The sequence below is a fragment of the Sesamum indicum genome, linkage group LG7 (assembly GCF_000512975.1).
Source record: "Sesamum indicum cultivar Zhongzhi No. 13 linkage group LG7, S_indicum_v1.0, whole genome shotgun sequence".
Lineage (NCBI taxonomy): Eukaryota > Viridiplantae > Streptophyta > Magnoliopsida > Lamiales > Pedaliaceae > Sesamum > Sesamum indicum.
Window position 1 is genome coordinate 4849589 of NC_026151.1, and position 67384 is coordinate 4916972.

The 67384-nt window shown below is 33.1% G+C and overlaps 8 protein-coding genes and 1 long non-coding RNA gene across 21 annotated transcripts in view; 1 reads left to right on the forward strand and 8 right to left on the reverse strand.

The window, feature by feature from the left end:
• On the reverse strand, nucleotides 7266-19762 carry LOC105166254 (phosphatidate phosphatase PAH2). Of its 3 annotated transcripts, XM_011085550.2 has the most exons (12): nucleotides 19307-19757; nucleotides 16770-19114; nucleotides 12834-13141; nucleotides 12619-12692; nucleotides 12299-12383; nucleotides 11899-11985; nucleotides 10461-10533; nucleotides 9476-9519; nucleotides 8709-8837; nucleotides 8524-8622; nucleotides 7987-8104; nucleotides 7266-7755 (listed from the first exon to the last, which is right to left on the reverse strand). In XM_011085550.2, the coding sequence occupies exons 2-11, from the start codon at nucleotides 18826-18828 to the stop codon at nucleotides 8048-8050; spliced, it is 3015 nt and encodes a 1004-aa protein (XP_011083852.1). In that variant the 5' UTR covers nucleotides 18829-19114; nucleotides 19307-19757; the 3' UTR covers nucleotides 7266-7755; nucleotides 7987-8047. The 3 variants fall into 3 exon arrangements, with proteins under 3 accessions (XP_011083852.1, XP_020550995.1, XP_011083854.1); XM_020695336.1 differs by lacking the exon at nucleotides 19307-19757 and having other exon boundaries at nucleotides 16770-19300; XM_011085552.2 differs by lacking the exons at nucleotides 7266-7755; nucleotides 7987-8104; nucleotides 8524-8622; nucleotides 8709-8837; nucleotides 9476-9519 and having other exon boundaries at nucleotides 10517-10533; nucleotides 12283-12383; nucleotides 19307-19762.
• On the reverse strand, nucleotides 26365-27524 carry LOC105166256 (BRI1 kinase inhibitor 1-like). The gene has a single exon (XM_011085553.2). It carries the CDS (start codon nucleotides 27355-27357, stop codon nucleotides 26449-26451), a length of 909 nt encoding a protein of 302 aa, XP_011083855.1. The 5' UTR covers nucleotides 27358-27524; the 3' UTR covers nucleotides 26365-26448.
• Nucleotides 30282-35994, reverse strand: LOC105166257 (probable protein phosphatase 2C 12). 2 transcript variants are annotated; one of them, XM_011085554.2, is made up of 10 exons: nucleotides 35720-35991; nucleotides 34966-35336; nucleotides 34097-34268; nucleotides 33006-33159; nucleotides 32855-32918; nucleotides 32224-32331; nucleotides 31582-31707; nucleotides 31264-31502; nucleotides 30959-31161; nucleotides 30282-30870 (listed from the first exon to the last, which is right to left on the reverse strand). In XM_011085554.2, exons 2-10 carry the CDS (start codon nucleotides 35164-35166, stop codon nucleotides 30842-30844), a joined length of 1296 nt encoding a protein of 431 aa, XP_011083856.1. In that variant the 5' UTR covers nucleotides 35167-35336; nucleotides 35720-35991; the 3' UTR covers nucleotides 30282-30841. The 2 variants fall into 2 exon arrangements, with proteins under 2 accessions (XP_011083856.1, XP_020551227.1); XM_020695568.1 differs by lacking the exon at nucleotides 30282-30870 and having other exon boundaries at nucleotides 30877-31161; nucleotides 35720-35994.
• On the reverse strand, nucleotides 43478-45918 carry LOC105166259 (B3 domain-containing protein At5g42700). 2 transcript variants are annotated; one of them, XR_002287469.1, is made up of 7 exons: nucleotides 45709-45918; nucleotides 45520-45615; nucleotides 45381-45415; nucleotides 45072-45237; nucleotides 44583-44789; nucleotides 44382-44468; nucleotides 43478-43738 (listed from the first exon to the last, which is right to left on the reverse strand). XR_002287469.1 is itself a non-coding variant. In XM_011085558.2 (7 exons), exons 1-6 carry the CDS (start codon nucleotides 45841-45843, stop codon nucleotides 44387-44389), a joined length of 717 nt encoding a protein of 238 aa, XP_011083860.1. In that variant the 5' UTR covers nucleotides 45844-45918; the 3' UTR covers nucleotides 43482-43738; nucleotides 44382-44386. The 2 variants fall into 2 exon arrangements, 1 of the variants encoding a protein (XP_011083860.1); XM_011085558.2 differs by having other exon boundaries at nucleotides 43482-43738; nucleotides 44382-44464.
• Nucleotides 46962-48978, reverse strand: LOC105166260 (B3 domain-containing protein At5g42700). 2 transcript variants are annotated; one of them, XM_011085562.2, is made up of 7 exons: nucleotides 48721-48978; nucleotides 48562-48657; nucleotides 48409-48443; nucleotides 48157-48322; nucleotides 47637-47843; nucleotides 47410-47492; nucleotides 46962-47273 (listed from the first exon to the last, which is right to left on the reverse strand). In XM_011085562.2, the coding sequence occupies exons 1-6, from the start codon at nucleotides 48853-48855 to the stop codon at nucleotides 47415-47417; spliced, it is 717 nt and encodes a 238-aa protein (XP_011083864.1). In that variant the 5' UTR covers nucleotides 48856-48978; the 3' UTR covers nucleotides 46962-47273; nucleotides 47410-47414. The 2 variants fall into 2 exon arrangements, with proteins under 2 accessions (XP_011083864.1, XP_011083863.1); XM_011085561.2 differs by having other exon boundaries at nucleotides 46962-47492.
• LOC105166261 (putative dihydroflavonol 4-reductase) lies at nucleotides 49468-51769 on the reverse strand. 2 transcript variants are annotated; one of them, XM_011085563.2, is made up of 5 exons: nucleotides 51378-51766; nucleotides 51148-51276; nucleotides 50843-51007; nucleotides 50093-50395; nucleotides 49468-49762 (listed from the first exon to the last, which is right to left on the reverse strand). In XM_011085563.2, exons 1-5 carry the CDS (start codon nucleotides 51666-51668, stop codon nucleotides 49622-49624), a joined length of 1029 nt encoding a protein of 342 aa, XP_011083865.1. In that variant the 5' UTR covers nucleotides 51669-51766; the 3' UTR covers nucleotides 49468-49621. The 2 variants fall into 2 exon arrangements, with proteins under 2 accessions (XP_011083865.1, XP_011083866.1); XM_011085564.2 differs by lacking the exon at nucleotides 50843-51007 and having other exon boundaries at nucleotides 51378-51769.
• LOC105166262 lies at nucleotides 52531-55991 on the reverse strand. Of its 5 annotated transcripts, none has more exons than XR_002287419.1 (5): nucleotides 55847-55991; nucleotides 55127-55461; nucleotides 54791-55026; nucleotides 54064-54178; nucleotides 52531-53693 (listed from the first exon to the last, which is right to left on the reverse strand). It is a non-coding gene; the product is annotated as an uncharacterized LOC105166262 (long non-coding RNA). The 5 variants fall into 5 exon arrangements; XR_848161.2 differs by having other exon boundaries at nucleotides 52532-53693; nucleotides 55127-55208; XR_002287421.1 differs by lacking the exon at nucleotides 55847-55991 and having other exon boundaries at nucleotides 52532-53693; nucleotides 55127-55208; nucleotides 55343-55824.
• On the reverse strand, nucleotides 56896-60149 carry LOC105166263. Its single transcript, XM_011085565.2, has 5 exons — nucleotides 59884-60149; nucleotides 58689-58880; nucleotides 58299-58545; nucleotides 58001-58110; nucleotides 56896-57901 (listed from the first exon to the last, which is right to left on the reverse strand). Exons 1-5 carry the CDS (start codon nucleotides 59956-59958, stop codon nucleotides 57827-57829), a joined length of 699 nt encoding a protein of 232 aa, XP_011083867.1. The 5' UTR covers nucleotides 59959-60149; the 3' UTR covers nucleotides 56896-57826.
• Nucleotides 64294-67384, forward strand: part of LOC105166264 (bZIP transcription factor 23) — a 5765-nt gene continuing 2674 nt past the window's right edge. The window contains exons 1-2 of one of the 3 annotated variants that reach the window (XM_011085567.2): nucleotides 64294-64427; nucleotides 64988-66224. In XM_011085567.2, the coding sequence (XP_011083869.1) occupies nucleotides 65094-66224 (1131 nt within the window). In that variant the 5' untranslated portion in view covers nucleotides 64294-64427; nucleotides 64988-65093. The other 2 variants (XM_011085568.2, XR_002287446.1) reach the window with 2 other exon arrangements.

Below are 67384 nucleotides of genomic sequence, written 5' to 3' on the forward strand. Positions count from 1 at the left end.
CTTTATACGTATTTATGTAAAATAAAATATTACTTTAAAATAATGATTCAATTTCTTGTGCTTATCAAAAAGGGTAAGTCACGGGTTCAATGAATCTTGTAAATTAATCCCGACTGCATTTAGATTGAAAGACTTTTATTCGAGGGATCGAATGATTTTGAATGAGGGTTTTGATCCAAACACGGTAATGTCGAATGATGGTCAATCATCCATCTTTTCCAAGTCTTTTCTATTATCGAATTGGATTCGGTCTAAAAATTTTTCAATATTGTCATCAATTTGAGTGGTCCCAAAATTTAGACGTTGTGAATAATATGAGTAAAAATCTTCTATCATTAAAAAAAATCAATTATTCCCGACATTTATGACAATTTAAAAATTGTGGTACTGCAGTCCGATAAAACTAATAAAAAAAATTAAATTTCAACTCTGATTAATAAATATTTACCATAATTTTAACTATAGCCAAAATATTTACTATGATTTTTAGTTGTAGCTACCTCGCTTCCGAAAACAATGGCTAATAGACATTGCACAATTACAATTAATTAGTATTTATTATATTTTTTTACTTTTGGTCATTACCAAAAATAGTATTTCTTCTAGTTATGTTTGTGCCGTTATTGGTTTATGTTGTTATGCGACTAATACTTTTCTTCTTTTTCAGTTTATTAGTTGTTATCGCACGCAATTCTTACGAGCATATAAAAAAAATATTAATGTGAAATGAATTTATTGAAAATATACAAGTATGTGAGTAAACAAAATATAGAGAATGTGAGAAAGAAAAATAAATTATAATTGTGAGTTTATTGAAAATATGAAAGTTTGTGAGGAAAAAAGACATGGAGAAGGTCAGAGAGCAACACGGAGTATTGGGTCGAGAGAGAAATTTTTTTTTATCATATTATTCAAAAATATTAAAATTACTATTACGACCAAAAAAATTTTAAGGACAAAATGAATAAAAAGGTAAATTTGAGTATTCAGAAGTTGGTACGACAAAAAGAATTTTTTTCGTAACAATGTAGACATCTCTTCAAATTAGTGTTGAATTTATTGTAAAAACAAAAATTTTAATAAAAAGTAAAGGAAAATGTTTAGTTTATTGATGAAAAATTATATTTTAGTGCTGTAAGTACGTAGAATAAAAAAAATTACTATTGACTATATTATTAATGACTATGACTTAAAATTATGATAAAATAACTACTAGTAACCAAGGTTGAATAAAAAATAAGATTTTCTACCTTGAAAAAATTATTTGTCATGGTAAATAATATAAATACCCTCTCAAACTACGATCAACAATCATTGTGTGGCTATGGCTAATGACTATTTATTATGGCTATTTCTTGTAATGGTATAGGGGGTGGCAATTTTAGTTTCATTGAAATTAATTTTTATAATTTAATTCTACAAAATTCATAACCAAAAATTTCATAAATTAACTAAAAATATATTTATATTATGCACGTGACATGTCAATTTGAATATTCCCGACAATACCCAACCAAATACAAATTGTATTCCACAGCATAATATTTTCATTCATACACACTTGCCATTTTTAAATAGAAATCGAGCTTTTACTACCTTGACACTTTTACGGCCTTTACTTATATTTCTCTTATGACTTACTTAACTGAAGTATCAAAAGATTATACCCAGAGTCTTTTGCATGTGGTTCGGATGGTTGTTTGTTTTGTGGGCTACACGACTAAGAGAATTAATTCGTAATTTCATTACCAAAAAAGAAAAAGAAAAATTATGACCGATTTTGGGGATGGATTTAGAAAATATGGAGATGAGTTGTTCGATTTTGAGTTGAGACAGTTAATTCTTAATTTTATTACCAAAAAAGAAAAAAAAAAGAAAAATTATGACCGATTTTGGGGATGGATTTAGAAAATATGGAGATGAGTTGTTCGATTTTGAGACAGGTTTAGAAACGGATAATGCCTGTCAGTATCAATAGTGTCGGAAAAATTTGGGACAGATGCAATACATCCATCCCAAACACACAAAAGACGAGACAAATTTAAGACGCATTTTGCATTAGGACCTGTTGAAAATTTTGGGACGGAATTATTTGAGACGAATTTTGCACCGAGATTTTAATTTTTCAGTGAAATTCTTGTTTTTATTTTTTTTGCTACTAATTTCATTGCAAAATCCTCTAAAAAATTTAAAAATTTTTTTTTTATTTTATCGTGCTTTTTGTTAAAATAAATTGAATTATCTTAATTTATTTTATGTATAATTGTTTTTTATTTTATTTTTAGTTATTTATAATTGTTTTGATAACATAATTTATTTCTAATAATTTTATTAATTTATTTTTAATTATTTTTATTTTAATTAGAAATTCAAGTATTTTTTAATTTCTATAAATAAAATTATTAAATAAATCGAATGCACTTAAATTAAAATTAGAATTAGTAACGTCATATATATATACAAATATATTAATTAAAGAAACTATACAAAAATATAAAGAAAATAAAAAAAAAATTCCTAATCTAAAGCGGCCTCTTTGTCCTACTTCTCGTCATCACTGGGCTCGTCGGTCGTGACCGGGTCATTAGGTCAGCAAATTTTAAAAGAAATTGCAAAAGATCTCAGGAAATTTCGGAAATTGTAGAAAATCAACAATCTATTTCTATTAAATTCAGAAAAATCACATAATACAAAAAAATTGCATTTTTAAAAACAGAAAATGACGTAAAAATACAGAAAATTTTGTCCGTATTAGATTTTGTCCACTTAGATGTTGTGTCCTAAACTTTGGATTTTGTAATAGGTTTTAGACAACATTTACGACAGGTATTAAAATTCTATTTTTCACCAACATTTTTATTTTTGCGCTTAAAATTTTCATTGGGGATGGGTTTTACGATGGATTTTTCCATATTCTGTCTCAAAATTTGATATATTTGCGACGTGTATATACATTTGCAATGGAATAAAAAATTTTCACAAAAGTTGTTTAATATTGCAACAGAATTAGCATCAATTTTACAACGGATCATTGTTTTGGGGCTAAAATGCATAAACTCCCTTGTATTTTAAAAATTCAGTAAAAACCCCCCTCTATCGTAAAAATTGGAAGAAAAAACCCCTCTCTATTTTTTTAAACGTAGCACAATCACCCCTCTTCGTTAAATCTAACCAATGCCGTTAACTTTTTATAAAATGACCATCATACCCTTATTTAATATTTATCCTTTTATATTCTAATGATCGTTAAATCTTTTTTGATTAAAAAACCCAGCACCTCCCCGCGTGTCATGGACAGACTCTTTTGTCTCGCAGCGGAATGCATTTTTTGGTCCGTGCAGCATCTCAGACTCTCAGGTTACACCCAACTTTAAACCAGCCTTCGCACATCTTAGAGTTTACCGACTGTCCGTTGTGTACGATGAGGGTTGACTGGAGCTCACCACTGCATACCATCCTTATAATAGAGTTAAAAATATTTTTTCTTATTCCAAGAGTAGACATTGAAATGGCCGAAAAAAGCGTACTATTTTCTTCATCTCCCTCAACAGAAGCCCAAATCACGTGTTGTTTGACTGTTGCATAGCCTACAATTTCTACATCATAACCCAAGAGTTTCAGCCCCATTCAATCATTCATGGCCGAAGAATTGCCACGTAATACTCTAAACCACACAATAGTTATATATATATATATATATATATATATATATATAGTGTTGGCTCATTTTAGTTGACATTCATCTAAATAATCACTCTAAAAGACCTTAATCCGAATAATCGGTAAAAACAAATGATTAGGTTCTATCATTCACTACAAAAAAGAATCAGATTAGTGACAAAAAGATTGGTGACAATTTTAATATTGTAACTAACTAATTATATATTTAGTGGCAAAAATATTTATTTTATCACAATAATAAAATTTTATAATTTTAATAATTACTATTATTTTGTAAATATTGTTGGTAGGAAGAATTAGTGACAAAAAAACATACTCAAAGTTATCAATAAATACAATCAGTGACTCATCTATTGTGATGATCTAGTGAGTAGTGACAACAAATAATAGTTGTCATTATATTATATTGTCTTTATAGAAGTAACAAAATCAAAATTATTGTCACTTAATATATACTTTTGGTAATAACCTTAAAATGTCACTTGATATTTTGTCACTAATATTACATTTCTCGATTTTGGCTATCATAAATGCGCCAGCGTAGTATAAATACCCATCAGTCATTTACACCCACTCAATACGTGAATTTGCCTACTCTTATAATAGTCTGTTGTTTTTTTGTCTCGTTTGAACATATTCATTAATTTGAATTATCGACGTATTAATTTGATTTATAAATTTATATGTATTAAATAATGTAATGAATCGCATATTATATAAAAATAACGATAGAAAAGAGTAAGGAGTGTGAATCATGTTTTACTAACTAAAATTCAATTTGAAAATTTCTGATCACATCCTATTCTCCAACAACCAAATTTTGTTAAATAAAAATATATTAAACCAATAATATTCTCATCTAGATGAAAATCCAAAGTCAAATTTAAGAAAACAAGTTCAGAAACAAAATTTGGAACAACGCATATTAATTTGAAGAATTCAGATTAGGAAAAATTGTGTTCTACATCCCATAAATTAGGTTATTTATTATTTTTATCATAAATTAATATTACTGATCTCACCACATTGCATCATTTAACTCCAAAAATTTTATAATTTTTGCCCCAAGTGAACTCTCTGTTATTTTCCTGACGGAACTAGCTCGTGTCACTCATGTCATTTCTTAAAAAGTTTCGACCGTTTGAGAGCGAACAAAACTAACCTACAGGAGAAAGTCTAATGAACAATTTTTGGAGGGAAAAAAACTGCGAAAGGATCCAAAAATTGTCTCTTTCTCACCCTTTTCGTCCTGTTAAATAGGATAAAGATTATTTTCTCTTAATTTTAAATAAAAAAAATAAAAAAAACAATTCTCAGACTATCAAACTCCAATATTAACGGAGCACCTGAGAGGCACGTGCTAAGTCCATCATAAAATTAATAGAAAGAGTTCAATCGAGCCAAAAAAAATTACAAAATCTTTATATTAAGGACACAAAGTGGTGAGGTCAGTAATATCGAGACCAAAATCACAAACGACCTAAATAATGGGACGTAAAATATGATTTTACCTTTAGAAATACGAAATCTTTATGGTCTTTCAAACATTCTTAATAAGATTATTTGTGAGCCACATCTTTTTTGACCCCTCTTTAATTGATTCTCATTCCACATAAGTAAAATTCTACAAAAATACTATAAATTGAGGGCATACTCACAACAGGGTAGAATTACATACTATAAGAATGGCAGGTGACATTATTCCTCGGATCGCTAGCAGTGATGGCAAAGTTGAATTATCCATAGAAGAATTCAAGAAATGGCTGATGAAATTCGACAGGGACCGGGACGGCAAGATAAACATGGAGGAGCTCCGGCAGGCCATCTACGACACTGGAGGGCGTCTCTGCAGGTGGAAGGCATGGCGTGCCATGAAACAGGCCGACATGAATTCCAATGGAATCATCGATGACAATGAGATCAGCAAGCTTGTACCCTTTGCGCAAAAGCAGTTCGGCTTTAAGGTCGTCGCCTTTTAGACCCTCAAATGTTTTCTGGAGTTGTTCTTCGCAAAAAAACTAGTTAGCTTGATATTCGTAGCTAAAGTCGTAGCATAATGGAAACATAGCCGTTGATAATGGTAATATAGCCGTTGTGTGTAGGTGAGAGCGCGTGCGTATGCGCGCCCGGTTTTTAATTGTAGTTCCTGCTGTGATTGTAAGAGTCTTAAGATGATTTACTGCAGTTGAGGGAGTGTGGCAGATGAATTCCTCACCTCCTATGTAAATGAAAACATATGAACACAAGTTTTTATCTCCCCGTCCTTACGTATATATAATAAATAATTACTTTTTTTATATTTTAAATTATATTATAAAGCTGGCTAGATTTAAAGCTCGGGTAAAAAAAGATGTTCGAATCCGCATTATGAGAGGGGCAGCAATTAACAATTGAATCTAATTATGACTATTATTCATTATAGTGCAAAAAAAAAAAAAAAACGACTATAAATTGTTTTAGAATAGTGACGTTGAGTCTCTCAACCCCTTGACTTAAGATTAGTCGTTCAAGTTCTCGACGGGGAGGAGAGAAGGGACGCAACTCAAATTTGAAGCCCGCCTATTATTGAGTCGTTTAAAATCATTTCCTCGTTCATATCCTTTCTTGATCAAATCCAAGTTCTTGTATCCAAATGCAACCTTAAAGCATGTAAGAAAACACTAAAGGACTATATTTATTTATAGACACAATTTCATCAAGACCAGCAAAAAGTTTTATCCCAAACAACTAATGATGTACAAAAGAGTTCTCAAATGCTTTAAGTGGATGGACTTTACATACTACATGACATTCTTAAAAGAGCAAAAATAGTAGTGTTGCTAGACTTCAGAAGCCTAAATATACATTTGGACCGTCTTTCGTGTTTCCAGCAACTAGTACCAGTGAGACAAACTTGATTCGCTAACGAAAGATGAACATCGTCCAAGCTTTTCCCAAAAGAACAAGGAGAAAAAAGTTCTAATCTCCCTTTGTTTACTGGTGATGTTAATCAACTTTCACCAAAGATGAGTAACGAGGGTCGAAACATTAAGATACTACTAATCGTCTTCCAGATTACCTTAATTATGTTTCATTCCAAAAGAAACTCTACGAAATCCAGAACCGGACAACACGTCCGACAATGTTTCATCAATTCATCATTACATATTGCGTCCGACAATGTTTCATCAATTCATCATTACATATTGCAAGGCACTATCAATATCGTCTGCATCATATGCATCTATCACTAGTAAAAATAATGGAGCTTAAGAGTAAGTTTCCATCGCGTACCTGGTAGTGACAATATTCTTTAAATGCCCATAAAGACTGCTCGAAGAATGTTGATGCCAGACAAAGCTTGGAGGAGCTCCAAGAGCCACATCCATGCAAAGGGAGAACCGTTTTTCTAGGTTACTTCACCTGTATCACTTCATTCAAATGCTGTAGAAGCTCACGGAAGCACAACGAAGGTTCTGTAAATGGAAACTTTTCAGCATCTGACTCTTTTGTGTGGACATAATAAATACCAGAGAGAGGAACTGTGATTCATAAATCTGGAGAAGGTAAAGATAAAGGTATCCTCGCGCTGTAGATGAAGTCAGTGAACTAGCAAGAAGAAACAGATTAGCACAAAAACGAGCATGAGCAAATCTAAATTTCTATTCAGCATGTCGGGTGATGCTGTGGAACTATTTATATCAATAGATCGTGTGCTCTACAATTTACAAATTTACAATTTACAAAATAAGACTGATGCGAAGAAACTTAATAGTAACATTATATGTTACACTGTTCCAGAAATCTTAGCGCTCCAAGAATTGACAAGAGTTCGTAACAGCTAATTCAAATTCCCTAGCAATAGCAATCCAAAGCCAATCTTTTAGGCAATAAAGCAGCTACTCCACCATTTCGATAACTAAGGAGACATGACATAAATACAAGAAGAATATGGCCGCTTCTCGGGTCAGCAGGATAAAAATGATGTGTCCCATTATGCGGTAAATATTGTACAAGGCTACAAGCCATTCAACGACGATTGGACTTCGATAGTAATCACATGTGAGTATGAAGCTCTCCGTTCCATCAAATGCCCTGGACATCACAAAGAAGAAGAAAAGCGGGATCTTGTAATTGAACTTTAAGGAGATCTATTGTAAATGTAGTTCTTCTTCATTAAAAATTAAGCTAAATTGCATAGATAGTTCTTTTCATGAATGTAATTCATTTGCTCGTATAATATCAAATGACATTCATCGAAAGTCCCTTGTTTTACTCAATCAGAAAACGCATACAAGTGATTGCGATGCAGCAATTGGGAGTTACCTCAACATTACAGTCCTTGAAGATGCTGCCGGCCTGCTCCTCCACTTCAAAGCCATAACCTTTAAACGTCAATAGCCGGCGGTGGAAGTTTCCAATAATTCCATGAATTAAAATCTTCCTGAAACCCAAAAACAATGAGTTAAATATTACCCATGAAGCAAAGATTGGATACAATTTCAAGATTGGAAGAATATCTTATCTGCATTAATAATCAACTAACAAATCCTTTTGCCCTTGTTACCCCTCCATCACAACTCGCAATTCAGGCCACTAACTCACTTTTGAAATATTAGGCATATAATTAATGGCGAGAAACAGGAATACCTTCCGAGAAAAAAAGTGGTGTTTGAGATGCATTTCATATTTTTCTTTTTTTTCAAAAATAAAAATGTATAGGAAAAATAAGGAGCCTGAGACAATAATCGGCCGAGGAAACAAGTGTTCTTGAATGTGATTAGAATCCAGTGATCCCGATCAAACTTAACGAGCAGCTAAAAACTCTGATAAAATAGACAATCACAATTAGCAGAAACGGACCTGTTCGGAAGATAACATGGTGGGAAACATGCCATGTACAAGGGCATGTAGAGACAAGTATGACTTGGTATCAACACGGCGGTTTACAACAATCTCACCCTGTAGATATTGTCACAGAAAATTCAGAGAACATCCTCAACCTTGGAGAGACCCCATATAATCTGAAATCAATCTCTTACAAGTACCTTTGGGTTTATGATAAATATTTTCCCCTTCGGAATTCCAACCTTAAGATAGCTAAACTCATCAGTGTCTCTGTTTCCAAAACCAGCATAGAATGGATTCCTATCACCAGGAAACAATGCCTTGATGTCCTGGAAAATTTAATGAGAAATCAGACTCTCTGACCCTTTCAAACTGGAAACAGACAAATGACATATAGAGTATGATTAACTTTCTCCATGGCCCTGAAGTTATGACAAATGCATTTTCTTTCTCAGAGGAATACTTACATACATTGGTATTGTAACATACCACAATGGGGGCTAATTCTCATTCAAAATTCTGCCATTATAGGTGGATGTAAAACTATTATTGCATTAACTAGTAAAGCTTGAATCCTCTCTGCTTCCATTTTAATGCCAAACTTCCCCATAGTAATCTAATTTTGGTTCCATCTATATATATAAATATACACCTTATATCGGTTATTTAGGTTGTATTTTCATTTACGTCGTTGAAATTCACGTGATCATTCATACACTCAGCCTATAGGATCTTATAAACTTGCTTTTCCAAGGGCATTCAGAAAGTTGATTATCAGGTGTTCCCTTAGATTATCTTTCAGGTCTTGTACCCGCAAAAAAGAAGAAATAAATAAAGCTACAAGTGAAGCTGGAATTTGCATACCGAATTAGTACTAACTCTAGTAAAAGGAGTTTAAATATAACATTATTGGCCAAGAATCTAAGCAAATTGAGAAGAGAAAGAAAAGGAGAACAGAGAAACAAACCTCCAAGCAAGCAATTTTGAATTCGTGAGGAGCTCTTCTAACAACTGTAAAAGTGAAGTGCAGAGAGATCCTCAATTAGTCGAGCATGAATAAATTTGAAAAACGTATCATCCCATCAGACATGCAAAATATGTAAAAGTAAAATTTATCTTGCCCTAGACAGCCAAACTCGGAACTGTAAATATCAACAGTCCAATTGTGGAGACCCAGACAGCTCACTAGAATTTTATATGTAGCAACGATTGCTTTTCCAAGGCATGAACTGGAACCTCTTTCTCTTATAGCTAAATCACAAGTAAATTTCAAGTTTGTTGAACATTGAACAACAAGCAGAGGAATAAGGCTGTGAGTGTTTTAGATGGGATTTTGAAAAATGAAACAGATCTTCAGTAACTTGGATTCAACAGATGAACTATGACAGACCAATAAGGGGTAACTAGCCTGGTCTTGTCACAGATATCATAAAAGCCTAGATAAGCAAGGTCATCTTGGTGCCCTAGCGTCACATTTTCGTAAGCCAATCTTCACTACTCAAGATCTACATGATGTTTGAGACATCAAGGAGAAAAGATCTGGGTGTGGTTAGTAAGAGTAAGGACAGTTAAAAGACATGTGAAATCTGGGTAATACTTTATGAGAAGTTATAAGTAATGAACTCAGCCACAGATTTGCCTAACATTTAGCCTAGCTTCTCAATAACAACTTAGGGTAGAAAGCTCCATGTGAGAAAGAGATTATATCAAAGAGATTATCACACTAAGTTGATGCTAGAATCTACTTGTTTTCTTCTATAGAAAACAAAAGGCGACCCTGAGAAATTAGGTCCTTCTTGAGTAAAGAAGTCATGGGTAACTATAATTATCTCTGCGGCACTTTCTACCAAGACAAAATTAAAGACATGCTCCAGATTTCAAAATATTAGGTGCACCAAGAAAGACAATATAATTATGCAAATGGGAAACAGAGCTTGGAGATAATCAATGACCTTCTCGAAATAGAGAAGGAAAGAGTCCATCAGGGGAGATGACAACAGGTCCATCTGGTAAGGCTTTTCCATCCTGAAAGAATAAATGAAATCCATTATTGGGCATGCCGCATACATGCGCAATACAAATGAACTAGATGAAAGAAATTATTACACATTAAGAAAACTAAAACCTTAATTTTGCTCAAGCAAATCAACAATGTTTGCTTATTTTTCTTCTTCGTCTTGGGTTTGGGACAAACTTCTCGGGAGGAGGTGGTCTGGACGGTTTGGAGAATTATGATGTATGTTTGGAGAATGTATTCCTTTCTTTTTACTTTATAGTGCTTTGGGGGTGGATGTATCAGTGATGTCACATCAATGGTTAAAAAATTTGAACATATATTAATAATATGGGTGTAATGAATTGTAATGATCAGTGGTTGTACGAATACATCGTATATAAATATACACATATATTAATAAATAAATGAACCATAAAAATGCAGCAAATGTTGGTCTTTGCGAAACTTTCCCCCAAAATATGTTGGAAGAACACAAATTTATTCTTGGGTTCGGGAAAATATTTTAACAGAAGTTGGTTTGGGAACAATATTGAAGGATGTCTTCTATATTTGAAAGGTCCTTTTCTCTTGTCTCAGGGTATCTATTTATATAATTGTATATCAATTGGCCACATCAATGATCACAAACTTAGCAAATATAATATATAGGCATGTGTAATGATTAGATGATACCAATATATATATGTATATATATATATATTTTAGTTTAGTGGTTGTATAAATATATCTAACATCTAATAATTGAATTATATAAATTCACATGATTGATAACAATCGGACTTTCGGAGTATTGAGAGGTAAAAAAAACCCAAAACATGCTTGCCAAACGCAATTTTGTTTGGGAGTTAGATTTCTCCAACTTCCCCAAAAAGACTTTTTCTGGCCAGCATGTTTTGATGGAAAATCTCCCATACTGCTCAAAATTTGTCACTGCCAGTCATATAGACTTCATCTAATTATCCCATATATACAACACCCAATAATTACAAATATGTATTATCTAAATATAACATACACATATATATATAGATACAAGTATATTCAAAATTTTTAAAATTACTGTGATACTACTAACATTGGGTAAAGCATAATCCACCTCCAGGAAAAGGAAAAGAAACTTTTCCAAACCTACATCACATCTCCAACACCATTCCAAGATCAACTCTCCTAAAAAACTTCCGCCAAACCAAAAAAATACATATCCAAACATTTCCAAGAGTCGATTTCTCCACTATTAAATGTTCACAATAATACCAAAAAGGAGACCATGTAAAGCAGGAAGGAGAACTAAAAAAGTAACATCTTGATTAAGTGAATAACAACTTCAATAAAAGATGTTGAAGTATTTGAGTGGTTTAAATTGCTAAATGTACCTGCTTGATATTAAACAAGAATTGTCGGGTATGAAAGGACTGAGAAATTGCACGTGCACTGAGGAAAAGTAACTGATATCCATTTTCCTGCACCACACAGAAGCCAAAAAAAAAAACCATCACGCTTTCATGCGCTTACTATCTTAACAAAAGCTTACTTCATCTATATTCTTAACACCTAATAAGCAATTAAAGAGTATCAGGACATGCAAACACAAATTGTGAAATGACTAATATGGCCAAAAATATGTTCTGAGCCATGACAATACATAGAGATTACTGAAAAAACACTTTTGGAAAATGGCAGCAACACAAAACTATTATATTCATCATACAAGAATCACCCGTGAAATGACAAAAAGATGTTCTGAGCCATGATAATACATAGAGATCGAAGGACCTTGATTGCTGAGAAGAGATGTGCAACACCTGACTGCGACCAATCCATACCAACCAAAGGCATCACCTGACCTAGAAGATCAGACCTGTATCGAGAGGAATAATCAACAGGAATCAGGGGGAGAACGACGAGATTTACACATTAACCTAAGAAAATGCTTCTGATAGAATTGACATGAAAGCACAGACATGAACGATATCAAACAAGTGACAAAGTCACTAAGTCATAAAAGGTGGATGCTATAAAGTGGAGCAATCATCGGGATAGTTCGATTGAAGGGAATGCCAAGGGAATTAGAGAGAAAGCAGGAACATCTTTACCGAGTAATTGTCCCATCAACATCAGAGATCACAATTCGAGCATCCCATCTCCACAGAAAAATCCGAGCATCAACCTGGATGTGTAAACTTCAAGTCAGTAAACAACAAGCATACGTATAGCCATCGGGCAGACACAAATGTAATATGGATAAATGGATAAGATGGGTCATGGGGGAATAAACATGCTTTAAAGTGAGTTTTTCAGGAACCAAAACCTGTTGCTTGCCCAGCATTGCAGTTGAGAAGGTGAAAATCACTATATTCTTCCCTTCTTTTAACTTTAATGATGCTAATTGTTCAGATGTTGGAGTAAGCGTCCTTACTATCTTCTTGTTTACCTTCCCATTGGCAACATCTTTCCCTCCCTCCAACTCACTAGAGTCATTTAGGAACTTTACAGCACTAGGAATTTCACTGCTGTTTGTGTCCACATGAGAAACTTTCATGCTCCTCGATCTCTTAAAAGAGAAGGGCCAACCTCTCCGGCTTCCCCTTAAAGAATCAACAAATCTAGGAGAATTCCCTGAAAAACTTATTATATTCAATATAATAAATAATATCTTGCTCAAATTTACCCAAAAAATAAACATTTGAAAGTCTGAACAAGCTCATTTCACAAGATAAAAGGACAATGGCAGCAGACTGCAGTTCTGGCTAAAAGCAAATTGTTTATCTGATGGAGCAGCAGATAAAAGAAAGTGAGACTTGAACCAAATTTTCAGCATCAAATTCTAAGAGCATCCATGTGTCTTAAACGTTTAATACCTACAACAAACTTAGCTACTTGCTCAAGGACTACACAAGGTTTACATTCAAAACGTACACTTGGATGCACAAAATAGGATATTTTTGTTACAAACAAAGCAAACTGACTGACCATGCTCTTATGTGCTTGAAGGCATTATGGAACTCAATCGTTTCTCAGAAAGCAAGATTTGGAACAACGTGAAGAACACCAACCAGAAAGAAACTATTCCAGATTATTTTAAAACTTTTCTGTCCTTTTGTGTGTATCTGTGCATGTTCTGCTCCTTACGGTCAATTTTTTCTAACTGCATGACCATATGGTATGTGTTAACTGAACAAAGCAATAGAGATTCACGAGCTCCATTAGCAATTAATTATTTGGCTCATCCAAGTAAAATAAAACAATTGACAAGCGTCACATACACATTGAGTGTTTCTGTCTTCTTTTTTTTCTTGTTACCAACATTTGTGATCAATACAAACCCATACAGATTGTTTATTTCATCATATCCAGTTTGCAATGTATCATTCGTGGAAGTGGAATCACTTAAAAGATTTTAATTTAACAAATAGGGTAAATTACAACGACCTCTCCCGAGGTTTGGCATAATTACTAATACCCCCTCGTTGTTTGAAAAATTACAAGTGCCCTCCTAATGGTTGATGAAATTATGTAATTCTTGGATGGAAGTATGAAATTGTCAACTTTGTCTGTACAGTATTTTTTTGTTTTTTTTCTTAAGAAACTAGAAATTTGTAAATAATCGAATGGGGTGGATGGAACAATTTAAAAATTATAAAAAAATTATCCACTTAGCCCATAAAAAAATTAAAATAAATAAAATTATAATTCTTAATCCACAAGGACATTTTGGTTAGTTCTCCACAAAAAATGGATAAAAAACCTTACAAATTGGGCTTATTTGTAGACGGCCATTAAAATAGTCTATTAATCTGCGTTTCATACTGATAAAATATTTTCGAGCATTTTTTACACCCGTCATATGTTTCTGCTATCTCCTTTCACTTACTGTCAACATACTAAATTACTTGCTACGCATACAGATTCTTGGGAATCCGAATCATGATAAGAAGATCAGTTAACGAGCTTCATTCCATGCATATGAATATGATGGGGGCAACAGCAAACATGACTACAAAGTAAGACCAGACTTTTGCTTTGTATTTTCTTTTACTAACCTTACTAGTTAGTACCCCACACGGGGAATTAGATTTTTTAAAAAATAAATAAATAAAATTATAAATCATGTAACTTTAAAATATAAAAATAAATAAATGATAAATAATCTAATTTAAAATTAAAAGTAATTAATAGATATAAAAGCACAAAATTTATTGAACATAAAATTAAGTTCAAATTATTTTACTAACTAAATGTACCTAGAAAAATGAGCTGATCTTTTGGATAAAAATAATCAAGAGGACACTTATCTAAACCTAAACAAAAAAAATAAAAATAATTTCTTAAGTGGCAAAATAAAAAATAATTTTTTGAGTATTATAGATATCAAAATAAAATATAAATGTATTACTAACTAAATATCCAAAAAGTCTGGTGAATCCTTTGGATAAATATAAACAATTATACGCTTATCTAAACTTAAACTTAAACAGAAATAAAATATTTATTATGTGGTAAAATAAATTTCAATCAGGCTATCAAAGTATGTGCGCCTACTTGGATAGTCTCTATGTTTCTATTTTATTATTAATAAATGTGTGCAATCAATAAATGTTTGCAGATGAATGAATTATGAGGTTGAGCAACAAAATATCATCAAACTTGAGAAGATTCTTTATAACCCTTAATCATCTGTTTGACGCTATGATATAGCTCAGCCTCAGGTGACCAGAAATGGATTTTTCTTGTATGTTGGTTTCCTGAGTATATACACTGATCATCAAGCCGGAAACTAATATAAATTCATACAGACCTGAGATAATACATCACCCATGACTTTATGTAGTTTGATTCCAGATTCCACTTTTTTACCTATTAATAAAACTAGTGTTAGTTAACATTATGACTGGTCAAACAACAAAAAACCTTCATTTTGAATGGAATTCTATTATCGCGCTCTGAAAATAAGGATCTTGCTCTGTTTGCCCATGAAGCAACAAACACAAGTTTAGATAGTACAGTAAACAATAAGATTGCACTACATAGTCACAAGTTATAATTCAGTAACCTTAGGCAGCATAAAGATGTAATCCACATGTTTTCATGCCACTGGTACTGTGTGGTTATCTTACCAAATGCCTTCAATCAGCTGCTCAACGGCGAATCTCATAATACTTTAAGATAATGCAATAAATTCACACAACACTTTATTTCAGGCAATTGAACCATAAAGAAAAGTTCTTGTAAGTGTTAGTCTGTGAATTTAGAAAAGGGAAAAAAGCAATACCCATTCAGTGACATGAATGAATAAGAAACTCAAAATTAACTTAAAAGAATAAAGTCGGAAAACAGGCATACGTTTAGTCCATTTACCATATGGTAGGTAAATGAACTATAGAAGAAACAACGAAAAGTAGAGGAAAAAGACAAAGGGAACAATCAAAGTTCAAGGAATAAAAAGAATGGAGAGTCAATTTTACAAAACATATTAGCAGATTCGTGAGTGCCTTCAAAATTAATCCAGAACGTTTTCGGACAACATATCGCACAGCTAGAGTTAGATCGCATTGCAAGGTAGAGATAAAATATTATGGTGAGATATGAGAACTTTCATCTGGAAAACCCAATTTAATCTTGAGATGTAATGCTTGAGGATCTTTCGTGGGTTTTAGTGGCAAATTCAAATGACAGCAGATTGTAGTATGAAGCTCCAACTTCAGTTACTTGTTTTTCAAAGAGTTCAACACTTCAACTAACTTCACAGATAATCTATAAGCCCGTCGCATATGATTCTAAACTAGAACTGCTCTTGAAAGTAGGATGAGCTTGTATAAGAAATGGGTAGAAAATTCTATATACAACATAAAGACTACCTTAGGCGAAAGACACTGAATATGGAAATACCGACATTATCCATTGTGAACAAAAGCAATTTCTTAAGAACAATCTCAGTGAGAGAATGGCATACTTAAGACCTCCGTGGTCGTTGACTAATAAACTTTTAACTTCTAAGACTAATTGCACTAATTACCAATTAAGATTTCAAAGAAAAGAGCGGAGCAACAATAAAAGAGACTTTGTCATAATGTGGAGCATAAAACAGAGAAAATCATAATATCCATAACATCAACTGCTGCTTCACTCTAGAAGCAAAGTAAGCATGTAAGATATCTAAAAGAATCATAGCAAGCATCAGACCGCTACAGATAATAGCAGCTATAACAACATAATCAAATTAGTCAAGATAAATGAATTCTCTTACCAATGGATGGGTTAGTATGTTCCTCTTTGTTCTCCTTTAGAACGTTAACATCTTCAGCCATTGTTTGAGCACAGGGTAATTGGTGATTGTTCCTGTTGGCACCTCCCTCCATACCTGGATACAGCGAAGGGTTGGAAGCATGGCCAAGATCACTTACTTCAAGGTTATTTCGGAGGGGTAAACTGGGCAAAGATCTCACCATTCTCATGAGTTCCTTGGACTGAACATGACCAGTTTTGTTAAGGCAAACATCACCAGATATGGATCTTAACTTTCTTCTCTCTAGATTAGCATCATTTATATAGTCATCTATAACAGAATGGTCTAATGAAAAAACAGAGCAACCTGTTGCATCATTAGACTCATTAACTCCAGCAACTCCCGATGGAAATGAGGAATCAGCATTCTCCCCCTCAAGGTCAGCATGACTGAGCCCCATTTGTTTGCCATCAATGTAACCAGAATTATCTGGGATACCGAAGAGGAGCTGCTCTTCCTCTGAGATTCTTGATGCTTGTATACATGGTGGAACAAAATTGGAAACTGAAATATGGGTATCACAAACAGGCCCTACAGAGGTCGAATGCTTGTTTATTTCACCTTTTGCCAAAATAGTTTGTTCTTCTGCAGGCGAACAAGTTGAGTAGCTCAAACTAGAGGCAGTTGCAACACTCTGTGAGTCGACATCCTTAATGTAATCATTTGATTGATGAAGGGGAACTAATTCAGGATAGCATTCGGTGACAGTGCTTTCTGAAGCACCATATATAGTTCCTCTGTTCATAGTCGTCTTTTCTTCTTGAACGAAACTGAGTCCATCCCCTTTCCTTAAACCGTGTTGGATGGTTAATGACTTCTCCTGTGCATGTATCATGTCTCTTTCTGGTTCAGACTTCAAAGCCATATCCTGAACAGCCTCGCACTGAACACAGACTTCCTCACATCCTCCATGACAAATGAGGTTGGTTTTTCGTTCAATAGATGCATCCAACACAACTCTTGAGGTCCCTGAAGCTTGACAATGGTATAAGGACCGGGTACGATCTCTAGGATTCGACTCGGAGAAACTGGTGTCTGCCAAACCATTAAGCTTCTCAACAGAGTCTTCAATTCGTGACCCAGCTTTCGCAAACTCAGAGACTGTAATCACAGAACTTTCAGCTAGGCCGCGTTTATCAGTCATCAGAGCATCAGCATCTGACAAATTAGTATATCCAACACTTTCAGCTTTAGTGGGTGTTTGAACAAGGCACTCGGTGCTTAAGCATTTCATTTCAACAACATTCTCCTCAAGAGTGCTCTTCAGTTCCTGATAGCTTGTATGAGAAATAAGTCCTGTTTCATCATAACTAGAACTACCAACCTGCAAATTTATATTGGCTTCATCTTTCGATGTATCTACAGCAGAAAATCGTGAAGCATTATCTTTCCTGTTCCTGGATGAAGCAAGATTAGTCGACCACTTCAAGTCCAAGAGATCAGCTGCAATCTCAGCACGCTCCAAAGAATCAGTTCTAACCATATCATATGCATTTTTTTCCTCCTGACCTCCTTCCTCTTTCATTGTTCTCCTCCCAAAAACAAGGCTCAAAATCTGTGACCGACGAGAAGTGCTCCTACCGACAGCAACACAATTCCCATTTCTTTCATTGCCAATTGAATCAGGGAAATCAGAATTGTAGTTGCAACTTTTCGATTTCAGTGGCAACCTACTCTGAGGTTGCTTGTCCATATCCTCACCCAATGAGGATGGAGGAGAACCTGGAGACTCCCCTGCATCTATATCAACCTCCTTCAGAAAGAAGGCTTCCCCTTTATGATCCAAGTACATATGAAAATCTGCTTCAACACCATTGACACTAATGCTAACCACCTTCTCTTTTGTCTTCAATACGCCCTGAAACTTTCCAAACCGAACATACCAAGGCGACGACTTGTAGCTCCCATCTGGTTGCTCCACCACAATTATATCCACAGCACCACCAAATGGATGGAACGGCCCAGACACAGTATATACACTTCTACTGATGTAGCTACCTAACTTCCCCACAGCTTGCATCTTGAAAGAATTATAGAATACTTCACCACTTCCCAACTAACAGAATCTTGAAATCAAGTCAAGACAGAAAATCCATAGTCCAAACCGGTTCAACCTACCTCCCATAATTCCTTCCATCAAAAATTCAAACTCCTAATTTTTTTCCTCCTCCTCCTCCTCAGCTTTTCGCAATAGAATTCAAGTTCCAAGGACAACCCAGATCAAGAAATAGCATAAAGGTCGAAACTTTAAGAACCCAAGATGATTATCAAGAGACTGGCATCAACACAGCAGAAATTTTCAATTCCTAAAGAAAAGGGATTTAAAATATTAAAAGAGACATCACATAAAGCTACTGACCACAGAGCACAATACTGAACAATCAATTCCAAGAGGAAACAAGAAAGAAACGAAGATCAGTCGCAACATCTACATAAGAAAATAGAAACCCAGCTCAAGAAAGTTGGCTAATCAAGAATTCGGAAACCAAAAGACATACCCACATGCGAAGAACACTCATACAAGCAACAAACCGCCAAGGGATGTCCGTTGATCATAAGTTGGCGTAGAAAGCATATTCCCTTGTAGATTATTCGAATGTGCCCCCATACACACACACACACTAATGATTGGACACCCCACAAAAGCAATCGAAAAGTCTACAAAATATTATTACATCACATCCGAGGTCTTAGAAAACCCACAAATAATAATACATTACAAAATAAAACATTACATGTGATGAACTATTTCAAGAAAGAAGAAGGCGACTGGGTGCCTCCAGCTCCATCTCCATGGACAAAAGGGAGGAACAAAAAGGAATAAATGGGAGAAAAATTTGATGAGCAAGGATTTCCCACTTTCAAATTTTATTTATTTTTTTCTTTTTTCTTGGGTGATTTTATCATAGGATCATAAATATATTGGTAGAGAGTTTTCTTGGAAAAGTGGGAATGATGGGATTTGGATTTGCAAGAGAGCAGTGACACGTCATCTCAGTTTTGAATGAGTTCGGTGTAAGATTTTAATACGTGGGGACACAATGGTCATATGCCGGTTTCTTCTCAAATTGTAAATTTTTTTTTAAAATAAGCACGATAAATTATAATTAATTAAAATAAATTTATTATAATTATTTTAATCTAATTATAATAATTATATTCTATAATTCAGTAAAATCAACAACATGGGGTCTCAATTTCGCCACCTGAATTGAAATTCATTGACAAATTATAAACATTTTAAATAGAGCAAATTAACTTTTTATGTTTGAAAAATTATTAATATTTTTCAATAAATAACAAAATTATATAATTTTTAAATGGAGACTAAAATTATTCAATTTGTTCTTGTTGCAATCTTCTAATTAAAATTTTAAAAAAAAAAAATTAGACGAGGTAGAGGAAAAAATTTAAAATTTATAAATATATATGTCCATTTTATTCCACAAGAAAAAATAAAAAAAAATCAAAATATAATTGATAACTCACAATGACATTTTAATTAGTTCACTAAAAAAAATATGTAGAAATGTAGTAGGGCTAACGAATTGAGTCAGTTATTGGACAGCCAGTAAAATCAATCGAGGATACTGGTAATTTCTCGAACAACGAAAAACTATTTGTATCTATGTCAAATTTTTTGGAGAGTTCATTGTAATTTGCCTTTTAAAATAAATAAAATTAACAATTAGAGCACACTCGATGTAGGTGTATAATTTATATTTTTATTATATTTAACTAAAAAATATTGTTGATTAAATAAATTAATTAACTTTGAATGAAAAATTATTGGTAAAAATAATTACTCAAAAGAGATACGTATGAATGGGGGAAAAGAAAAGGGCAAAGAAAGGATATTTTAAAACACTTATATATTTTATCTACCAAAGTAATTATTCTAAGCCCTTCAAATTTAATAAATAGTATAGACAGATAAAGAATAATAGTAAAGTATTATGGTCAATTATTTTTTTTTTCGGTAAATATAGATTTTATTAAATAAATGATTGTATATCGGTACAAACAACATGAAAGGCTAAGCAGTCACGTCGACAGGCCAAGGGATCCGCCATAAACGAAAAAATGCACATGTCAAATTTTTCCAATATGTTTTTTTGGGTATGTAGGGCACACTCATATGTGTCCGCGTCTATATTAGCATATATATTATTTATTAACGGGAGATTCCTGTAATAATTATCATAATCTACAAAATATGAATTATCTAAAATATTACTAATTATACTTTTTTTTCTTTCACAAATGATCATATTTTTTATTAATTAATTTAATATTTTTCTTTCACGCACATTTGACATTAATTTATTAATAATAATATTCATCAAACAAGAACAAAAGTATTTTTTATATGATTATCTTTCGTCGACGATCATATATGTATTTTATTAAAAAAGGAAAAAATAAATGAAGAAAGGTTATATATATGTGTAAGAGATAAAAATAAAGTATATACTTTTGTGTCTTTTTTTTTTATCATATTTTCACTTTTTTTGTTCAATTATTTATGGAAGTAAAATTAAATTCGAGAAGAATTTCATATATATTCAATTTCATTTATTTTTTGTAATCAAACACCAAACCTTTTTTTATGCAATTTGTCTAAGAGTAATAGATTGCCTTGGCCATGTGAATACTCAAAATTGGGCCCATATCTACATACAACCAACCCGGCCCAAGAAAATAGGTGAAAATTGGCCTACGAGGCCCAAATAACAAATATGCAATTTCCCATGTGTTTATTATAGAAATAAATTATTTAAGAAAAAAATCAGTTAAGTAGTTCTAAAGCTAGGAATGCTTGAAAAATAAAATAGAAAAGAGAATGAAAAGAAGAAAGAATTAGAATTAGAGTATTTGAGAAAACAATTTAATTGATACGAGTAAAAAATTATTTGTTTGGACATGTCAATTTGAAATTCTCGGGTCTAGTTTCTCAAAATTTTTGAAATGAGGACATGTAAAAAAAAAACGGTACATGCTCAAATTAGTAAATAATGAAGAATAGGGATTACATTGAAAAAATTGTAACAATATATAGTAATTTAGTGCTAAGTGCTTTGAATGATAGTGCTCTTAAGTGTGTGAGTATTGTAAAAATTTATTACCCTTTATTGAAAGGGGAGAAGGCTGCTTTTTATAGCCTTTACCCCCAATGATTGAAAGAGTTTGACCCTCTTGAAACCCAGGAAGACAGTTGCTAAGAAATAAGTTCTAACAATTTTCGAAAATATATTTTGAGTACTGACCCTTGGGGGCTTTATTTGCTAGGAGGATAAGCCTCTCGAATTCTTAGAGGGTAGTTAAAACAAGCTCAACGTTCTACCTAAATCCCTGGGCACCCTTGGTAGCCACATGGCCGTTACCTCTCCAAGTTGTCTGGCTAGCATCCTGTCACTTTTGTACGAGGGTGTGTTTGCGCCCAAGTGGCTACCACACCAGCCTCATACTTGAGCTTCAAATGAGACTTCGGGGTTTTCTTTAGATCTCCTTACTTAAAAATCCCTTTAGGGAGCCTCGGCTTGAGATCTCTTCTCTTGGACCGTGTGTATTCTACTAGGCTTTTTTCGAGTTGGACACCTCTTTGGACCATGCTCATTTATGAAGCATCATTAATATTTATAATTTTATTAATAAGTGATAGAAAATAGTCGAAATTTATTTATATTTTTTTATTTACCAATTTAATTCAAACCATTCAAAATAAAAACTATAAACTAAGAATACTATTTTCACCTTATTTTTAATAATAGGTTGATAATCGTTTATTTAAATAGCAGTCCACCTGATAAAAAAGAAGTCGCATCTTAATCCATTATTTTATTAAAAACGTCATATCCGTGATCCGTCTTTTAAAATTTTTCCTTTCTCGAGCCCATTAATTACTCTTTTTTGGGGGCTTTTCCCATTCATAGCTTTTGATCTCTCCCAAAATCAAATAAATCCCCCAAAAATTACACAGAAAAATATTAATAATTTGGGTAATTCTTTACAACTCATCATTATAATTAAAGTAAATTACATAAACACTCTCTAAAATTTAATTTAATTATACAAGTATTCCACATATTTTACAAAATTACAAATGTGCTCCTCAGATGGTATCGAAATAATTTACCTCAGAAAATCTACTTGTAAGTTTTCATTTTTAAAAAAGCGTCAATTACAATCGTAAGGGATATATTTATCTATATTCATATATAAAAAAAGAAAAAATTCTTTTCACTAACAAACGATGATATTTGATACTACGACACTAATTTTTTTAGGGATAATTATACTTTCTTCCTCTGAAATTTGATATAATTACATATAAACCTCCTGTAGTTTGAAAAAAATATATCTAATGCTCCTAAATTTTATTTTCGTTTAACAAAATAGGTACCTCCACTAGTCAAAATTTACTATTTTTGTTGGTATTAATAAAAAAAACAAGAATGAAAATCAATATTTAGGCTCAATTGACTTATTACTGATTTATTACAGATCAAATAAAATTTTTGCGACTAAACTATCATTATAATGATGAAGATATACCTCACCACATGCATTAACGTGTGAAGAGGTATACGTGTAATTTAATCATAAAAATTTTATTTGATTTGTTATAAATCAATAATAAGTCAATTGAATGTAGATATAAATTTTTATTCGATTAATTTTGTTAATATCATTAAATTCAATTAATTTTGATCAATGGATGAACTTATTTGTTAGACAGAAGAAAACCTTAGGAGTGCTGGATGTAATTTTCCAAACAACAAGAGGTCTGTGTGTAATTATGCCAAACCTCAGGGGAGGAAAGTGTAATTACTTTTTTTATAATTATGTCGATAATACCCTTAAATTGATTTTCTTTCTTTTTAAAATATGGCGTGATGGTTTATATATTCTGATTTTATTTTGTAATCGACTTTAAAAGGTGAAAAATTATTTATTATATACACATAGATACATCATGCTACGATAACCAGTAATTTTATAAAAAATAGAGATTATTTATGTTATTAAACCTAATTTCAAGAATTTTAATTTAAATTACACTAATAACTATCATGAGTTGTTGATCATAGTCATGATTAGAGCAAATAAAATCCAATTGTTAGGTAGAGAAGAAAGGGGCCAAAAGTACCCAATTCCATTATTGTTTGCATTGATTATTCTTTGTACTTTCATAGACTCACTACAAAACTCCATCCTCAATCAAACTTGTCAAGACCCACAACCCTTTTGTCATATTAAGTGGCAATTTAGAAAATATATATCTTTAACACTGGAAGAAAATTTATTATTGGCTACGGTCTATAACCGTAAATAATAATTATTATTAATTATGGTTAAAAAAAATCGATATAAAAACTATATTATCGACCATAGAAACTATTTTTACCATGACTATAAGCCACTGCAGATGCTTTTGCCATTGCTTTTAACCATAACAGATATTTTAGCCACGATCGCAAAAATTACGGCCAACAATGAGTGCATGACCTTGGTCAATGGCTATTTACTACGGCTATTTGTTTTTAACTATGATAATTAATCCTGAATAAATGTAAGTTTCTTCTAATATAAATGACAATAATTTATTCTCATTGATATTTTCCTTTTTTCTATAATTTTATTTTTAAAAAATTAAGCATATATAAAATGTGGAGGAGGCTATGACCAGGTATGGTCTGAAAATGGTCCCTAGTTGAGATGAGTGTGGGCAGTAGGAATGTTTGTTGTCGTTGTGAAAACAAATTAATATATATATATATATATATATTATTTCATATAGTATTTGATTTAAAAGTATTATTGTATTAGAATATACTGAACAATATAATGAATGATATCCATAAAAAAAAAATAGTAAGTACATCATTTTCTGTTGAAAATTGATGTAATTATAAGTAAATATCTTGTGGTTTGAAAAATTACATTTAGTGCTCATGAAATTTGCTTTTGTCTAACAAATAAGTTTCTCCATTAGTTACTGAAATTGTTGGTATAACCAAAAAAAAGAAAAACTGAATGAAAATCGATATTTATCCTCGATAAACTTATCGTAGGTCAAATAAATCCGTTTAAACTAAACTACCCGTATAAAGGTAAGGATATGCCTATTCACATGCATTAATGTGTAAAGATACATAAAGGTCGTTTGCTTATAATTTTCTTTTTTTTTTAACATGCGACAAATCAGTAAAACGTAAATAGTGGTAAATATAGATTTTCATCTAGTGTTTTTTTTGCTTAATATCAGTAAATTGGATTATTTTGACTAATGCTGGACTTGTTTGTAAGAAGATTGAAAGCAAATATCAGAAGTACTAGATGCAATTTTTCATATTACAAAAAATTTATGTATTGTTATACAACTTCAGAAAAGAATGGTGTAGTTATTCCTAAAAAAATAATTAAGTTTTTGTATAAATAGGTGCGAAAGAATTCCATTACCATGAATAGATCAGGAACGTGTTCGAATGTGTTAATAAGCTCTAAATCTTCTGTTATATCATTCGATACGTGTTTATAAAAAGGCTTAGTTATATTTTTAGTTCTGTAATTTTAATTATTTGATATTTTTGTTCTGTAATTTAAATTTATAAAATGGTTTTTTACCTTTTAATTTGCGATTTTAGAATAAAATTGGTTGGAATTTTTAAAGATGGCTGGAATTGTGATGTCATTTTCCTCCAACTTTGAAAATTGTGATTATTATATTGTCATTTTCTAAGATTTGATGTAATTACATGCAGCCCCTCTATAATTTAAAAAATTACATCTAATAACCCTGATGTTTATTTTCGTCCAACAAATAGATCTATTTGTTAGTCAAAATTCACAAAATTTGTTGATATTAGCAAAAAAGAATGGAATGAAAATCCACATTTACATTCGATTAAATCATTACTGAGGTCAAACAAATCTTTTATGACCAAACTAATCTTATAAGAGTAAAGATGCACTTGACTTTACATGTATTACATTTACTCCCCTTATAAACATAAAAATATTACTAGAAAAATATTAAATAAAAATTTATATAATTTTTTTTTTCTAATGACAATATTTTCCATCTAAATTCAAACTTCCTTTACTATCCACCTCATGGAATTTGAACCCAGACGATGAATGTATTTAATTCATATTTTCAAATATTTAAACATATCAAATTGTATATGATGTGGTGCTAATTTGTAACACGTGAAAAACTCTGGCTATATCAGTGCTTGAAATGTTTGGAATGGACCAACTATGTCGATTGTAAATAAGAAATTTTGAATAATTTAAGGTGTACCTCTATAGCAATGTTACTTTTTAATTAGAACAAATTTGTGAAATTTATATAAACTCGAAGCAAATAATAATACAACATGATATTAATCGTATTGCATGTCACATCGACAAAATAAATTTATATATCGAAATCAAAGAGAGACCCCAATAGCCAGCAAGAATTAAAATCATAATAAAACCAATATCTTGAATTTGGCCCTAATAATTTATCCAATATATGAATTAATATAAGCTCATTTTTCCGTCGCTAACATTTTATACAAAGAAGAAAATCAATACCTTGAGTAAAAATTCTTCTACAGTATAACCATCCGGACCTATCAGCGACGGATGCTCAACTCATTTGATTATCCGTCGCAATTGACTTCTTGCAGTGAGCAATCGCAGCTTGAATTGCGGCCTGCAACTCTTCCATGGTGCTATCACTGCTGGCAGTAGGAGTAACACTCCCACTTCCCACCAACACCCCACTGTTCCCTGGAGAAGTCCTCATGGACGCCGGCGCGGACAGTTCCCCTCTCCTTCCCCTCACCTCCTTCTTGCTCCTCACCCTCAAATTCCCGGAATACGAGAAGGGCTGTCGCCGGAGGTATTCGTCGGAACTCCCTCTCCGGTTTCTCAACGAGAGAAAGGGCTTCACCAATCTCATGTACCTCTTCACAACCTCGAATCTCGATTTCCGTTTCCGAGCCCTCTGATCTTGATCTTGATCGTGATCGTGATCGTGATCATGCTCGTCCTTAACTTTTCTCCACTTTGGCATACTCCCAAACAGGGAGAAGGATTTCGACTTCCCTCTCCCTTTTCCGTCCAGAACATGCCTGCTTTCTTGGTGATCATCATCCTCGTCGTTAGAATTTGTCCTGTTGTTGCCGTTGTTGTCTTCTTGGAGAAGTTCTTTTATCGGAAGGGTGAAGCTGTCGAGCGAATTGGTGGAGGCGCGTGGGGAGACAGGGAGGTGGGAGAGGAGGTGGAGGGGGAGAAGGTGGCCGTGGAAGAAGATTTCATCCGCCGGAGATAAGTCAATGGCAAACGGAGGAGGAGACCTAGTTTTGGCGTCGGCCTGGATCTCCGACGGGTGGAGGGAGATAGTGAAGGAGAATTCATGGGAGGGAGAGGATGAGGATGAAGCTGAAGCTGGACTACTGAGTTGTACCTGCTGCTTTGCTTGTTGTCCCTCATACTGCTGTTTCTCTTCTCCTGCTTTGTCCCTCACCATTAACGCCTGTTGCTGCCTTCCCATGTCTCTGATGATTATAAGCCTAATAATCACTCTGGTACAAACTTTTTTTTTTTTTTTTTCTAAGTTATGAGTGTTGACAAATATTTCTGTGCAAGATAAGGATAATCAGAAAGAAAGCAGTGGAGATAGGGGGTGGGATGGGGTGGGGTGGGGTGGGGTGTTCTTGTGTTTTGTGTCTTGGTTCAAAATGTCTTTTGCATGAAGTGTACCGATTGTATTTATGGGTATGTGGTGGCTGTGGGATGGAAGCTACAGACAGTGCTGCCTTTTCTAAATCAAAACTATTTGAAGGTGTTTGGCTAAGCATGTCCGGAATCAAAAATTTGATTGAATCAAATAAGTGTAATACACTAATTGATTATCTTTCCTGAAGTGTATATCAATAACACGATAAGTATATATTTTATACTTGTCATGTAATTAGTTCAGACTTGACAAAATATGGTCTGTGTTAGAATTCTCCGTTTGGAGCATCTTACAAGCTTTACTATCTTATAAAATGTTTTACGAGCTTGTTTAGAAACAACCTGTAATATGACACAACCTATTAGGCATATAAAATTAGGGTTGGAGAGAGAGAGATAAAGAGAACTCTTCGTTGTTTAGAAACAACCTGTAATATGTGAAGACTAAGATTGGAATATAGCCATAATAATAAAAATATTTTTATTTTACGAAATACTAATCATATAGAGTTTGTAAGATGTTTTAAGAAAATTAGATCAAATCAACTTTTCTATTAAAATATAACTTTCAGGCCTTATAATTAGCGGATTGGATTTCTCATTGCGATTTCTGTTTTCTGTTGCATCTTCTATTTAATTGCTCATACACATCATGTGTGCAAATATATTAATTTTATTAAAAAAAAATTTATATACACATGACATGTATATAAAATAAAATATAATTTGCAATAGAAATTATAATAAAAAAATTCAATTTATATAATTAATTTTTTTTAAAAAAAATTATCAAACGATTTTCAAGAACTTATAAGAGGGGCCAAAAGACCCTCTTAATTTGAGAGGAAAAGATTGTTGGAAAAGGACAATAATTTACTAATTAAGTTATGATGATGTTTTGGAGTAGAAGTGATTAGATTCCTTGAAAGGGGGGTAGGGTTGGGAACTCCAAATTGCATCAATTTCAAGAAGAATCTTAATTAGGGTTATGGATTTGGGAATATTTTTATTATGGCATACATATTTATATTATGGCATACATATAATCTTCAACTTACATAGGCTTCATGTGGTAGCATCTACTTTGGGAAGGGTGCTTCAATCTATTTTCTTTTCTTTCTGCCCATCCCATGCAAAAACTTTGAAAATTGCAACTTTATAGTAATTTATAATTTATTCTTTATTTTTTTAAAATTTATTTATTAAAAAGTTATTGATATATTTAATCAATATTGATCATTTCTATTAATATATATATATATATGACTATACAACGCGGATGAAAAATCTCAGGTGGTAATGTTTTAAAATGTGGCATCTTTGTCATAGTTAATTGATATAATTGAAGTAAAAAATCATGGAGAATACTAATTAATTACTGTTCCGTTATCGTTATTAGCCGTTGGCACTACAAGCGGGCTAAAACTCTTTTTGTATTTATTTTATTTGGCAGTGTAAATACCATTCATTTTATCATAATTTTTAAGCTGTAGTCGTTTAATATATTATGTAAAAAATTAGTTTTTGGGTAGTAAGATATCACATAGAATAGTGTCGTGAAATATATATTATTCTCGGGAAACTAAATGACTTCTAATCAAACTTAGGTACCGTCGAAATAGGCAAAATCTTATAAGCTCGATAATAATGCTATTATTTTTTTTTAAATATATATATAATAATTTTAGGTGCTGTAGTTAGTCATAAAATATGTATACATGAGAGTGATGATTGTGGAGGTGTTGAAAAGCATATATGCACTACATTTTTTTATTTGGAACTTGTCTATTAATTGCAACAACGATGAACATTGTATCGAACGTGGTTTTGATGAAATTTATGGGATTCGTCGCAATGTGTAATTTATGTAGTTAAGAGGGACCAAGATGCAATATATATGTAGGGTATATTTCAAAATGTGACGGTGATTTATTAATAATTCTTGGCACAAATAACAATAATAATTTAAGAAGATTTGGATGTAAAAATTAGGTATGAGAAATATAAAGGAAGTTGGGATTATTATTAATTAGTATTATTTGGGATTTGACATATGAAAATGATTAGTACTGGGGATCCCGTGAAGATGGAGAGAGGGAAGGAAGTCAATGTAGAGAGAGAGAGAGAGAGAGAGAGCATTGGGATTTTTGTAACAATAAATGAGAGCATATAAATGCAAATGATTCGTTGGATGTCGAGGAAAAGACCACATTCATTATTGATGTCTCAATTCACAAACACTCATTCCTCACCCTTCCTTCCTTCCTTCCTCCCATTCATCACAGTTAAAAAATGTTAATGATGATAAAGTATCATTAAAAGTATCAAACTATTCGACAAGAATTTCAAACCAGACATGAATATTCAATTACTCAGCTCGACTCGACTCGTTTCGTTTGTGTATCTCATGTCCAAGTACAGCTCAAACATATGATAGTTTGGTACAAGAGAAGAATGGTCCCATTACCATGTTGTCATAGAAAGCTGTGTTTGGTCAAAAAGAGGTGAACATCTCAATCATAGAGGCATTATTTGAGGTCGGGACAGACTCATCTCCTCCACTCAAAAACAGCAATTTGCATGAATCTTAAGATAAGAGAGACTGCAAAGCTTCTTGTCTTATTTCACGTTGCTTGCTGGCTTGTCTTCCTAAGACTCTTTCTGTCTTTAGACAATACACCAGATTTCTAGTGGCTATTGCCAAAAGAGAAAATGATAGGAAAAGCACAACACAACAACTCGACAAAGATATGCACTGATTCTCTATTCTGAATGCTTATCTTCCTTCTCAGTTACACAAGTAACGATAAAATGAAAAAAATGATGTTGTCCAAAAAAGAAAAAGAAATCCTAAGATCGCCTAGTCCAACATTCTATGAGGCAATATTACAGCGAGGGTAGCTTTCGATTGTTGCTAGCTACATGAGGGGGAGTATACAAGTAAACGTTACTCGGGGAAGGAGCAAATAAGTTAAAATCTTTGATCTGTTCTTCGGTGATAGTACGTACATAAGGGAGAGACTTACTCGGAGGAAGGCATTCCCATGATTTCATCCATCGTCGTCAAGCGTTTCCAACTCACTTCACAGAATTGTTTCAATATCTTTGTTGTCAAGTCCAAACACAGCAGAAGCAAAAATATTTCATTGTGTCTTAGATATTGACAAAAGGGTTAACCAGCTTCGTCGCATCTTGTGACGACGGAAGGGAATTCTTTTTATCTTTCAGACAATAATGGTCGTCTCAGTTGAGATCGGTTCAAGGACTTGAGGGTCGAAATTAGCTCACGAGAAGTATGACTATTCACTTCCACTACTATATCTGCCAGCTAATCAAAGATGGAAACCAGCAATAAATACGGTTGTAAGACTTTTAACAATTTAAGATGGTGTACGGTAATGGAATAAGCATGTTACCTCCAGAAAGTCTTTTTCCTTCCATGGCCTCTTTCTTCTCTTGGCAGCTCAAGCAAAGGAAAGGACCGTCCCACGGCCGCGATTTTCTTGGATCATTCGTTCCCGCATGTATTGAAATGCCTTCTCCAGGTTTTATTTCAACTTGGCAAATCGCACATATGAACAGCTTGAAAATATTGCAGACGGGGTACTTTGAGTCCAACCTATAACACAGTAAACAAAAGAACCCAACGAAATCTCAGTTCACTAGTTCAGTGTTCTGGAGAAAAAGGAACACTTTCGCAGTATTTAGACAAGATTTAGACCTTTCTGAAAGTGAAGCTGATCCTTCCTCGAAAAGCTCCTCGACAACGTCTGGTTCGAAGTATTCTTCCTTGCCGGACTGAGAAGACGACTCTGAAGTTTTTTTGCGAAACATATTCTTAAAGACTTTCTTGCCGTGCTTTTTCACATGTGGTTTTGGAGGATCAGGCTTCTCCGGAGGTTGTATATCGACGACTATACAGGTTGTATCGTCTCGAAGCCCTTTCCCCTGTACTGCTTCCTGCAATGACAAGGGGCGAAATCAGATAACCGACTAAACATTGAGACCAAATGAGATATCAGATTGTAGAAAGACTGACTCTAACGATTTGTGCAGCTGCAGCATCTGCCGGCATCCCTCTACAACACTCGAAAGCTGCTTCTGCGGATAATGCATCCCAAACACCGTCGCTTGAGATTATAAGCCTACCGCCGGTTGATGATAGCTGCAGGTGTCACACATGAAATAGTTTAGCATAACTATTTTTGGACTTTGCTCAACAACTGCTTAATTCTCATGCAAAACGTAACTTAAAGGATGAAATGAACGAAAGTAACTTTTCCTGTTTGACATTGAATAAGAAGGTATCGAAGAATCATGAAATGTCCATCGTATATTTATTTTCTTACGTCAAGCAATCCTCGTTTTAGGAAGTATTTGCAACTATTTGAAAAGAAAAAACACTTCTTAATTTGGCTTCAAAGAAGCTACTTCTGTGAGTTTGGAGAAAAAGTTTCAAGTTCTGAAACTCTAAAAGGCAGTAGCTTTAGGTCCTATTTAGCTTTTTTCTACTTTATCGTTTAGTTCTGCTACAAATTTCCACTTTTCTGTACAAATTATTATTTCCATAAAAGAAGAAGCACTTCCAAACATGCCTTCATTTAAATTCTTCCCATCACATTATAGTTCAAAAGTTTCTGAATTTGATTTCGGAAGCAGAATTTCATGATCGGAAACAAACCTTTACTTGCTTTACATAAGGTACAGGAACTATGAACTCTCCAACATCAAGATCGCCAATGGATCGTGAAAGACACAGACCACCAGGCCAACATCTCAACGGACCAATCTACAAAGAACCAGCGACATTAGGAAGATTACAAGATGTACACAAAAGAGAAAAGTTAATTGAAAGATTAGGACCGGGGCATTTTCAAATTAAATTTTGCACTGGCAGAAAATAGGAGTTCTTAATTTTGAAATAAGTAAATTATGTAAAGATTATATTTGGATTGATGGATTTGAAATTATAGATTTTAGATAACTAATAACAAATCCAAAGATTTGTTTGCATAATTTTAAATTTTAAGAATTTCGCATCCTTCACCTCTAATTTTGAACTATGTTTTATTCAATGTTAATGGATTTCAAATTCTTTTGCTACAAAATTATTTGAAATTCTTTTTCCAAATCCCTCAATCCAAATGCAGTCTAAAAGATTTCAAAGATAGACAACAGTTGACTAAGAGAAAATGTATCGTTCATGCGATACCATGCATGCGCATGAGTAGAATAGTTTCCGCAGTCCAATACTTTTTTCCAATCTATTAATCAGAAACCGGGTGTAAATTGACTTTCTATGAGGAGTATACCTCTGTGCCGCCTCCAGTATTAAGCCGACCTACCTCACCACCGCTTGCAGTTATTCTTTCCCTTCTGTTCCATCAAAAATCGGAGATCTGAAATTTTATTGCAAAAGAACCATCCATACTGTAAATAAGGCGAGAACAACAAATTACTTACTCCTCTTCACTGACGTCAAGTCTATGGTCTGCTGACAGATAATATATTGTCCCTTCAGCAGATTCAAGCACACCACGAGAATCACCAACTGATGCTACAGTCAAGACCCATCCCTCTATTATTACGAAGGTAACTGTTGTTCCGGATGTTTGTGCTGAGACATCAGACCAAAAATAAACAACACGAAAGAATTAGGTAATTTAAAATGCTACCTCAACCGAAGTAAATTGCGACCTAATTAACAGCAAAAGGACTCTGATGGCAAGAAGTATTACAGAAATTTCGGAGGATAAAGATTGAAATTTGACACACAAAAGGAAAATGTTAACTCTTAGCTCTAGCTAGTAAAAATTCAGGATTAAGACTAGAAGTATTTTAAGTCTAGAAGTTAATTGTATCATGCTCTCATCACTAAAGTAGAAAGGCAAAAACCAAAGATGTCCATTTCTTCAACTGATATCCCGATCTACAACATCTGAAATGATTTTGGCTGAAAATGTATAAACTGGGCCTAAAAGGTAAAAAATGATTTGTTTTAATTCATTATTTCATCCCAATGTGCGCATAAAAAAGTTAGACGGTCATCAAAAGATTTCTGATGTATAAGATCAGAAGAAAACTTAAAGAACTATATTTTAGAATTAAACATGGGAATACCACAAAGAAATCTTTAAAGATGTAGAGTTACTAAAATGTCAAATTTTATCATATGGGAAGTAGTCCGAGATTGGCATTTGACAAGCTCCCATCAATATGGATTCAATGAACGTATACTTTAGGCGTTCTTGCAAAAACTTTTTCTTTCTCGGATGCTAATGTCATGATCCTTTTCCAAATTGATGATCAATCTGCTTCTGCATCCAGCTTGACTTTTCATGTGTTCAAGATAAACGGTTCAAATTTATATAAAACTTTCCAGATGTGGTGGAATTCTACATGTATTATTCATTCACAGTTTCAAAGTTTGGCAGTGCATATCTAAAAAAAAGTTCCTTGATGCTGCGGGCTCAAAGGCAATCATATTCTACATACAATCAATCCTCCAACTAAATGCAAGGCCTAGAGAATGACTGGCTTCAAAATCGTAATACCTCTTTGTTGGAAATCTTTATCTGTTTTGACAAATCCTGCAACCAAAGCCCTGGGCAATGCCGCGATCCATTCGTCACTGTTAAGATCTGGTGGAATAGCACTCAATACATTGTTCAAGAGATTCTCCTTGGCATATATGGCAGCTGCAGATCCATTGTGACCATCAAATAACTGAAAAGAAGAATTTTGGAAAAAATAAAATCTGTAAGAAGAAAGCAAAGCAAAGCAATTTGAAGGCAAAGTAAGATTTTGAATCCCTTTACCAAGACGACAAAATTACCACTTATCGTGATAGATCAAAGAACACATTTAAGTGGCCATCATTAAAACAGGAAAGAACAACATACATCCATCCATAGGCACTACTGGCATACTTAGAGCTATCAGCTGTTTGATTCCCAAAGTTACTATCAATCAAGACAAGGGAACATCATGCGCGCTAATCACAATTACAACACAAAATGTACTGTTTCTTCAACTTCAACGCATGAACTTGATTGAAAAGTCATCGCGTCCGACAAGTTACATGTCTATTCTAGCCACTAAATGATTAAAAAGGGAAGGCTTGTACACGCCACCAAGAAAGCTGATATACATTTCCTACATCATTGAACAGTCATTTCTTATTTTGCCTGTTTCATTTCTTTCTTTGGGCACAGCATCTGTATTCTAATTTGTCCATTATAACAAGTATCGGCAACTTTAACAGCAATACATCAACAACCACTATGTGGAATAGTTATAATTAAAAGACCGATTCGGTCGTTCTAAATCAACATCAAATGCTCAAAGCACACAACTAAGAAACCGGATAATGACATTGATGTATTAAATAGATAACAAATAAAGGAGTGTCATATTTCTATACCGCAAAGACAGAATATGTCGTGACTCCATCGCCCAAGACTCGTTGACATTCAGTCTTGATGAATGTAAAGTCCTCGCCTTTCTTGCTCTGACTGGCTTGCCCGTGTGAAATCTCGGGCCTCTCGATCTTCTCATTGGCCAATTCCCTCTTTAACAACACGGACAATGGGACCGTCTGATGGTCACCAATCTTGGACAACATTTCTCTCCCCCACTTATATCCCAAGAACACAAATTAACAACAGATTCTCCTTTTGTTCCTTTTTCTTTCGACAAGATTCGAAAAAATGAAGTCTTTCCACAAAGCGAATCTCCCTTGCTCTTGTTACTGTTTGTTCCACTTCGTTCAATCAATGCAAATCCAAAGAAACCCTATTCAGAATTACATGAAACGAGGGACGAAAAATCAGACAACATAAATCTACAACCCATCAAAACCAAGAAAAAACCAACAATTCCGATGATCACAACAAAAGGAAAGAAAAAAAAAAAAAAAAAAAACTCTTCATATTCTAATGCAATCGAAAAAACTGAACCGACCGTCAAGATCCTATTGAATTACAACAAAATTCGGGAAACCCAACATCCATCAACACATAAAATCATTAACTTCCAAGATTAACGAAAGATGTCCACTTTCAGCACAATGTGGATAAAAACATAGTCTTAAAACGTCAAAACAGAGGAAGGGTCCTCTCCAAGTATTAGCAAACACCCGGCAAAACAACGAGAAACAAAAAGAAAAATGAACCCACAAAATAGTAAACAATCGTGAGAACTGCTGTCGGGTCACAGTCATCAAGAACGCAGATCCCAGCGTCGCTCGGCTCCAACCCTGCGAGAAAAATCAATTTTTGTGCGTTTTTCCTCTATGTTGGAGGGAGAGAGAGAGAGAGAGAGAACGTTAATGCTGGGGGGCGTAATTGAAGAAGTTGTCCGGCAATTTTTCTTGTATTCTGCTTTTTTTGTGGGAGTAAGCATTCTACAAAGGTATTATTTTAAGTATAATAATGAAAAATTGTTAACGTGTGTGGACTTTTGTTGTTGTATGTGTGTGTTAGTTTTTTCATGTCCGAAAATGCTTTTGTTCGGCATTGAAAGATAGCTGGAATCTGAGCTGTGAAAAGTGCTCTTCTTTTTACACTCCCCCACCCCTTCGTGTGCTGCACGAACGTAAATAAATGGAGCCCACAAATTGTATTTTTTAGTAACTTTTTAGTTTTATTGTTTATAAAATTTTCAAAAATAATTTCATAACTCAATTTTAGTTATTCTATCCATTTTTATTAGGAAATTAATGAAAAATACCATAATGCGGCCGCTGTCTTTTCATAATGAAAGGAAAACAACCACATGATGGGCATATGATTTTTTCGACCAATTTTCTAAATTAATAGGTTTAAATATCTCAATGTTTAAATTAATATACATTTTTTTTTTGGGAAGAACAAGTTAGTATTATGAAGGTTTCTGGATAAAATTATTCTTTGTATTGCAATATTTGAAAAAAAACAAAAAAATCTTTTCGGATTTGAGTTCTACGTACGTCGATATTTTTTTTACTTCAATAGTAGTTTCTACATGTGTCGTGTATTTATGGTCATGCATCGTGTTGTGTATTTATGGTAATTTGTTAGGTTTCGATATTTTTCTCGAGTTTCTTGATGTACTTAATCGGTTTAAATACCTTAATGTGTTACAGTATGTAATAAATATAAAAATCATGGATATTTTGTACATTATAAATATCAGAGTGTAAAAATCATAATAAATGAATATTATTTTTCCATAGTTTTACCTGTAGACAAAATATTTGCTATGATTAATTTTTTGGCCTCGTATACGAAAACATCGATTAATAGTTAATGGGAAGCAGTTGTTATAAAATAAGTATTCTCCATAATTTTTATGATAATTAACTATAGAAAAAAAGTGATATATTTTTTCAAACGCTTATCAGTTTATTACTGAAAATAAGTTGAAAAAAGTGTTTTATTTTACATATTCTACTTTTAAATTAAATTAATTTTAATAAAAAATTATAAGCAACTCCTTACCAACTTTCTACATCTTATTGATAAAATTGTAAATATTAAGCAATTTTTTCCAAACGTCCAACTTCATTTTTTTTAGTTTTAATTTTATTTTTTAAACACTCTCGACTTTTACTATGACTTAATTTATAAATTATTCCCACCACAAAAATCGAAATTTTTACTGGTGGACCCCATGTAATAGTATTTATAAATTAAGCCGACTATAGTCGGCCAATAGCCAATGAAGATCTTGCATGCAAGTTTTACTCATATTTATATCAACGTGTTGGCTGCTCTTTATACAAATGCAAGAAAGAGTCAAGTGCTTTGGACAAGTGCTAAATTATATTTTAATAGTAAATATCAGAATAAAAATGAAAATTCATCACATAATATATAGTTTAAAATGAAAATGGAAAATTTTGATTTTTTTTGTAAACGTAAATATATATCCAAATAAATCGAAAGGATTTATTATTAGGGATTTGAAATTAATTTTTGATTGTAGATCATTTAAATTTAAATATTTATCGCGGTCAATCTCTAGTCTATGGTCACGTCGTTGCAATTCTAACCCAATGTCCTTGATCGAGTTCGTATTGGAAACACACCTACAAGACATAGTTCAGACAGTGGAGAGGCCGTAAAGAAGACGTTCATGTCAATCAATGTATTAGAATTATTAATATGAAATTAATCATCGTACAGTACGAGAGACATGTAATTTTTAGAGAATTTAACAATATAATATCATAATCAATAAGGTTTGGGCCTTGTTAAGATTTAGATTCGTAAACAAGTTTGAAATTATTGATCCGAATTCATCAGATATTTTGACATTTATATTTCATTTTATGTGAGGTTGTTAGTTTAATTATTATATATAATTTCAATGTTCTTGATAATATTAAAGTACTAATTTATATACTGAAATAATTGTTATACGTGATTTGAATGTTATATTAAAATACTAACTGATATATTTAAAAAATTAATGTAATTATCACTTCAATAAAAAAACAAAATATTTCATATTTATAATTATTTATATATATATATATATATATATATGAAATTGGGGTGGGGTGGGGGTGGGGCGTACCATTTTTCCTATGTGTCCAACCAAATGGTTTGACTTTGACTCCAGTTGGAGTTAGACCTCCAGCGCTTCCCGACATCCACAGCGTCATTTACACTGCTCTTTCAACTCCCCTCCCCATTTTTCCAACCGCACATCTAACGCGTGATCTCACTCATCAAATTACCATCTTTATCAAAATTATTACCACTTTCGAGCCTTCACATAATAAATAGGGATAATTATAATTTTCTTATCTGAAATTTGATATAATTATACAAAAAAATTTCGTCATTTAAAAAATTACTCTAATACCTCTTAAATTAGTTTTTGTTTAATAAATAGATCTTTTCATTAGTCAAAATTTATTGATATTAATAAAAAAAATCGAATAAAAACTTATATTTATCCCCAATTGACTTATAATTAATTTATTGCAGATCAAATAATTTTTTTATGATCAAACTACTCTTATACATCTTCACATATCAATACATATGATGAGGTACATTTTTATTTTTATAAGGGTAATTTAGTTAGAAAAAAATTATTTTACCTGTAATCAATCAGTAATAAGTCAATCGATGGTACATATTAATTTTTGTTTAATTTTTTATTAAATTCAGTAAATTCTAGACTATATTGGGGGACCTATTTGTTAAACGAAAGCGAACTTTAAAATAGATGTAATTTTTCGAACCACAGAGAGTTTATGTGTAATTAGAGACGGAGAGTGTAATTATCTCTAATAATAACTAGGTGCATATGACATATTTAATGCATGTGCACATAAAATTTAAAAATATAAATAATTAAATATCATTTACTTAAATTTTTTGTTGTCGGAAAAATGATTATAATAATAAAAAAAATTTGAAAGAGAGTATTTGGAAGAGGAGAAAGAGAAAACATAATCTAATTAAAAATAAATAACTATTTAAAAATAATTTTTATCACTTATAGATTGTGTGGGAAACACGAAAGTTAGTGGATGGAAAGAAAAAGCAGATCGAAAAAGGGAGACGTCAAAAGGACGTTCTTTTTTAATATATAGTATAGAAGATAGATACTAAAAAATACAGAGATAATTACATTGTTCTCTCTTGAAGTTTAGGTGTAATTATACACAGACCCTCAATGATTTAAAAATTTACATTTAGTATCTCTGGAGTTTATTTTCGTCCAACGAATAGATCCATTCGTTATTCAAAAACTTATCGAATTTATTGATATTAACAAAAAAATGAACAAAATTTCATATTTACTCAAAACTGACTTATTGCAAATTAAATAAATACTTTTTGATTAAATTACCTTTATACATTCTCACATAAATACATATGAGGAAGTGCATATTTATCTGTAATAAATCAATAATAAGTCAATCGGGTGAAATTTGGATTTTTGTTCAACTTTGTTGCTAGTATTAAAATATTTTGTTTATTTTTATTAATGAATTAATCTATTTATTAGACATGTTAGGATTACTAAATATAATTTTTGAAATCATAAATAATTCAAATATAATTACACAAAATTTTAGGGTAGGAAATGTAATTATTTAAAAAATTAGAAATGCCAGACAGCAGGAGGCGCGTAAGGGCAGAGATTGGGTCTTAGGTGTCAAATTATAAGACAAGAACTCCGCGTAGATTGAAATAATTAGGACAGTAAAACTAATTATGATGTCTGATTTTGACAAATATCCCATCACCTGACCGCCTTTTTCTCTCTGGATCATCTGTTTTAGGGATAATTATAATTATGATTTGCTATCCTAAATTTAATATAATTTAAAAAATTATATTTAATGTGTTTGATATTTATTTTCATTCAATAAATAGATTTACAAAATCTATTGATATTACACTCAATTGACTTACAAATTTATTATAGGTTTAAAAAATATTTTCTGACGAAACCACTCTTATAAGGGTGAAAACGTGCATTTTTATATTCATTAGTATGTGTAGATGTAAAAGGATAGTCGGGTTTGAAAAATATTTATTTGAGTCGCCACTGATTAGTAATAAATATGAACTTTTTTGTTAATATAATCAAATTATGACTAATGTATACGAAAATGTCAAAACATTATGCTGAATGTGATTTCTCAAACTATAAAAAGTTTATGAGTAGTTTCATGGGAGGATACTCCCTTCATTTTATGGGGAACCTTACATAATTATGCAAAAACAAATTAAATTTCGTACGACCTAATATTTATTAATTTTTTCTCGAATTCATCACATAATTTTTTTTACATTAATTTAAAAATTTTAAGAAAAGTATATATCATTTTTAGTTCTCTATTTTACGAAATTCTTTAAAATGGCCCAAAAGTTAAAAAAAAAATCAACATATTTAGTTCTATGCTTTACAAAATATTTAAAATAATCTCAAAATTGAGAAAATTTGAAATATTTGGTCCTATGTCCAATATTTCATAAAAAAATAGACAGTAAGGCAAACATGCAATATGTGTGTGAGCAACCAAATTAACAAATAAGTGCATTACAAGTGTTGTCGTCGTCTATTTCTTGACGAAAACTTAGATATGAGATTAAATGTGTCGAGCTCTTCCAATGCTAAAAGTGTTTTAAAAATTTTATAAAATACTTGACTAAAAGTGTTGAACCCCTATCTATGAAATTAAAATTTTAATTTTGCCTATAAACTATTTTCATTATTTTAGATTATCTTTTGTAGTAGTGATTAAAATTTTTAATTTTTTAAACTAATTTATCATAAAATTGCACTTTGACCCTTTTATTTACAACTCATTTGGTCAACCACCAACATTAATTAAAATACTTTTCCCTCCCTTCAAATCACTACACATTTTTAGTAAAATTGTGAAGGTAAAATACATTTTGCCCCCTTGAATTATTCATGATGTAATATTTACCCCTTCTAAATTAACAAATGCAACGCTTACCCCCACGGTTGAACAAAAATGCCCCTCATATTTTGAATAATTATAATGTTCTCAATATATTTTTTAATATTTGCACATTAACTTTTCACCAAATTATTTATTAATTATTTTTCAATAAGAAAAAAATATAAATTAAAAGTGGAGTATAAGTTAATATACATAATAAATACACAAAAAATTCATATATGATTTTTAAAAGAAATTGACAAATATATATTGCTTAACCAAAAGTTAAATATTTTTTTAAAAAAATGAATAAAACATAAATAGTTTATCATATTTCTTAAAGAAAATATATTAAAAAATCCATTTAAGTATCAGTTTTATCTAAAAGAATAAATAATTCATAACTTAATTTTAACACCAAATTAATAAAATCTTTTTATGAAATTTTTTGTGTATTTTTTGTACTCATTCATTACTTAACTTGAGTTTGTAAAATATAATAAAATTCAAACTATTTACTTCACTAATTACATATTACTTAGTTATATTTAAAAGATATTTTTTAACTAAAAAATTAATTAAAATTAAAGTAAAAAATTATTAAAAAAGAGAAATTATTTGAACTATATATACAATATAAGGGCAATATTGTCCAAAAATTTAACTACAGGGGTAAGTGTTACATTTGTTAGTTTGAAGTAAATATTACATTAAGAATAGTTCGGGGGACAAAGTCATAGTGTTTGGTTTCATTTTTAAAACATTGTAAATGTTTGCCTTGATTTATTTTGGAAGTTTTGGTGGTGTTCTGAGATATTTCGAAACAGTGCATCATTTGTTTTTGGTCAAAAAAAAGCCTACACTAATTATAGGCCCTACAACTAAAAAAATTATATACATACTCATACATATATATAAATATATATAAAAGAGACATGATTTAACAATGAACAGTAGTTTTTATCTCCCACTAAACAACATCAAACATACCATACTTATTTTATATTATTTCCAAAAATAAATCCAAACATACACATTATCTCTAACATATACTTATTTATCTTTATTTTTCTCTCTCTGTCTCTACCGTAACACCAAAACAAATTAAAAATGAGACCAAACACAGCGAGTGTGTTTTACCCAAATTGTAAATTACAAATTTTATGGACTAATATAAGTCAGTTACACTTATTCTAGTAAAGAAAATAACCGTGTATAGATGCAATTAAAAAGAGAGACTTGAAGTAAAAAATAATACAACGTTTCTTCTAGAGACAGTCTAATCAAATAAGTATTAAAGAAAAAAAAATCATAAAACTATTTTTTCAAGAAACTCCAACTAAAATAAATAAAATAAATCTTGAAAAAATTATTCGTACGAGATATTCGACTCAATCCGGAACAAGTTATGTATGTCTTTTAAAAAATTCAGGAAAATTAATTTTAGAGTAAATTACAATAATTTTTTAAGTTTTGGCATAATTACGAATTCTTTTATTATTTGAAAAACTATAAATACCCCTTAATTTTAATGGGCGTCTATAAACTAGCCCAATCTGTCAGTCCCCGTCAAATTTTCATCAATTTTTATAGCAAACTGATCAAAATACCCTTGTAGACTATAAATTCAATTTTACTTATTTTTAGAATTTTTTGAAATTTTTTTATGGACTAATTAAATATTTTATTTTTACAATTTATTAAATCTCTCCATCCATCTCGTCCGATATTCTTGCAATTTTTCAATTTTTTTTTAAGAAAAGAAAATAATACTGCAAAGACAAAGTTAATAATTTCTAGCCTTTATTTAAAAATTATATAATTTTATCAAATATCACAGGTATTTGTAATTTTTTAAATAATGAAAAAATATTTATAATTATATCAAATTTAAGAGAGAGACGCACTTAATTTTATGACATCATGTATAGTGGATGATTTGTATTTGTTTCAAACCAAGTGAACAAACTTAGCAATGGTGTAAATGGTATTGTTGTGTGTTTGCTCAAAAAAACATGTTGTGGTCTTATTGTTTTAGGGGAGAAGGGGCTTTCCGGGTCCACCTACCACACTCCGCACATTCCTATCAACAACCTGCCCTGCTTGTCCTATCAGTATCTACTTACTTTCAGACAGCATTCACCCAGGAATTTGGATTAACCAACCAACCAAACAACCCCCACAACAAATAATTTATGGGCTTAAATATGTATATATGTGGATTCTGGTTATTGTGGTTCGATCATAGCCCTTTAATACTTTAGCCAGCAAAATTTTAAGAGAGATAAGTGAGCATGTAAGAAATAATCGAGGGCATATATTTATAGTTATGATAGAATTATGCAATTGTTGTCTATTATTAAAGTATGATGTATAAGCTAAAATCAGTTTCTGTTGGTACGACAGAATAAGTATGATGTGGATCTTAGGCCGTTTTAGATATTAAACGATATTTTGAGGGCATTTGTGGCATCGCTAGTGAAGGTTTGAATTGTAATATGACGTTTCATATAATATTTATCATGCTCTCGATAAGACTGAAGAAAAGATCTTAATATGTTATGAATGCTAATACTTTGAGAGCAACATTCATTACATACGTCGTACATGTTCCACATTAAATGTTTGAATCAAATTGACCTAATGCCGATATCTTGGCTTAATTACATATAAATCACTATTTCTAGTCTAATTACAAAACACCACCACAAGTTTTGAATTTTGCATTCGCGGCCCCAAAATGTTCCTCCAACTAATATACCCCAAAAATTATCACCTGTCAAAGTAAATGAACAAAGAGCAAGTGTTAACTTTGTTGGAAATGACTAAATCTCTTAGTCAAATATTATCCATATTTTAACAAACATATCCGTTGGCAATTTTTGTGGTTGGTAGAGAGTCTAACTTTCTCAAGCAACTGAGCGGCACATCTATAAATAGCCTCAACCTCTATGCATTTTAGACACACCAAAAAATCGAGAGTCTCTTATCTTCTACCTCTTTCCTCTTATTTCACTTCTGAGTGTTAATTTTGTTCGTTGTTTCAAACTTTCTTCCATGAGTGCGCGTGTAAGAAAGTAATAGCTGTGTTAACCTTGGGGAGCGATCGGTTTATACTATCAATTTTTCACGGTAGTACCGAAATTTCGCTTTCAAGGCAGTGGTTTTTCCACGACACAGTCTTTCAATTTTCCAACAAACTTCCCTCTAGTAGACAACACTATTCCCCCTTCACAAGATTTGAGTAGATAGATCGATAACGATAAAGATACGCCTTACAACGAACCAAAATCAGAAGCTAATGTTCGACTTTTTATGATGTGCAGCTTATCAATTAACAAGGAAACCTCTCAACAAAGCAATATAATGTGAGTTATGGAAATGTTAGTAGTTCAAAAGAAAGGCAAAGATATACTCACCACCTTCACGGTTCAGTTCTTTGTATGTTGTCCGTTTTCTCATTGGCAGTCTTCCCAGAATTATCGACCCTTATAATAAACACCTGACTTAAAGACAGCAAGAAAATGAGTGGTCAAGGCACAAAATTCTTCAGCCGAGAGGCAATTCTTGCTAGCACATGAGTTACAAGAACATAAATCAATGATCAACACAGTTCGAACCTTGAAAACTGTTGATCGGATTAACTGGAAGACGAGTGCATCACCATCAGCTAAGTCGTGATCAACAGAGAACTTTTTCCATCCACCACTAAGTCCCGTTTTTCGAGCTAGGTAGATCACCGGCCACTCTTCTCCTTGTTCATCTACCAACAACATCACTCCATCGTTTCTTGGAAGTTTCCTCTTGCAGAAATCAGATGAGAGACCCTGCATTTTCAAGTCTTAATGGATAACTGTAGCTGTTCTTGGTTTAATCTTAAGTTCTAAGATGGATAAAGATAGCATGATGCACTGAAAATCCCATTAGTCTCCCACTAAATCATAGAACAACAAATTTTTAAGTACAAGAATCATAAGCCGAAAACTATCAAGAATCACTCATATCAATACACAGTCTCATTTACAGCATTCCCAAGTTCCACATTCTGTCCTGCTGCAGAAATTCTAATAAAATAGAAACAATTTGAAGGTTAAGATGCTGATGCTCACCAGCCAAAAGCATCCACTGACATGGGAGGGAAGCATTGATTTCACAAAGGTAGGGTAATCAGAGCCCAGAGTTGATTCCAATGCCTCTGCTTTCTTTATAGCACATTCTCTTGATTCATCTGATGCGTATACCCGGTTTGACAAATCCCTCGTCCTATTCGTTACTCTACGATAGCGCAAATCATATTTACAATATTAGGGAAAAAAAGAATTGCTTTATCAAGAATGGAAATGCATCACTTAGAAAAACACAGTAGTCTCATAGCATTTTCAAGAACATAATTTATCCAACCCATGTTAGGATTCAACCTTCTTGGCAGCTGCACACGCTCATAAAATGTAACCTGTGAGAGTTTAAAGGGATCAACAAGAACTCCAGAATAGTGGGCTTTCTTGGATTTAAATTAAAAAACAAAGCAAGAATTACACAATAGTATCAGAAAGCTACCTCCTTGTACTGAGGAGCTGATTTGTTTGAAAATCGCTCTGATCTTCTGACAGGGACAAGCACAGTTCTTGCAATGCGGGGTTTCGTCTTCTTCATCTTTAAATTCATTAAGAGATATAGTATATTATATAGATTGTAAAAAAAGAGTGGAGATGGAGAGAGAGAGAGGGAAAGGGAAGGAGAGAGAACCGGAGAGGATTTGGGAGAGGAGGCGTTCTTGAGGGCTTGAGAGAGAAGAGGGAGATGGAGTTCTTCCATTCTTTTCTTGTTCTCCTCCATTCTTTGCTGCCGTAGAGCTTCATACTTCACCTTTGACATCACCATTTTCCTCTTCTTCACTGTGTTTCAAATTGCTTTTGATTTGAACGTTTTGGAAGAAAAAGGCCAAAGAGAAATGAAAAGACAAGGAGCTGTATTCATTACTGGAAGAGGACCCTTTTGATTTTTTAAATTGTTGGTGGCAAAAATGACCGTTGGAATCCCATTTCTTGGTGTTCGGTAATAAATGTACTGTGGGATATTTACCTATTTATCTAATCTTATTTGTTTTTCTGCACATATTTCAAATTAGGGATAATTACACTTTTCAGAGTTTTGGTATAATTGCACGTAAACTTTATATGATTTGAGAAATTACATTTAACATTTCTAAAGTTTGCTTCCATCTAACAAACAAGTTCCTACGTTAGTCAAAATTTACTTAATTTGCTAATATTAACCAAAAAAATTGAAAAAAAAAACATATTTATTAGATGAAAGCAAACCTCAGGGATGCTAGATTTAATTTCTCAAACCACAAAAAATTTACGTGTAATTACACCAAATATTAGAGAAAAAAAATGTAATTATCCCTTCAATTTATTATGAAAAGTAGAATATAAAACTGCTACAAAAGATTTGGATTTTCTACTGATATATTTTTGTAGACCATGTCAATAAATTTTACTTGGTCTATAGGAATGAGGAGCCACATTTCATTGTTCGTGAGAAGAAGTCACATACATAAACGATTCAATGATATCTTTGGAAATTGAATTCCAAATCCACGATGTTACCATCAAGTCTACAAGTCGCCATTGCTAAAAAATTGCAGAATCGACAACAGGTTTGGAGAACGTTGCGTCAATAAATCCGAGCTTCATTTTGGTGCCAAGCGCCATGTAAATCGAACAAGTCCAAGATAAGAAATTCTTACCATCCAATGGAGAAGAGGAGAGCACAAGGCTCGAGTTTTCCAAAGAGTATGTACAAGGCTTCCCGTTCGAGCTGCTCTGTTAATCGGATTCGTGGATGAATCCGCCATATCTCAGTATTAGTGATGTGAATGCCAGTATAACGACCTCAGTATGCAAAAACCTTCATGATGAAGGCTTTGATACCATGTGAAATTTGCATAAAGTAAAGAACCAGCAAACAAGATGAATGAAATCCATGGATGAAAACTCAATTTCTCTGTAAATTCTGTTACAAAAACTGAGAGTGAAGAGAGATTAACAGTATATATACAAAGTGAACTAATACAACGGCTGCCTAACCAACTAACTGATCCAGTGATGACTGGCCCAATGCCAAGAGGAATAAATGAGTCAAATACATGTCAGCAATCTACGTAATAAACACAGACAAAAGCGTGACACCGGAATGCGACTTTTCACCCAGCATCAATTAGTTCAACTTCTTCCTAGTCTCCAGGAAGGCTACCTTCAATATCTGCAGAGTGCAATTGAGTTGCTGGTTGCTGTAATACTTCATCACTGAAAAAGGTACGTCTTTCAGCGATCGCGTTGAAGTTCCTCGATGAAAGCAGAAGAGCTAACGTTTGTCTTCTTATACTGTCTAGCATATTAATCAACCAGAAAACTCCCAAAACGGCAATACAAGAAAACTCACCGCCTTCAGAATTCAGTTCCTTCAACCTTGTCTGTTTTCTTATCGGCAGTCTTCTCATAACCATCCACCCTTGTAATAAACACCTGACTCAAACCATACGAAAAAGAACGAGAATTGAGTGCTGAAGGCACAGAATTCTTCAGCCAAGAGGCAATTCTTGCTAGTACACAAGTTGCAAGAACATAAATGAATGATCATCAACATGAAGCTAGAAAGACAAACCATACTTTGAAAACTGTTGGTCGTATTAACTGGAAAACGAGTGCATCACCATCCGCTAAGTCGTGATCAACAGAGAACTTTTTCCATCCACCACTAAGTCCCGTTTTTCGAGCCAGGTAGATCACCGGCCACTCTTCTTCTTGTTCATCTACCAACAACATTACTCCGTCGTTCCTTGGAAGTTTCCTCTTGCAAAAATCAGACGAGAGACCCTGCATTTTCAAGTCGTAATGGATAACTATAGCTGTTCTTGGTTTGCTCTTAAGTTCTAAGCTGGATAAAGATAGCATATGATGTATTTAAAATCCCATCAGTCTCCATTGAATCAGGGAAAAACTAAGTTTCAAGTACATCAGAGTCCTACCCCCCAATACTCTCAAGAATTACTCATGTCAATATGCAGAGTCTCATTCACAGTATTCCCAATTTCCAACTTTTCAATTTTTATATGCTGATCTGCTTCAGAAATTCTTAAACATTGAAGCAAATTTGAAGGACAAGTATAGTTAAGATGCTGATGCTCACCAGCCAAAAGCCTCCACTGATATGGGAGGGAAGCATTGATTTCACAAAGGTAGGAGAATCAGAGCCCAGAGTTGCTTCCAACTCCTCTGCTTTCTTTATAGCACATTCCCTTGCTTCATCTGATGCGTATACCCGGTTCGACAAATCCCTCGTCCTATTCGTCAATCTACAATTCCAAAAATCAGATTTACAAGAAAATCAAACAGAAGAATTGGTTTAACATTAATGGAAATGCAACAGTTAGGATTCAACCTTCTAGGCAGCTGCACACGCTCATAAAACGTAACCTGTGAGAGTTTTCAAGAGATTATCAAGAACTTCAGAATAGTGGGATTTCTTGGATTTAAACCAAGAACAAAGCAAATGTAGAAAAGAACAACAACAATAATGTGTATAACAAAATACCTCCTTGTACTGAGGAGCTGATTTGTTTGAAAATCGCTCTGACCTTCTGACAGGGACAAGCTCAGTTCTTGCAATGCGGGGTTTCGTCTTCTTCATCTTTAAATTCATTAAGAGAGATATATTATATAGATTATAAACAAAGAGTGGAGAAGAGAGAACCGGAGAGGATTTGGGAGAGGAGGCGTTCTTGAGGGCTTGAGAGAGAAGAGGGAGATGGAGTTCCTCCATTCTTTTCTTGTTCTCCTCCAATCTTTGCTGCCGTAGAGCTTCATATTTCACCTTTGACATCACCATTTTCCTCTTCTTCACTGTGTTTCAAATTGCTTTTGATTTGAACGTTTTGGAAGAAAAAGGGCCAAAGAGAGATGAAAAGACAGTGATGAGCTGAGTTCGCCACTTTGTACCTTAAATTGTTGGTGGCAGAAATGACCGTTGGAATCCCATTTCTGGGTGCTCGGTAATAAATATAGATTCTTGCTTGCACGGTGGAATTTTTAACATTAAATTTTGGAATAATTACACTTTCTTTCCCTGTAAAGTTAGTGTAATTACACAAATTCTTTGTAGTCTGGATATAATTTTAAAATTCATCGTAAAGTTAGTGTAATTACACAAATTCTTTGTAGTCTGGATATAATTTTAAAATTCATCGTTTGTAAAGTTAGTGTAATTACACAAATTCTTTGTAGTCTGGATATAATTTTAAAATTCATCGTTTGTTTGAGTCGGGGTAAAGTAAACACCATTGATGAGTTCAGATGGAATAAGAGATGCAACAGAATTTAAAATAGAAAATTTGATCTTATTTGTCCGGCTATTTCACAAGATCAAATTCGTCTCTTGTGGCTGTTGATCCAGAATCAATCAGGAATATGCACGATATCCACAATTTCTTCAAGTTGGGGGGAAACATAACCCATATATCCTTTATTTCATATATGCAAAGTGAACATTCTCGTTTCTCATATGTCGATACATGACGATAAGCGCGTCGGTCACAAGTAGAGGTACGGTTGAGGTAACAACTTTATATCAGTTATGTGCACAAGAATGTTGTTAGCTAATATCTAATCAAGCCCAAACTCTTTAACCAGGGAAGCATCTCCGCCAGACCTTCTCTCAGATTTCTAGGGTTGTAATCCAGCTCCGTCTTCGCCTTCTCACAAGTGTAAGCCCACTGATGCCGGAGGACGTGAACCATCTGTTAGACATAGAGCAGAAATAGACAGTGTCACGGTAGAAACTTATTTGGGACACCAGAAAACAGTAATTGAAATGAAGCAGAACCAAAACAGAGAGACCAAACATGGAGTTGGGCGTGGACATTATAAGCATTTCATGGATTCTAGCATAATCTTGAGATACCAACAAATCTTAGCCCAAAAAACATGGAGATTCATGATATGCTAGAATTAGATGTGATAATAGATGAAGAAATCCAGACTTTCTAGATCCAGATAATACATGCAATAATGATTACATTCAACAGAATCATCAAAGAAAACAAGAAAAAGACTGAATAGTTCCATACCGGTGGGCTGATTAGCGGAAGCTTTCCTGTTATTCTGGAGAAAAGAACACATATCCATCCATATGCTTCAATAAGAAAAAGTGGGATGCGAAATCGAGGCTTTGCTGTTTGAGTGATCATTGCTGCCATATCGAAAACATCTTTGAAGGATGCATTTTCTCCTGTAAGAAGATATCTTTCACCCAGCCGGCCTTTGGTCATTGCTGCCATGTGACCCTGCACCACATCATCGACATGGCAAAAGGAAAAGCCTTTTTCTTGGCCCACGTAACCTGGCAACCGGCCATTAAAGCGTTCCACCAGCTGACACAATATTAAAGCTTGGTTCAAGTTGAAAAGACGATCAATTACATGTGAAAATGCTTATTAGGGACAAACATCCAGTCCCTCTCGCAATCTCTCTGAGCAAGAGATTTCGTGACATTAACATCAGAACAAAGATATAGCACAATGCAAGTGCAAAAACAAATAGAAACCAAGATAAACCACCAGAAGAAGTTAAGACAAAATACATCATACTCTAAGAACATATTCAATATGGAATAAATCAGTACTACTCTTGTAAACACTGGAATTTCAGCTTAATATTATGACATTTTATTCTTAACTAAGCATTACTATTTGCTTCAATTTAACTTATGCATGAAGAACAAATATATTATCAGAACCATTTAAAGGGACTAACTCAATCTACATTGACCAAGAACTCCAAAATCAAGCTCCACTAGACCAAAAGCAAATGCAATTTACCATATGTGCAACTATATTTCCAGTTGTGACTTTGCCTGGACCATATATAACTCCAGGATAAACGGGCACTATAGGCACCCCTTCAGCTGCAGCTTCCAATGCGATCTTATCCGCTATAGCCTTCGATTTCTCATACTCAGTACAGAAAAACTTAGCGGAATGCATCTAACAAAAGATCACACAACAGAACAATTCACAGGAAAACCAAGAAGATATATTAATATATATATATATATATATATATATTTATATATTCTATTAAATATCATTTTAACTTGAAATGCATAGTAATAAATTGCCAGTACTTGAATCTCATCCCCGACGTGCCCATCAGTAAATCCAAGAGCAAAAAACGACGACGTATAGATGATCTTCTCGATTGTCTTCGTCTCCTTATACGCCTTCAAAACATTCTTCAATCCTCCAACATTAACCTAACCAAATTTCACTCAATAAACCCAAATCCAAGGCATTCTTGTCCAATTCAAATCTGGTTTTCACTAAAAATAAAAAATCAATGTGGAGCGAAGCTCACTGAAGAGAATCTCGAAGGGTCAGGAAGCCAAGGCTCGACAAGCGCAGCGGCATGGAAGACGACGTGGCAACCGGAGAAAGCTTCGAGGAGCGATGGATAATCCATGACATCACCGTAGGCAAGGTGGAGAGCTCCATCATTCGCGCCGCCATCTGTGGGCGGAGGCAACGAGGAGAGGTCGCTGGTTTTGCGGACGAAGGCCCTAACGCAGTAGCCTTGGCTGAGAAGCGCGTGGCAAAGCCTGCCGCCTAAGTAACCGGAAGCGCCGGTCACCAAAACAACATTCTTCATAGTTACTACACGAGACTTTTTAAGTCAACTGGCTGCAGGCCTCTGAAATTCAGTTCTTATGGAACGGATGTTTGACCTTTTATTTGCATCCTCCTCCTATCATTTCTTTCAAAGTCAATAGCTGCATCAATAGAGCAATCATCAAATAAAAAAAAAATCAAATTTATTTTGGGATAATTACGCTTTCCTCAATTGAGTTTCATGTAATTACACGTAAACCTCATGTGATTTCGAAAATTACATCTGGCAGCCCTAAGGTTCGTTTCTATATAACAAATAAGTCTGTCTATTAGTCAAAATTCACTGAATTTGTTGATATTATTATTCATTTTGATGTGACTTGCGACTTGATCGGTGACTATTTTGTCTTAAAAAAGCACCTCAGAGAGGAGGTCTTGGAGCTTATAAGCCATTCAAGTTTCTTGTTTGCAACCCATATGGAACGTTTTGTTTACATCAAATGTATTACTGGTTAAACAAATCATTTTATGATCAAATTACCCTCATACGTCTTCACACGTTAATGCATGTGAGGATGTATCTTCACTATTACAAAGATGGTTCAGTCGTAAAATAACTTATTTTACCAATAATAAGTCAATCGAAATTTTTTATTTATTTATTTATTAATATTAACAAATTTAGTGAATTTTTACTAATAGAATAATCTATTTATTAGACGGAAGCAAACTTTAGGGGTACTAGATGTAATTTTTCAAACTATAAAGAATCTACAAGTAATACATCAAATTCTGAGGGAGAGGAGTGTAATTATCCCATTTATTTTTGTGTAAAGAAAGAAATTGTAAAGATTTTTAAATCAAGGGATAATCCGCATAAACTTTATTTTTATTGTTATACAAAGAAGTGCTGGTATACACATTTTAGGAGCATGAAGATGAAATACATGAGTGATGTGAGGAATGTCAGCCAGTTGGAGAAACTCTCTGTTAGTTAATGAAGGATTTGTTTTGTTGTTTATCACCTCACAGAAGTCACCGATTATCTACCCGTAGATTGCTTGTTCGGACATTCTGTACTCATGTACAAGGCACTGCTCGAGAGTTTGAAACCTTCCTTCTTGTATCTGTACAGGCATCAACGCAAGTCACCCACACAGTAATCGTTTGCGGAGGAAGGACGTCTTACAGATGTTAAGAAAACCTTTAAGCTCAATGGTGCAAGTTCTTTAAGCTTTTTGTAAGTTGATACACGCCATGCATCATTTGCACTTGCAACCTCATTTTTAATAGCCAGAATCCCCTGAGAGGACGCCATCCTCGGGAAAAATCGGACGAAATCCAAGAAATATCACTCCATTCTTCTATTCCAAATATCACTCCATTCTTCTATTCCTTGTCGACATTTTAATGTTATCCATAATGATGCCGCAATATCATGAAATAGGAATGACAAGAAATAATGATGAATTAGGTTCATGATGTGCATAAATTTATATTGCTCAACCACTTTCAGAAATCATATAAGAGAATATTTGAAATATACAGAACTTCCCAGTTCTGCTGATATGCAAATGATCAATACATTCCACCTCTCAGCATTTGAGCCTGAACTAGAGCTACCAACGAAACGACAACAGACATCTACACATTTTAGTTGAAACATTCTAAAGGAAAAATCCTCATCAATTTTGGCACCATCATTCATGTGATATTTTTGTTCCATCTGCAAAGACGATGATAGGGAATTTCTTCCGGCTAAAGACAGAACAAGTAATTTAACCTAGTGAAAAGATTACAGTTCTATCAAGCATAAACAGGCTTCAACTCCAAATGGCTACATCATATAAACAATTTAACTGGAAATCTCCTGAGGTGATTAATAACAAAACAAGTCCTTCATTAACTACACGGTTTCTGAAACTGGCTAACATTAGAGCAATTGTGGATTGGTTTGAGAATATAGACAAAGATCTCTTCTTTAGGTAGGTGAACTTGTAGAAAAACAATCCCACCAAAAAGAAAGTTAATCAGCATCAAATGAGGTGACATCTTTTTGCACAATCTGCAATGAAAACAGCATTATTTAGAACACTAATGTTGACAGTCAATACAAATTAATTGGATAACTATTGAAGTAAGAGGGTAAATCAGTTAGTATTAATTTTCTGTGTAGGATGCCAAAATCATGGAGTTTAGATGCAACAATGCCAGAGGATATTGGAAATTAACAATATTCACCAACTAGCAAGTCTAGTTGGTGAATATTTTCTCTTTTTGGACAATGATACTAAACTGCATCTTCCAACCCACACTTGTATCTTTGAAATTATAGGGGAGATCCAGTTTTGCACTGTCTTAACTAAAAACTGAGTGCCAGATGAAAAAAGGATCCAACAGACACCCAATAGAATAAGAAACTTAGTAATCTATACCTGGGATACATATTGTTTGATTCTGTCATTAATCGTTCCATCTAGAGCCCTCTCAGCAAGCTCATAATATACAGAACTTCCTTCAGGGCCGTTGACTTTTTCTTTCTGAAGATATCTGCATTACACAAAGCCAAGATAAGACAAAACAATATTTTTAATAATTAAATTCAATGAAGTCCCTAAGAACATACTAATAATCACCTTTTCTGGACAAGAGACAATAACAATAATCTAACTACTTCAAATCAATAAAAACAAAATACATCAGATGTAAAAGCAACATTAAAGAAAATACGTTTAATATGCTTCCTAGAAGAAATACCTACTTCTTTCAGTCTACTACTTTTTCCTAAATAAGGACTAAGAAAAAGATAATTCCTGATGCTACTAAGGCTTTTCCCCACATCCCAAATTTCATTACTTTTCTTGGTCACCTCTGACCTCCAAATATAAATAATGCCAATCTTTTATCAAACAAACAAAAAAAAAGGTCAGAAACTTCACCAACAGCAAAAGAGGAAGCTCTCATATTTTATAACATGAAACTTATAACATAAAATTTGGTTAATTTTATAAGCCCAAAGTTGATATTTTTAATCCCTACAAACTCGAAGACCTACCTCGCAAATAAACAAATTAAAGCATCACACGACATCCCATTGCATTCTCACTATCCAACAAAACACTTGTCTGCATAAACATTCTTTAATCAAATAAAAAAGCTCACATTGCTGTGATTGCGAGGCACGCCCTGGATTAACTGAAACAGAAGCCCGAGACCGCTGAAGTTCTTTCATTTCATAGCCAAAAATCGATGAGAGCTTGAGCGGGCAAATTTCTCTGTTTGTACCCTTTACCAGTAATCAACTGAGTCAATTCTTCCCTTCTTATTGGACACCCTGAATTTTTCTCAGTCTTGAACAGGATATAGCGGATCATTTCCCCAACCAGTTTCTCCTTTTCCTGTGCCACAAACATATTGGCACAGATACATTCACACAGAAGTTGAAATTGAATTTTCACACACAGAAACACACTAATTGGAGAAAAAACACATACTCACATGGTTTGAGATGTCGAATTGAGAGAAGAGTTCTGGCGTCTCGGACATTCTGTATAATGCGGCGAATAAGGAGCCCTAATTTCTGAAAATTGAATAAGTGAATATCATACGCAGACAAGTGGCGCTAGTGATGGCTGTCAGACCTCATGAAAGTTTAAATAAAACAGATCAGGTAAACCAATCAACAGTTAGAGCTCCTTTAATCCCTACGTGTACCGTGTTGAAATTGAAAGAGAAGGAACCGGGCGATGGCAACGACGGTGACGGTGATGTTGGCGGCGACGGCGGTTGAGGGTGGGGGTGTGTAGTGAGAAATACAGGACTGACAAGTAGGCCTGTGCATTTCAGAACCGAATTTTCGGGAATTTTCCGAAATTTTCGGTTCAGGTTTCTAAAAACCGGAAATCAACCGAATCATTTAAAAACCGATAAAAATTCTTGCAGGTTAAAAAACCGAAAAACCCGTTTATATATAAAAATAATTGTGATACTTTTTAAAATTTTATCTAAAAATACAAATAACAAAATACCAAAATTAAATATAATTAGCAACATTATAAACTAGAGGCCAATGTGTTGTTAATCCTCACAAAACACTTTCAATTTAGGCAAGAAGTCACATATTTTTAACTTAGTCATTTCATCAAATACTTTCAAAGTAAAAATTGTAACTTAAATTTTTTGAGTTTTCTTTTCTTTATAATAGAGCAAAGTACATACCTATTGAAAAAACTGGTGGAGAGAGCTCTGCCGCCGGTTGGAGAGTGGAGGAGGTCGCCCGTCGGCTCGGCGTTGTCGTTTCTGTTCTGCTGCTGCGCCTGCGTTCTTTTCTTTCTTCCGCTGGTTCTTTCTTTTCTTTTCTTTCTCTTAGTCTGACTCTCTATTCTAATTCTATTTATATTAATATATAAATATAATATATATAATAATATATTTTATTTAAAAAATCGATTATTTGGTTCGACTCGATCACCAAACAGTGACCAAAAAATCGAACCGAACTCATAATTTGTTCTTTCATATTAAAAATTTATTATTGACTTACAACCTTATATACAAACACTGTGCGGCAACTCCTTTTTAGTATATTAATTATCGATACGTATTTTACTCAAATTAAATTAAAAATTAACACTTTATACAATACATGTTATATTGATAAAGATGACTATATATATATGCAAAACAAATACTGATATGTTATTTCAAGTTCAATTAAGAATAAGCTTAAACAAAACGAGAGTAACTTAACATGTAATTGCATGAAATTAATTTTCTAAAGAACTTGACTGTATTATTATTTTAACATGAGTCCGAAAGTTAAATGGTGTTTTTGATACTAAAATAATTTGGTGTAACGGCATCAAAATAACCACTTTATAAACCCTCTTCTCTTTATAATATAATAGCCATTGTGACACGTCGTTCTCACGTGCATACAATAACTTCACGCGTTTAAACTATATTATAAATAAAAAATATATATAAATTAATACATTACATTAATAAAAAGAAAAAATAATAATTTATCAATTAATATAAAATTTTAAAAAATTGAGTAATTTAACAAAAAAATTGGTGCAATATTTTTATTAACCGCGCTGTTTGTGAGTAATGGAAAAAAATTTCTTTTTATATTAATATAACTATAAATAACAGCCTATCTAGACCAAGTTTCAAAGTTCCAATTTTTTATAAATAGGTCCCAAAAAATATTTAGTAATCGAACCAAACAATTTACTGGGTCATTGACCAATTAGTTGGATCAATCTACAAATATAGATTGACCAGATATATAAATTAATTAAACTAAAGTAGAGAAAAACGAAAAGATATTAGCTCAAAATATAGATAGTTCCTCCTCGGGGAAAATTGCATTTTTGTCGCGCATCAAGGATGCGTTGTATTTTTGTAAACTACCCATAGTTTACGGGCATAACATGTTTTGTCCCATATAATCAATAATATAGCATTTTTGATTCTATAGGATAAACTTGTAGCACATTTAGTCCCATAGTAAATATAATAGTAGGACATTTAATCCCATAGGATATAAACAACTTTATATCCTGCGCAACCATAGCCATTTTTTTATCCTATGAAACCAAAAATACTACAATATTTATTATATAGGACTAAATATGCTAAGCCCGTAAACTATGGGACCAAATGTGCTACAAGTTTATCCTATGAGATAAAAAATGCTATAATATTTATTATATGGGACTAAATATGCTAAGTCCGTAAAGTATAGGACCAAAAGTGCAACTCACCCTATTATCTGAGACTAGAAGTGCAATTTCCCCGTTCCTCCTGTTTGAGTAGTTCAATCTGCACAAAACATCTAATTTCTAGTCCCGAAGTCATTCTGTTACAGTTAAGAATGGAAACAATATGCCCAGCAGAAAGCGATGAAGTTCCTTCTAAATAGAAACCAAACTAATGTGCAGGCTCTTGGCTAGTTTACCGAGCCGCTTGTTCTTTCTTCTTGGCTGATCACGGGAAATTTCTATAGCCGATCACACCAATAATCCATCTAGGGCGTGCGGTGATATCCAGCATCTTTCCCTCCATATACCGTTTCCACGACTCTCTTCAACATTTGATATAAAGTCACAAGTCAGAGTATTTTGCATTAATACGCCTCAAATATCTCATGCTTACATCAGGGATCTTCGTCTGTCTGAGATACACAGGACGTCAATCTTTAGGCAGTACATTGACAGGGTCTCCACCAACATCATTCACTTGAACAATATTGCCGAAAGGGACAACCTAAAAAATTCAGAGTCCTATAAGATCAGCCTGTTGCTGGTAGATGAATGTGTATTATAAGATTCAAACAGACAGACGCAAAAATAACAAGTTATTTACTTGATCATTGCCCGAACTTTTATCCTTAGTTCTCTTCTTCTTCATGTCATGTATCTTGCCAGACTTCTCTTCTTCAAGAGCTTCATCATTAAAGTTCTGATCCATCACCTCTGATTGAAAACAATGGGGGTCATAATAGAAACCTACAAATTCTTCTAACAGAAATTTCGACTTTCTCAACAGGTGCAGCCAACATTCAGCTTTTAGAACAAAGGCTGAACTCAGAGGATGAAAGATTCCGTCCATTTTATTTTGTTTTTCTCATGTGACATTAGAAAACGATAGCGAAATGTAATACCTGCATTGCCACCTAGGGAGCCTTGCCTCCATAGATGAAAGTTATTGGCAGCATGAGTATCAGTAGTTGCGGAAGGAGCTTCGACACAGGAAGCCGGACGGTTTCTGATTCCCTCTGTCTGTGAAGTCCCAAAACGCTGGATCCAGGAATTTCTCAGTGGGACTTTAGACTCCTCTTCTTGGTTGACTTTAGGTTCGTCTCTTCTGAAGTCAATTTTAGACCAACAACCATCACGAAGAACCTTGAACTGCATATGTAGGTAAAGGGTCGCTAATCAGAATATGGGAAATTCACGATTCTAGACATATATAGTCTAGAATTTGGCATGGAAAAAGAGTAAATACCATGAACGAAACAGTGAAAAGTTAGTGAAGGCAATAGAGATCCAACCTGACCAGAAGAAGCACGAATGCTGGTCAGCTTGTGCTTCGATGGTTTTAATCCAGATGGGCAGTTTTTATGGGAGTGCCAACCAAACAAATCTATTGATTTGTACAACTGATTGACGAATGTAGATTCCATGGATTTGAGAAACAAGCAGTGTTTCTCGTCTGTCCACTCTATGGGCTCGGATTCTGTTGCCTGAGATAGAACCAGGAGAGCTTTGTACAAGATACATATTGCGAGAACAAACATAAACTACTAATCAAGAACCGAAAACGCATGAGTTCAGAAGGACAAGGGTAACATTCTTGCAACAGTATATCGCTCCAATGGAGAAAGAAAAACTATCAAAGCACATAAAAAACCTTTTACTGCCAACAAAGACCAGAGGAAAACTACACGTTTCTGATATAGTATTGTCAAATTACTGAATTACCATAATTATGAACCGACAACCACACTAATACAATTAATTAGAAGACGAAACAGTATTTTTATATTAGCCCTCGTAAATACATTATGTCATATGTATAACACCCCACAACATGAGCATTGGGGTGGGGGGTATTTCGAGAACAAGACTAAGACAACAATCAAAGTGTATTTAGATTGTTTCCCATGGACCGATCTCGGCTACATCATGCTCAATATGGTTTCAAATAAGATATAGAATTCCAAAATCCACAACAACATGAAGAGTTTATAAGTTCAGTCTCAAACATTAACAAATGACAAAACGGACTCGTTTGGATTGATGGATTTCAAGTTCCTAATAACAAATCCTTCGGATTTGCTTGGATAGTCCTAAATTCAGAGGATTGCAAATGTTTAAAACTCTAAATTCGAATTATATTTTGTTGAACACCGACGAATTCTAAGTTCAAATACATCAATCGAAATGTAACCTTATGATCACAAGCCACATGACATTACATGGAAACCCCAAACGAAATATAAAAAGATCCTAAAATTTCATTATTATCAAAGAAATTCAGACAAAGACGGTCATCCCTTTTAAGATCAAATACATTAGTATGTATATATATATATATATATTCTTTTCTGGATTGATGATTTCCTCAGCAGTGTTGTTCCAAGAACCCTAACTTCACACATATTAACAAATTAAAAAAGATTGACACATATCACAAACTCCATCTTTTCCTACTACAAACATAATTCCAAAAGAAGAGTAATATACCATGAGAGTAGAAGTCTCCTCTTGCTCAACAGATATTCTTGCAGCCGGCCCAGATGAACCCATCGAGTCTTCCATAACCCTTGTCCAAAACCTTCAAACTCCCAACAAAAAAATCAAAAGAATATTAGGAGGAGGAGAAGAGAAGATTGGTTCTGGGATTATGGTATTGGCAAGAGTTTGGTGTTATTGAAGTTGTGAGAAGGTGAAAAAGAGTGCCAGGTGGTCTCTGCTTTACACGTGTCAGACCGCCAATCTGTGCTCCAGTCATCTCCGTTTTCATAGGTCACACTGTTGTGAGTGAAGGAAACTAAGATATTTTGGAGTTAATTATCTATCCACACACACACACACAAACACACACACACATATATATAAATTTATATTATACTGAAATTTTGAAATTTTTTCAAATTACAGAAACATTTCTTATCTGTTACCAAATTACAGTTACAACTCCAAAGAGATGTTAGTGTGATATTTTCTAACGGGTATTTTTGTGAGTTTTGTTTTTTAATAAGGGTGTAAATGTAATTATAATTATAATTTCAAGGATGTAGTTATAATTTTACAAAAAATATGGGATATTTGTGTATTTTAACCTAACTTAAAGGATCTCACTGTAATTTACCCTATATAAAAAGTAAAATTGTTTTGACTCATATACGATAGTTTGTGACACTACTACAATAGTTTTTTGTTGTGTAGATAATAACCTTAAGTTGTTTTCCCTTCTTTATTTCTTTTGAAATGTGATGTATTGATTTGTATATTTTATTTTTTATGAATAATATATTTTAAAAAGCGTAAAAAATTATTTATTATATGCACACAGATACAACATGCCACAACAACCAATTATATGTGCCATTTATTGAAGAAATATATATACAATAACTATATCATAGTTGATAAAATGTGAGTTTTCTAAAATGCGCTTATTATACTTATTTTTTCATAAATATTTTTTTAATTCATATATTTATATTTATTTAATTACTTGTGTTAAATAAATTATCTGTTTTTCTTTTTTATTTAATTAAATTAATATAATAAAAATATAAATTATCCATACGAATCGGATATGCTGCGTTCAATGATATGTAGAATGGTCAAGTAAATTTTTTTTTTTTTTTTTTTAACACTCACACACTCAATGCGCACGCATAGAAAAGAACATGAGATCTCATATTAAAAAAAAAAAAAAGTTTATTTTTAAGGGATAATTACATTCCCCTCTCATGAGGTTTGGTTTAATTACACGTAAACTCTTTATGATTTGCGAAATTATATTTAGCATCCTTGAGGTTTACTTCAATCTAGCTTATAAGTTCATACCTTAGTCAAAATTCACCAAATTTGTTGATATTAATGAAAAAAATAAAAAAAAAATCTATATTTACACCCGATTAACTTAGTACTAACTTATAATAGGTAAAATAAGTTTTTTTATGACTAAATTATCTTTATACGTCTTCACAAATTACTGCATATGAGGAGGTATATTTTCACCGTTATAATGGTAGTTTAGTTTGAAAAAAAAAATATTTGATCTGCAATAAGTCAGTAATAAGTCAATCGAGTGTAAGTATCAATTTTCATTCAATTTTGTCGTTCATATCAACAAATTCATTGAATTTTGACTAACTGAAAAATTTATTTGTTAAATGAAAATAAATTTTAAAAATACTAAATATAATTTTTCAAATTATAAAAAAATTATGTATAATTATATCAGACGTTATCTCTATTTTGAAACCATCGAGGTGTCTTCCAAAAAGACAGAATGTGGAGTGTCTTAAAATATGAGGGGCCCAACAAAATATCTCTGGTCTTCACGAATTGTCACGCTATATATCATATGTTGGGTGAACGGGTATTTATGGTTTGGAATTGTACGATAAAAGATAGGGGACCGGATCTTCTTGGTCTCGCTAATAATAATTGCAACCGTTATTTTTTCCCTTTATTTTATGTGATAAATATATGATGATGTTAGTATATTAATATATAAAAATTAATATTTACATTTGATTGACTTATTACCGACTTATTATAGGTCAAATAAATTTTTTAGACTAAACTACTCTTATAATGGTGAAAATATACCTCATTGCGTACATTAATATGCAAAAACGTATGATGGTAATTTAATGATAAAAAGATTTATTTGATTTATAATAAATTCGTAATAAGACAATCGGAAGTAAATATAAATTTTTATCTGAATTTTTTGTTAATATCAGCAAAATCTGTGAATTTTGATTGACAGATTTATTCATGTGTTAGATAGAAGAAGACTTAAAAAATGTTAGATATAATTTTTCAAATCACAGAAAATTTTTGTACAATTGCACCAAATTAAGGAGGAATGTAACTTTTCATCCCGTAATTTAGAATTTTTTTATTTTTGGTTCTATTGATTACGAGATTCTCACTTTTAATCTCGTAATTTCTAAAAAATTAGCATTTTTGGTCCCATAACACATTTTTGTTATATATTTTAACCGAAGAGTTGTTAGAGCTTTTACACTTTTTGTCTAATATGTTACGAAATTATCACTTTTAATCCCGTAACTTTCAAAAAGTAGCATTTTTTGGGTCCCATGCACTTAACGACCGCATGGCATTTTTCTTTAAATATCTAACAAAAATGTGCCACGGACCAAAAGTACTATTTTTTTTTATAGTTGCACGACCCAGAGTAAGAATTCCGCAACAATGAAACCAAAAGTGAAAAAGCCTTAAGTTATGGGGCGAAAAGTATCATTTTTACCAAAGTTGTATGTACTGAAACTCTAGTATACCTAATTGAAATACATCAATAAAGACTCTTTTTGAACTCGATTTATTAAATTTAACAATCAAATTTAAATAATTTTTTTTAAACGATAAACTTTCAGACTCGACTAAAGCTAAATTCAATTAGTGTAAAAATAGAAAAATATACTTAAAAATATTAAATTATTCGAGTTCGAGTCATATTTAATCCAATTACAATTCAATTAAATTAATAATCAAATTCAAATTCAAATTCAATTTTTAAAACTCAATAATAATTCAAATAAATTTAAATTTTTAACAATGACATATTCGTCTGTACCCAAATCATTTGCAGCCTTTTCTGCTTCTTTTTCTTCTTCATTTTCGTTTTTCCCTTTTTTCTTTTTCCAAAATAAAAAGGCCATGGGCTTTTATTTTTGTTTTCTAATTAATATGTGGGCCCAGCCCAGTCAATTTTATGTTTGGGCTTCACCAATGCTTGAGGCCCAACTACAGCCCAAGTTGTGTCGGCAGAAGCTTTCATAAGTTACATAAATGTGGAGGCGGCTCACTTTAATTGAGAGTTGAAAAAGTGTAATTATTAGCTTTTTTCCCCGTACTTTTTATTCGATAAAATAAGAGATAATTATATTTATATCCTTGATTTATGATATATTTACAAAAATCATCCATATTCTTTTGTAATTACAAAAATTACCTTTAGTAGTAAAAAAAAAAAAAAATTAATAGTATGTGTAATGATGTTGATATTTTGGAGGGTGTACTTGTAATTCTTAAAAAATAATTTGTGTAAACGATGTTGACATTTCTGATAAATATATATGTAAATAAATCATAGGTCAAGGGTGTAGATGTAATTATCCCTAAAATTAATTGTATTAGCTTTGAATTTTATATATTACTTTTGCATTTTGGTGGATTATATTAATCGGGTTTTTTCAATAATTTTGACCTTCTCTGTGAAAAGTGTGTGAAAATATAAATTACAAGTGCAAAAAAGATCAAGTTGGAGTGCTCGCAAAAACAACTTAATTTTTACCAATAAATTTCAGAAATTGGTGGGAGTTGTTTGTAAATTTTGATTTAAATCAATTTAATTTAAATAATTAAATAAACATAAAATAAAAAATAAAAAATCTATTTTCAGATCGTTTTTATCAATAAATTGATAAGTGTTTATATTTTATATATACGAACACCCCCTAATGAAGCGTATTTGATTGGGAGGATTTAAATTTCAAAGAAAGATTTAAGAAAAGAATTTCAAATAATTATATATAAAAAAAAATTAAAATTAATATGTACTGCACAAGAGACAAAATTTATTATTAAATATTTGAGATCACTACCCTCAATTGCATGGATCCGAACACAATATAAATTTTATTCATCATAATGGAGAAAAGTGTCAATTTTGAAATTTTCAGGGTGTAAATCTCCAAGCACCCCATTTTAGAGGGTGCAAAATGCAAAATACACCTACTAAACGACAAACACAACGTCCAATCAAGATCAACCGTTTATTCTCCCTGTACGTGGGCGGCAGAGATTAGCCCACTTCGCTTCTGGCCATTGGCTAGTGATCACACCAAACCTTCCTACTTCACAAGAACTACGATTGGGCCACGATTCAGCGTAACGAGACCCACATCCCATAATCTTTATCATCCCATATATGTGTGTGTGTGTATATATATATATTCATCCCAATTTCAAAAGTCCATAATTAGACACATGGCGAGAGCCCAGAAAAGAAAATCTTGGTAAAAAAATATTTCTCCATTTTTCCGTCTTTCTTGGGTTCAGGAAATTTTTGTCTGCGGTGTTATCTCTACATGTTTGTCTCATTTTTCACTTCTTGTTTGTCGTTTTTGGAGAATTAATCAGTTGTGGTTAGTTTCTCGATGCCTTTTCAGCTGTTTCCTTTCTCCCCACATTTTGCTTGATCAGTTTAAGGATAAGTTCATGTGGGCTCAGTTTGCATTTGCTTTCCAATTTAGTTTTCTGCTTTATTTTTGCTGTTTTGGGTTGAGTTAAATCAGTTGTTTGTGTTTACTTCGCGTTGAAATTCTTGGCTCGGGTTAATGTTAGGATGTAGTAAGCACGCAGATTCTGCTGATAATTGTATCGTGTGAAAGAAATTGTGGTAGTGAAGTATAATTGGCAGTATAGTTTGGATTTCATGGTTTAAGACTTGGTGAGGTTTCCGTGTAGGGCTGATTTTCTATGGTTTCTTTCTAATATTTTTTGCCCGAGCTTGATTGTAGCTATAAATCTGGTCGTATGTGTACGTTTTTACATCCATTTCTTGGTGTGTTTGTAGAGGGAGCGAAAACGGGTGATTAACAATTGATTTTCAGCTTATTTGGTGATTATAAAGAACGAGGATTTGGATTTTCTTGATACATATCTACAGGAAGTTTACGGAAATGGGGAGTAATTTAAATTTCAAGAGTTTTGGAAACAACCCGCCAGCAGATGGTGGTGGTGGTGGACGGCCGCCGGGCAGTCTCCCTTTGGTACGGCAGTCCTCAGTCTATTCATTGACTTTTGAGGAGTTTCAGAATACAGTTGGGGGAAGTGGGAAGGATTTTGGGTCAATGAACATGGATGAGTTGTTGAAGAATATATGGAGTGCTGAGGAAAGTCAGAACTTTGGGGCCACTTATGGTAATGCTGGTCAAGAAGGGAATGGCAATGGATATTTGCAGAGGCAGGGATCATTGACACTTCCTCGGACACTGAGCCAGAAAACGGTTGACGAGGTCTGGCGGGATATGTCAAAGGAGTATGTTGGGGGGAAGGACTCCAGTGGCAGCATGAGTGGTTTCGGTGTGCCCCAGAGGCAACCGACACTGGGGGAGGTTACACTTGAGGAGTTCTTGGTGCGGGCTGGGGTTGTGAGGGAGGAAGCACAATTAGCTTCCAAGCCTAATAATGTTGGATTTTTTGGTGATTCGTCGAACGCTGTGAGTACCTCTGGTCTTGGATTTGGAAACCAGCAGCATGAGGCTAGTAGGAATTCAGGTTTGGTTAGTGGTAGGTTTCCTGAAAGTAATAATCAGGTTGCTATGCAATCGGCTGGTAATTTACCATTGAACATAAATGGGGTCAGGTCTGCTGCCCAGCACCTGGAGAATCTCCCGATGCAGCAAGAACAACTAAAACAGCAACGAATCCTTCCTAAACAGTCTGCCTTGGCATATGGTGCTCCTATGGGAATTCCAAGCAGTGGTCAGTTGGGTAGTCCTCGGATTATGGGTGGAATTGTTGGGATTTCTGATCCGGCAATGAACAATAGTATGGTTCAAAATGCAGCCCTACAGGGTGGAGGACTAGGAATGGTTGGTTTAGGAGCTAATGTTGCGGTAGGATCTCCAGCATCAGATGGGCTCACTAAGAGTAATGGAGATACATCTTCAGTCTCGCCAGTCCCTTATGTTTTTAATGGTGGTTTACGCGGTAGGAAAAGTGCTGCACTGGAGAAGGTAGTCGAAAGGAGGCAGAGGAGGATGATTAAAAACAGAGAGTCAGCTGCAAGATCACGGGCTCGTAAGCAGGTAAAAAAACTTGGTTGCTTGAAGTTTCTGAAGGAAATAAGTCCTATTATTGCTTCTACGTAGTTGCCTTGTTTGCTCATAATTTCTGGTCCGGTAGGCTTTTAACTTTGGAAACAATATAAAAGATTAAGTTAAAAGTAAAAGTGCTTTTAGTAATTTGTTTTCTATTTAACTTTGCTCTACAGTGCTGTTTGGATTTTCTGACAATTGGGATCTAGATAATCTCTTATTCTTTCTCCTGCCACTTCCATTCCAGTCTATTCAGCTAAAGTTGCTTTTTCAGCTTTCAGTCTACCTTCCTAATAATGTTTTCCTTGTTTGTCCATAATTGCGTCTTTGAGGATGTAAAATATGCTTACCTCTTCTAACTAGCCTTCCCCTATTGTTTTCATTTGCCTTGAGAAGTTGAATGCCATAGGTATAACTCCATACAGGAGCTTCAAAATGCATATTATTAAGCTAGTGATTATTTCAATTTCTTGCTCATGATTGATCATTAGTTTGGGTTTGTTGAAGATGCTAGAAATGATTCATGCAGTAACTGAACAGGCAATACTCTGTCCTTATCCATCCATAATATAATGCAATGAGGTTTATCCATTAGCAATTTGTGTCAAAACTTCTGAAACTACAAACTGGTGCTGTATTTTACGATATTTGTTCTCTGGATGCTTTCTATTTTGCAGTGCTACTTTGTTTCTTCGGCTAACCATATTATTATATATAGAAAGTACCTTTTATCACTTTAACTAAGAAATCTTAACATTTCCTTTTTAATAAGTTATGATAATCCTCTCATCCCTGTGATTCTCCTAACTTTTGAGTTTTGTCACATTTTCTTCAATTGATATTTTCCTTCAAAAGTTTATGTATCAATCTGTTCACCTTTTATTTGATTGGTTTTACTCAAAATATTTTTTTTCAGTTCTTTTTCCATGCATTGAAGTGGCTTTGCCAGTTGAGTTTCTATACAGATTTGCTGCCTCATACCATACCAAATAGACTTTACTGCGCACCATTTTCTGCTTGTCACCTGATGAATACCAGAATAATAAACCAATTTATAGGACTCAGCCCACAGAGAAGAGAGAAAATGACAGAGCGATGTGAAGGACCGGGATTATTCATGTATTACATATATTCAAAATTTACTGATATCA

Bases quoted from the DNA above. Each gene is read 5' to 3' on its own strand.
- LOC105166254 (XM_011085550.2), bottom strand. From the start codon at position 18,828: ATGCAAGCTGTGGGGAAGTTAGGTAGCTACATCAGTAGAAGTGTATAT. The intron at 13,142-16,769 runs GTAAGAGAATTC...TAAGTTTTTCAG, and splicing joins ACATACTAACCCATCCATTG to GGAATTCTCCTAGATTTGTT. The intron at 12,693-12,833 runs GTTTTGGTTCCT...TTACACATCCAG, and splicing joins CAATGCTGGGCAAGCAACAG to GTTGATGCTCGGATTTTTCT.
- LOC105166256 (XM_011085553.2), bottom strand. From the start codon at position 27,357: ATGGGAAGGCAGCAACAGGCGTTAATGGTGAGGGACAAAGCAGGAGAA.
- LOC105166257 (XM_020695568.1), bottom strand. From the start codon at position 35,166: ATGTTGTCCAAGATTGGTGACCATCAGACGGTCCCATTGTCCGTGTTG. The intron at 32,919-33,005 runs GTAAGTAATTTG...TTGATGGAACAG, and splicing joins CTTGACGTCAGTGAAGAGGA to AAGGGAAAGAATAACTGCAA. The intron at 32,332-32,854 runs GTATACTCCTCA...GGTTCTTTGTAG, and splicing joins ATACTGGAGGCGGCACAGAG to ATTGGTCCGTTGAGATGTTG.
- LOC105166259 (XM_011085558.2), bottom strand. From the start codon at position 45,843: ATGGTGATGTCAAAGGTGAAGTATGAAGCTCTACGGCAGCAAAGAATG. The intron at 45,416-45,519 runs GTAGCTTTCTGA...AAACTCTCACAG, and splicing joins CAGCTCCTCAGTACAAGGAG to GTTACATTTTATGAGCGTGT. The intron at 45,238-45,380 runs GTTGAATCCTAA...GCGCTATCGTAG, and splicing joins CGTGTGCAGCTGCCAAGAAG to AGTAACGAATAGGACGAGGG.
- LOC105166260 (XM_011085562.2), bottom strand. From the start codon at position 48,855: ATGGTGATGTCAAAGGTGAAATATGAAGCTCTACGGCAGCAAAGATTG. The intron at 48,323-48,408 runs GTTGAATCCTAA...TTGGAATTGTAG, and splicing joins CGTGTGCAGCTGCCTAGAAG to ATTGACGAATAGGACGAGGG. The intron at 47,844-48,156 runs GTGAGCATCAGC...TTGAAAATGCAG, and splicing joins TCAGTGGAGGCTTTTGGCTG to GGTCTCTCGTCTGATTTTTG.
- LOC105166261 (XM_011085563.2), bottom strand. From the start codon at position 51,668: ATGAAGAATGTTGTTTTGGTGACCGGCGCTTCCGGTTACTTAGGCGGC. The intron at 51,277-51,377 runs GTGAGCTTCGCT...AAATTTGGTTAG, and splicing joins ACCCTTCGAGATTCTCTTCA to GTTAATGTTGGAGGATTGAA. The intron at 50,396-50,842 runs GTAAATTGCATT...ATATTGTGTCAG, and splicing joins GAAATATAGTTGCACATATG to CTGGTGGAACGCTTTAATGG.
- LOC105166263 (XM_011085565.2), bottom strand. From the start codon at position 59,958: ATGGAAGACTCGATGGGTTCATCTGGGCCGGCTGCAAGAATATCTGTT. The intron at 58,881-59,883 runs GTATATTACTCT...GTTCTATCTCAG, and splicing joins AGGAGACTTCTACTCTCATG to GCAACAGAATCCGAGCCCAT. The intron at 57,902-58,000 runs GTAAATAACTTG...TGAATTTTTTAG, and splicing joins AAAGTTCGGGCAATGATCAA to GTTGTCCCTTTCGGCAATAT.